The sequence below is a fragment of the Erpetoichthys calabaricus genome, chromosome 1 (genome assembly GCF_900747795.2).
Source record: "Erpetoichthys calabaricus chromosome 1, fErpCal1.3, whole genome shotgun sequence".
In the NCBI taxonomy this organism is placed as follows: Eukaryota; Metazoa; Chordata; class Cladistia; order Polypteriformes; family Polypteridae; genus Erpetoichthys; species Erpetoichthys calabaricus.
In genome coordinates this window covers 350,821,488-350,893,576 of record NC_041394.2, presented here as the reverse complement: position 1 = coordinate 350,893,576, position 72,089 = coordinate 350,821,488, and the positions used below count along the sequence as shown (strand labels likewise).

Below are 72,089 nucleotides of genomic sequence, written 5' to 3'. Positions count from 1 at the left end.
AATCAGGCCTGTATGGTAGAGTGGCCAGACGGAAGCCACTCCTTAGTAAAAGGCACATGGCAGCCCGCCTGGAGTTTGCCAAAAGGCACCTGAAGGACTCTCAGACCATGAGAAAGAAAATTCTCTGGTCTGATGAGACAAAGATTGAACTCTTTGGTGTGAATGCCAGGCGTCACGTTTGGAGGAAGCATGGTGGTGGCAGCATCATGCTGTGGGGATGTTTTTCAGCGGCAGGGACTGGGAGACTAGTCAGGATAAAGGGAAAGATGACTGCAGCAATGTACAGAGACATCCTGGATGAAAACCTGCTCCAGAGTGCTCTTGACCTCAGACTGGGGCGACGGTTCATCTTTCAGCAGGACAACGACCCTAAGCACACAGCCAAGATATCAAAGGAGTGGCTTCAGGACAACTCTGTGAATGTCCTTGAGTGGCCCAGCCTTGAATCCCATTGAACATCTCTGGAGAGATCTTAAAATGACTGTGCACCGACGCTTCCCATCCAACCCGACAGAGCTTGAGAGGTGCTGCAAAGAGGAATGGGCGAAACTGGCCAAGGATGGGTGTGCCAAGCTTGTGGCATCATATTCAACAAGACTTGAGGCTGTAATTGCTGCCAAAGGGACATCGACAAAGTATTGAGCAAAGGCTGTGAATTCTTATGGACATGGGATTTTTCAATTTTTTTATTTTTAATAAATTTGCAAAAACCTCAAGTAGACTTTTTTCACGTTGTCATTATGGGGTGTTGTGTGCAGAATTCTGAGGAAAAAAATGAATTTAATCCATTTTGGAATAAGGTTGTAACAAAACAAAATGTGGAAAAAGTGATGCGCTGGGAATACTTTCTGGATGTACTGTATATCTTGATATTTTTTCTTCCCAAAAAGTAAAGACAAGAAGACAATTCCGAGTCAAAGCCACATGTCTCAAATGTCAAAAAGGCACTTTTATTAACATACAGCTGTAGACGTACATGAGAAATCGCTCAAAAACAAACTATTGGCATATATTAAATAATAATGTTCCTTGAATAAAATAAAATATTTTCCAGCAAGCTGTGCAATTTAGAAAATGTAAACAGAAATGATACAGAGCAGAAATAACAAAAGGTCGACTTGCTCTGGGTGTCCTCCGTTGTAGAGAGTTCTTTCTTTACCAAAGTGCTTCCTTCCGTGTGTAGTCCTGTCCAAACATCTAAGGCAACACATGTGACAACTGTACGGTGACCAAGCGTCCTCTTTTGCCCGGACATGTCCACTTTTTACGTCCTGTCCGGGGCGTCCTGGCGGGTTTTATAAATTCACGAAAATGTCCGGTTTTTCATAGCACCATTACGCGTGTACGTAAATTGACTGGCGTTTTGCACACGATACTAGGGTACTACTTTTTTGCGCGACGTAATTCGCGGGAGGCTGCCTTGTGGGCAGGTCTGCGCTGCGCGCGCAAACACACAGACACAGACAGGGAGCAGAGCAGAGAGCGGAGCAGTATAGCAGGGAAAATGCCGAAGCGTAAGTGCAGCTTCACCGATGAACTGCAAAGAAAATTTCCCACATACCGTCCCGGTCGAGACAAGTGGGAGGCGGAGTGCACCGTGTGCAAAGCCGGTACATATGTCTCAGTATCCAATAAAGGTGCTGGGGATCTGAAAGCCCACATGGACACCGAGAAACATAAAAAAGCTGTGCGAGGTGAGACTAGTTCATCTGCAAAGTTGACAGAGTTTTTTTGTCAGACCAGGAAAAAGAGAGGATGATGTAAATGCAGCAGAAGGTGCAATGGCTTTTCATACAGTGAAACATCACAACAGTTACAGGTCCATGGATTGCACCAGTACTTTGCTTAAAAAGGCATTTCCTGAATCTGACATTGCAAAAAAGTTTAGTAGTGCTCGCACCAAGACCGAAGCCATCGTCAATGGTGCTATAGCCCCCCCACTCTGTTGAAATCACTCACGAAGCACTCAAAGAAATCCAGTACTGTGGTGTTTCCACAGACGGGAGTAACCACGGAGCAGTGAAAATATTCCCAGTCATAATCCAGTATTTTGACTGGAAGAAGGGTGGCGTGCAAACAAAATTGATTGAAGTTAAAGACACACCCAATGAGACAGCAGAAACCATTGCAAAATATCTCACAGAAACCCTGGCAAAAAACAATCTGTCGGAAAAATGCATCGCATTTACTGGAGACAATTGCAACACAAATTTTGGAGGAATCCGACGCGATGAAGCTGGAAAGAATGTGTTTGCAAATTTGAAGAGTTTGCTGCAAAACAAGACTCTGATCGGTGTGGGTTGCCCAGCACACATATTGAATAATTGTGCACACCATGGGGCAGGCACAATAGAAATTGACATTGAGAATATCATATTCAAAATCTACCAGTACTTTCACATTTACACTGTGCGCACTGAGAGCCTGAAGGAGTATTGTGATTTTGTTGAGATTGATTACAGAAGGATGCTCTCTCACAGCAAGACAAGGTGGCTGTCATTGTTCCCAAGCATTGAGAGGATGTTACAGATGTTTCCAGCTTTAAAGGCATATTTTCTGTCTCAGCAAAAGCCACCCATAGCACTCAAGAGTTTTTTTGAAAATGATTTTGCTGAAATATACCTTTGGCACATGCACACACTCATGTCTGTGTTCCACACCCACATTCAAGAAATGGAACAGGAGAACATATCCATTATGGAAGTGAAGAAGATATTAAACAATATACATACCATTCTTCTTCAACACAAGAGCAACAACTTCATGTCCCTTAAAGTTAAGGGACTACTGGCACAGAAGCGCAAAGATGGACTTGACAAAGGCTGTGACCAGTTCTGTGCAGATGTGCATGGCATGTACAGTGCATGTCTGGAGTATCTGGAGAAGTAGCTGACTCCCATGGAAGACTTCTCAACAATCATGTGGATGGATCTGAGTGAGCCACCAAACTGGAATGATGTGGAGGCATGCATCAATTACCTTGGAGAGAAGGGGGTGGCAGTTGATGATGTTAAGTGTTTTGACCAGGTCACCAATCTGAGGAAATTCACAGAAACGTGCAACCATGATGAGGAGTTCAGTGGCCTGCAGGTACACCAGAAGTGGACCAAATATCTTGAAAAGGCAAAAAGCATTGCATGTTACTCAGAGCTACTGACAATTGCACAGTTTGTCTTTGCACTTCCCTCTCACAATGCAAATGTTGAGAGGGTTTTTTCACTAATGCAAAGCCAGTGGACCAAGGAGAGGAACCAGCTCTCCGTAGAGTCACTAAAGGGGATTCTACTAGTTCAGTACAACTTCAAAGACATGTCTTGCAAAGACTTTCATGCTTATTTGTTAAGCTATCGAAAACTGCTAGGAAAGATCAGCTCTACAGCAAAATATGGATGGGCTGACAAGGAGGATGAAGAAGAAGAAAACTAAAGATGAAAAGTCTAGATTCTTTTTGTTTAAGTTTTTTTGTCTTTGTGAGACTCTTCTGTTATTTATTTTATTACATTTAAGAGATATATTGTTGAAGCTGGAACAGAATAGCTCATATTTAGAACAATATTTAATTATTTATTTGAAGAGTCTAAGAGAGCTATTATTTTGTTATAAGTTTTTACAGATTTCATTTTATTTTATTACGGAGGTTAATTCTGCACCATTGAAGTATAATAAATAATGTTCATCAACCACCAAGAAGCTTGTCTGAATTCGTCTGGAGGCCGTGCCGATCGTCCTCTTTTTTGGAAATCAAAATATGGTCACCCTAGACAACTGGCAAAACAGAACAAGGGACAACTTTCTTACACGTAGACATGGCCCATACCATGTCTTATAACACACCAACTAAACTTTTATAATCACTTTCATTTTTATGTCAAGAGGCAGATCACTCGAAGACAAATTTACATCCATCTGTGTTTAGTAGGGATGTATAAGATTTAGCTACGTGTGTATACTGTGTGGTGTACTGTAATGCTTTTAGTTAACCCATTTGGGTAAAATCCCCAGCAGATGAGTGAAACAGATTAATATTTTTAGACCTTTTCAATCTCAAACACTTCTGAATGTAAAATGAATCCCTGTCTCTTCTTAATCGGAGAGGTGGCTCTCTAGTGGTATGGAGTTGCTGGCGATCGCTGGTTCAAATCCCGCAACCGGCGGAACATTTCTTGGGGTACTTCAGCAAGCCCCTTAACCGCAATTGCTTCCTCCTGAGTATGACGTTAACCTGCATCCGGCTCTGCAACTTGCCAGGAAAATGTAGGGGTTGGTTGGCAGAACTGGCACTCCAGCCGCCGTAAAAACCTTCATGCAGCTCCACACGGAGTTGCGTGATACCGAGGCATCACTCGTCGTGCGTCATGTGTGAAGGGTGCGGCCACACGCTGTACACGGCGCACGCGCTCCCCTTCCCTTTCCTGTCTCTTCTCAGCTGGGGCTCTCATTCAGGTTCACAATCCTCAGACTAACACACGCACGCACGCACTCCAATTGGACCGATAGTTTATGTAGCAAAGTTTCAATTTCATAAGTGGTAGCTGTATAAGCTTAAACATTTCAAATCGATTATCTTGTGGTCAATAAGCATATTTAGCTCTTTAAGTGGTTCTATATATATTTTTTTTTACTTAACTCTTTTAGGGCGGGCAGAGAGCGAAAAAAGCAACAAATATCCGTTACGTTACAGGTAGACCATCTTTGCTTTTGGAGGACTGTTAGACTCGTTGACTTGACGTCGAATCCCTGTGAGTAGCATAGAGTAAACAACGTCTAGAATGGCATCGACATCGGGCGAGAGAGAAGCGACTGTGCAAAGCAAAATACTTCAGTGGATGACATTTTGCGTATATTTTATCATTTTTGAATTGCACTCTGATTTGGTGCAAAAGTGATCTGGAGATCGAAATCTGAAACGAAAGTGAGGTACTGGCATCAGCTGATCAATCCCCAACTGACGCGCCCAGCCGCTGCCAGATCTCTAACACGCAGCGACAGCACACTGCATGCAGCACAGTGGCGCAGCTAGGGGCGTGCGGCACTTTTAGCCAAAAGGCTCGGTACAATTCGTGTGTAAGCAGCAGGGAAAAATATCACACATGAATGAAAAATGTAAAATTCTCCGATGTTTGTCCACAAATGCTTCAAAAATAATTTTCAGACTGTCCTTCAGGGGTCCTGAGTTGGTTTGTCATGTGGTGAGTGCGGCAATGTGCCGTTTCAGTGCGTGCTCCTAACCCCACCCCCTCTCTCTTCTGTGACGGCATCAGACGCAGCAGTTGAAATGTATGTTTATTTTTGTTATTGCCTCAAACTTTACACCGATAATAATTTCTAGGAAGATAATAACTAATTTATGATTTCGTTTCGTTAACAATCTGAATGCGTTCTTGCTCTGCGCAGAAAACATCCCCATCTATCACTGGTACACTACACTGGTTGTGGTTTTCCCAGCGTAATTAAATTAAACTAATAGTTAGAACACGGCTTATCAGTGCATCTATACTATATTCTTGTCTAATTGATGCTTATAAATAATTATATGTGAAAAATTATAGCGGTTTCTCTATATATGAATAGATCTATGCAAAATTTCTTTTAAATTTTCTCTATACGTCATTTTAATTTTCTATCTAAATAGGTTAACATATTCAGATATGTTGGAGGGTGGCACTGCGGTGGGTTGGCACCCTGCCCAGGATTGGTTCCCTGCCTTGTGCCCTGTGTTGGCTGGGATTGGCTCCAGCAGACCCCCGTGACCCTGTGTTCGGATTCAGCGGGTTGGAAAATGGATGGATGGAGGGTGGCAAATTGAAGCCCCGCCCCGACCCGAGCGGCACGAACTTGAACTACGCCACTGATACAGCAACAAACGTTTTATGTTGATTTATGTGTGCTTTTCAGAACCCTGAGTTTTATGAAAAAAATATTCAGCCCTGGGAGAAAAGGGGGAAAAATCAGCGATACGATAAGCCACTACTTTAGTAATGTCGCCCCACTTCTCATTTTCTCTCTCCTAAGGCAGAGCAGAGGTATTTGAAGTTTGTAACGTGGTTTGTTTCGGGGCAGGAGCCTGGGAAGGCTTCACGGTCTGGGCTGCAGCACGCATTTTCACACACTCCTCGTACTTCAGTTTATGGCGATGCTGTAAATGGTGGAAACGAGTAGTAGCGCTCAAAGCTTTTGTCGGGACTTGTTTTCTGCATTCTCTACAGAATACATTATTCTGCTGCTCATCTGACACCTTGAACCCAAACCATTTCCAACTATTTTTTCTACAAACCAGCTCTTCTTCGATAGCTTCCTTTGTGTCTTTCTCTGTCTCCATCCTGTCGCTGCCTGCAGGATTTACCTTGAAGTGGTGGGGGTGGGGAGAGTCGTGTTGAGAGGGGGAAAGAGGTGGGGCAGCAGGGGGAAGATGTGCGAGAGACAAACGGGGAGATCAGAAAGGCGAACTGGCAGCAGAACGAGAATACTTTTAAAGCAACATAGACTCGCTAGAAACAATATTGTCTCATCGTAAATTGTGAATCGTAGAGCGTATGAGAACATGAGGGCAACCATTAAAAAGGATATCAGGGAGGCTAAAATACAGTTGGAGAAGAATATTGCAGATAAGGCGAAAGAAGACCCTAAGATATTCTTTCAGTATTTTAGTAGTAAAAGAACAGTCAAGGAGGAGGTCAACTGCATCAGGAATAGTAAAGGGGAATTAAAAGATACAGACAGTGAAATAGTGGATGCCCTAAACTTACATTTTTCTGAGGTCTTCACAAATGAGGAAGTGGATAACCTCCCAGAGGTAACAGGGACTACTAAGGAGGTACTGAGGGATTTGGAAATTGTAGAGGGAGAAGTGCTGCTCAGATTAAAAAAGCTGAAATCAAACAAATCACCAGGACCAGATAATATTCACCCTCGAGTTCTTAAGGAGGCTAGTGAGTACAGATAGAAACCCTTGGCACACACTTTTAGGAAGTCACTGCGCACTGGAGAGATTCTGAAGGACTGGAAAATGGCAAATATCATCCCATTATATAAAAAGGGTGACAGGGCCGATCCAAGCAACTACAGGCCAGTAACCTTAACATGCATCACAGGAAAATTAATGGAAGGAATTATTAAGGATAAGATCGAGAAACACCTGGCAAGGACAGGAGTGATTAGGAACAGTCAGCATGGGTTCAGAAGAGGGAGGTTGTGTTTGACTAACATGCTGGAATTCTATGAGGAGGCAACAAAAGGACACGATCAAAGTGGAGCAGATGAGATTATTTATCTGGACTTTCAGAAAGCATTTGATAAGGTGCCACATGAGAGTTTGGGGATCAAACTAAAAGAAGTGAGAGTTCAGGGTGATGTTTGTAGATCGGTGCAGAATTGGCTCAGACACAGGAAGCAGAGGGTGATGGTGCGAGGAACCTCATCAGAACTGACTGATGTTAAAAGTGGTGTTCCACTGAGGTCAGTGCTAGGGCCGCTGCTATTTTTAATATATATATAAATAATTGAGATAGGAATATAAGTAACAAGCTGGTTAAGTTTGCAGATGATACCAAGATAGGTGGATTAGCAGATAATTTGGAATCCGTTATATCATTACAGAAGGACTTGGATAGCAGACAGGCTTTGGTAGATTTGTGACAGATGAAATTTAATGTCAGTAAATGTAAAGAATTACACATTTGAAGTAAAAATGTGAGGTTTGAATACACAATGGGCCGTCGGAAAATCGAGAATACACCTTATGAGAAGGATTTAGGAGTCATAGTGGACTCTAAGCTATCGACTTCCAGACAGTGTTCAGAAGCCATTAAGAAGGCTAACAGAATGTCAGGTTATATAGCGCCTTGATGTGTGGAGTACAAGTCACAGGAGGTTCTGCTCAAGCTTTATAACACACTGGTGCGGCCTCATCTGGAGTCCTGGGTGCAATGGTGGTGGCTCTGAGGCTAAGGATCTGCGCTGGTATCCTGAAAGTTGCCGGTTCGAATCCCCGTCACTGCCAAAAGAGATCCTACTCTGCTGAGCCCTTGAGCAAGACCCTTAACCTGTAATTGCTCCGGGGTGCTGTACAATGGCTGACCCTGCGCTCTGACCCCAAGGGGTATGCGAAAATTAACAAATTTCTAATACGAGAAATCGTATAAGACGAAATAAAGAACAAAAAAAAAAAATTTGAGTCTCCAGGCTACAAAAATGACATAGCAGCACTAGAAAAGGTCTAGAGCAGAGCGACTAGGCCGATTCCAGGGCTACAGGGGATGAATTATGAGGAAAGATTTAAAGAGCTGAGTCTTTACAGTTTAAGCAAAAGAAGATTAAGAGGTGACATGATTGAAGTGTTTAAAATTATGAAGGAAATTAGTGCAGTGGATCGAGACTGTTATTTTAAAATGAGTTAATCAAGAACACGTGGACACAGTTAGAAACTTGTTAAGGGGAATTTTCACACAAACATTAGGAAGTTTTTCTTTACACAGAGAACCATAGAAACTTGAAATAAGCGACCAAGTGGTGTGGTAGACAGTAAGACTTTAGGAACTTTCAAAACTAGACTTAATTTTTTTTAGAAGAATTAAGTGGATAGGACTGGCAGGCTTTGTTGGGCTCAAAGGCCTGTTCTCGTTAAGATTGTTCTAATGTTACAGTAACATCACATCACAAAACTAAAGGATGGTGCTTATACTCTTATGTCCTGCAAACAGTCATGCATGACAGTCATTTCAGGGCTAACATGTCCAAACTACTTTGCAGCATTACTAAGGAACGGGAAATTGAAAAAGAGCTGGTGTTAGTCACTCACAAGGTGTTGAATATGCTTTTTGTAGCTCAGAGTGGTGGGCTTTCCTCACATTTAAATGATATGCACAGACATTAAACTTGGCAGCTCAATGAGCACTTAAACTACCGGCTGTTGTGTGGCTGCTAGGAAGAATCAGATGAGTCACTGGGTTTATCTACCGAAGCACCCAAGGCCTTCAGGCTTTGCAGTGAAAGCAGACCTGGTCAGATGTTCCACAGCACAGGCTGATTACCGATGTGCCAACCCGACAGAGCAGTGCACATGAGAGGTGTGAAAATTTCTTGCTTCCCCACCTTTCTATTGATAAGGACATAGTCGTGAAGTTTACTTGTTGACTCAATAAAAACAGTTCACTTAAAATATATATTTAATTGCATTACTCACCGTGACTTTAAAATGCCAAGATGGAGAAAAATTCTCGATTCATAAAAAGGAAAAATCTGCAATAAATCACAATATTGAATCACATTACATAGATAATTGCAATACTTTAAAAATTGCAATACACATTGAAACGGCAGGCAAAAATCAATGCAATATTAAATCAAGAAGCCTATCCACTATGATAATTTGTTACTGTTGTTCACTTGTCTCTTCTTATTGATTTCCCTACACCTCTCTGTTAAGTCCTTCTTTAAGTTCCTGAATGACTTTGTCCTGTCATGATCGTGTCATTTCTTCTGGTGCAGTGTTCTCTTATGCTGCTGTACTTTTCTCCTGTTTGTGTAACTGTATGCTGTTTTTTCTGTTGATTTTTCTAATTCTCACTGCTCCTCTTCTTTATCCATTGTGGTTTTCTTGGCAATTTCTTTAAAGTGTAAACCTTTGTTGTCGCGTTCAATCTGCTCTACCTCTAGCCCTTCCTTTCTTAAGAACTTCTTCTCACTTTTCCTTTAGCATTGCACTGTTTAAGAACCACAGGCATACAGTACCATTGAGGACATTCCACTTCTGGCTAATATTTCTCTGGTTGTCTCTGTTCACCATGTGGGTGTTAATTTAAGATTTTACAATATTTAAATATCATTTCTTATGCAATTCTCTTCTAATGCTTTCATCTATACTAATAAAAGGCAAAGCCCTCACTGACTGACTCACTGACTGACTGACTGACTGACTCACTCATCACTAATTCTCCAACTTCCCGTGTAGGTAGACGGCTGAAATTTGGCAGGCTCATTCCTTACAGCTTACTTACAAAAATTAGGCAGGTTTCATTTCGAAATTCTACGCGTAATGGTCATAACTGGAACCTGTTTTTTGTCCATATACTCTAATGGAGGAGGCGGAGTCACGTATCGCGTCATCACGCCTCCTACGTAATCACGTGAACTAAAAACAAGGAAGAGATTTACAGCACGAGTCAAACGCGGGAACGAAGATAAATGACGTTCATTTTTGAGTGTCTTTTAATACTGTGTAAGCATACATATTAACACATGTGCAATTAAACGTGTGCACTTAACGGGGTGATTTCTCAGGCTTAAAAGCTCGCCTTTTATCAAACGCGGGAACAAAGGTAAATAACGTTAGTTTTTGAGTGTCTTTTAATACTGTGTAAGTATACATATTAACACGTGCAATTAAACGTGTGCATTTACGGGGTGATTTCTCAGGCTTAAAAGCTCGCCTTTTATTAAAGAGGTAAATGCAAACTGTTTTCATTCTGAAGGGCACAAACCACGTTAGATTTCATGCTCAAGAGTAAACTCAGCACACAGCTTGGTCATATTACAACCGGTTCATTTTCCTCAGTTTAAAAAGGTTTACTTTTCTTCTTAATAAAATTTTTAAAGCAGTACTTCGCCGCTGCGAAGCGCGGGTATTTTGATATATATCAAAATATATTGCGTCATCACGCCTCCCACGTAAGCACGTGAACTGACCCGCTGCCGTTTGCAATGCCATATTTGCGAGATACAAGTTTAATGAGAAGACACGAGGTATGGACATTGCAACATCACACAAGACAGCGGCTCACGTGAAGTGACTGAACGCAGCAGGAGTGATCACTTCGATGAATCAAACCTGTTCAAAAAACACATTACACAATTGGTAAGGTATGAAAACAATATGAAACCGATTGTGAATTTGCGTACAGCCACTGAAACTTTGTGACGCCACGAGACTTCAGGTCACGTGTCTGCAAAACAACCTCATTGAGGCAACTATTTTTACTGGCGGTGGCTCAGGGGAGAGAGTTTTTATTCCTCGCATCCCCGTTATACCCTCTGATCTCCCATTTCAATTCAAACGCCTACAATTTCCAGTAAGGCTCTGCTTCGCAATGACAATTAATAAGTCTCAGGGACAGACCCTACAAAAGGTTGGCATTGATTTGAGGCAGGACTGCTTTTCACATGGCCAACTGTACGTTGCATGCTCAACAGTAAGCTACCACACAGCTTGGTCATATTACAAGCAGAGGGGCGAACTGACAACGTGGTAGACAAAGAGATCCATAACAAATAATTATTGATTCATTTTCCCTCAGTTTAAAAAGGTTTACTTTTCTTCTTAATAAAAATTTTAAAGCAGTACTTCGCCACTGCGAAGCGCGGGTATTTTGATATATATATGTAGATATGTGTATATATATATGTAGATATGTATATATATATATATATATATATATATATATATATATATGTATATATGTAGATATGTATATATGTGTATGTATATATATGTTTGTGTGTGTGTGTGTATTATATATATATATATATGACAGCAACACTCATAACAATGACAACACAATTACATATACAGTATATATATATATATATATATATATATATATGTGTGTGTGTGTAAATGTATGTATGTATGTATGTATGTCTAGAGATATATATATATATATATATATATATATATGTAGATATGTATATATATGTGTATATATATATATGTAGATATGTGTATATATGTAGATATGTAAATACAGTATATATGTAGATATGTAAATATATATGTATATATGTGTCTGTGTGTATATATATATATATATATACACACAGTATATATATGTGTATGTATGTGTATATGTATATATGTATATGTGTGTGTATGTACTGTATGTGTGTATATATATGTTGATATGTGTATATATATATGTATATATATGTGGATGTGTATATGTATATTTATGTTTATGTGTGTGTATATTATATATATATAAGACAGCAACACTCATAACAATAACAACACAATTACATTGACAATCATGTTACGTTATTTTTAGAATGTTTCCTTTTCTTTTTCATAACCTCTTTAACACACTACTTCTCCGCTGCGAAGCGCAGGTATTTTGCTAGTTTAATATAAATGCTGGCATCCTTTCCTGTATATTTTCTTTGTATGCTGTTCTTAAGAGGCATTCTAATTTCTCTAAACCAATTAGTTTTCTTTTTTCAATTAGTTATTGTAGAAACAGACTGGCGCGGGCACCTTCAGCCCCAATTAAGGCACTCGGAGTCTCAGGACAGGCAGCAGAATTAAGATTTATTGTACGGCGCACTGATCGCCGATGACACTGCTATCGTGGGCTGCATCAGGAATGGGCTGGAGGAGGAGTATAGGGACCTTATCAAGGACTTTGCTAAATGGTGCGACTCAAACCACCTACAACTGAACACCAGCAAAACCAAGGAGCTGGTAGTGGATTTTAGGAGGCCCAGACCCCTCATGGACCCCGTGATCATCAGAGGTGACTGTGTGCAGATGGTGCAGACCTATAAATATCTGGGAGTGCAGCTGCATGATAAATTAGACTGGACTGCCAATACTGATGCTTTGTGCAAGAAAGGACAGAGCCGACTATACTTCCTTAGAAGGCTGGCGTCCTTCAACATCTGCAATAAGATGCTGCAGATGTTCTATCCGACAGTTGTGGCGAGCGCCCTCTTCTACGCGATGGTGTGCTGGGGAGGCAGCATTAAGAAGAAAGACGCCTCATGCCTGGACAAACTGGTGAGGAAGGCAAGCTCTATTGTTGGCATGGAGCTGGACGGTTTGACATCTGTGGCAGAGTGAAGGGCGCTCAGCAGGCTCCTGTCAATTATGGAGAATCCACTGCATCCACTAAATAGTATCATCTCCAGACAGAATAGCAGCTTCAGTGACAGACTTCTGTCACTGTCCTGCTCCACTGACAGATTGAGAAGATCGTTCCTCCCCCAAACTATGCGACTCTTCAATTCCACCCAGGATAAACGTTAACATTTAACATTATACAAAGTTATTGTCTGTTTTTCACCTGCATTATTATTATTATCAATCTTTAATTTAATATTATTTATTGTATCAGTATGCTGCTGCTGGATAATGTGAATTTCCCATTGGGATTAATAAAGTATCTATCTGTCTATCTACAGACTCGCTACAGATGCAATGAGTGCCCAGCCATGGGCCTCTCTGACATTTATTACAATTCTTATCATACAAGTGTCACACACATGCGCATGGGAGGCAGCTAAAGGGCTTGAGTAAGGGCAATTCTGAGTCATACCGGAATGTGGCAGAGGGCACGGACTCTTTTTCTCCCTTTCCTGCAGACCATTCACGGGAGAGTCCACCTGGCCCTCTTGATGTCACTTCCGGGTCCGAGCCTATGGAAGAAGACCTTGTTGGTTCCGGCCCCTGTGATGTCACGTCCGGGCTCGAGCCTATGGCTGAAGACCTTCATATGCCCGACCCCTTTGACCTCACTTCTTGTCTTCCCCTTTTAAAGCCTCCACCTTTCCCTATTCCCTCAGTTCTGTTTTGGACTCACAGCAGTGCTATCAACAATCTCAATTTGCAGCCAGGAAACCAAATATACAGGTGGCTGCCCCAAACCTTGCTATGGCTCTTTGTGGCTTTTGTGACAGTGGCGTAGCCGGCAGGATGTAAAGGTCCTGGAAGAAAACGGGACAGGACCTGCAATGTACCCAGGTGGGAGCGTACCGGGGCCGAGTTTTTAGGAGGGGAGGGTGTCCCGTGGTTCAGAGAGACTCAGTACGGGCTCTGCTCCCGGCACGCTTCACTAGGCAACCTAGGCAGGCCAGGGAGTGTTTGGGAGGGGCTCACAGAGTTGGGCTGCTCCGGAGGGGGGAGGCAAAAGGGGCTTATTATGCTCTCTTGGAGGAGAGTCCCTGCCTCCCTGTGAAACCAGAGCCCCGATTTCCACCTAGGGGTGCCCCAGACTGGCAGGTGAGTAGAATAAGAAACTGGAGATTGGACCCAGAGCGGCTGACCCACAAATAAGCCTGGTCCTTTTAGGCAGTGGTAGGGCAGTGGTTACGGCCACATGAGAAAAAGCCCTACCAAATAATAGAGCAGGTAGTGAAAGTGCTTCCCCATGGCTTCACCCAGCCGGTCTGGGGTAAGCAGTTTAAGAACCTGGCAGAGCTTGTAGAGCTTCTGAAGACACAAAGGATGGCCTCACAATCTGAGGGAGCAGAACCTTCCCTTTGTTGAACTCAGCTGGAGTACGTCCCAAAACCTAGCTCCCCCCGTACAACCTGGAGCTTGTGCCAACGTCCCCGGACTCGTGGACACGCAAACCACTTGGAGGCGAGAGGGATGCAGTTAGAGGGGGAGGAGGAGTTGGTGTGCTCTGACTAACCCGTTGGCAGTCCCAAATACAGGAGTGGTGATCATAAACGAATACAAGACCACAGCCTTGTTCGATTCTGGCAGCAACATTACCATTGTTGCCCACCGGTTTGTGCTGCCGTGACAATGGTTAAGGATTAAGACCAGTATAGTCCACAGAGAAATCTGCTGGTACAGGTCCGTCAGTTACAGAGGATCGGTACGGAAACTAACCATGGCCGTCATCCCGAATCCACCACATCTGGTGATACTGGGGCGGGACTGGTCGGCCCGGACCCTCTCTCTCTTTTGCAGTTTCAATTTGGAGAAATGCCGGCTTCTTTTAAAAGGGAGCAGTGGAATGATGATTCCCTTAAGTTTGCCAAAAATGCAGTGGTCGTGGTCAAAGGCCAACACACTAACCAGTCGATGCCACAGGGTCCTCATTTTGTGTTGGAAAACAACCTTCTGTATCGCGTAGCTGAGCATGATGGGCAGGAGAGGAGGCTACTGCTAATCCCGCGGACCTTCTTGCGGCAGGTCTGTGAGTTAGCACACACCCACTTCCTAGGTGGCCATTTAGGCACCAAGAAAACCCGGGAGCGGATCAAGCTCTGCTTTCACTGACCGGGAATCAATGAGGAGGTTTGTCGCTTTTGCACTTCCTGCCTGGAGTGTCAATTGTGACAGATTCCTAGGGAGGACCGTGCTCCTCCTGTTCCTATTCCCCTTATTGATGTCCCCTTTCACAGAATTGGGGTCAATTTAGTTGGACCTCTACAGCCCTTCAGCCCGAGGACACAAGTGCATTTTAGTCCTCGTGGATTATGCCACCAAATACCTTGAAGCTGTTCCTTTGCGCTCAGCTAATTCTAAAGCCATCGGATGGGAATTTGTAGGGGTCTTTGCGCATGTTGGCATTCCAAAGGAGGTCCTGACGGACCAAGGGATGCCCTTTACCTCGGAGACGTTCAAGGAGACTGGCAAGTTACTTAAAATAAAGCATCTAAAGACCGCAGTATATCAGCCTCAAACCGACGGTTTGGTAGAGAGGTTCAATCAGACTCTGAAACAAATGCTTCGTAAGGTGGTCAAAAAGAATGGAAGAAACTGGGACCAGCTCTTCCCCCTCGTCCTTTTTGCCTATCGGGAAGTCCCACAAGCCTCCACGGGGTTCTCCCCTTTTGAATTATTGTATGGGCATCAACCTTGGGGCATATTAGATATCCTAAAAGAAGGATGGGAAGAAGAGGCTCTTCCCTCTACAAATATATTGGAGTAAATCACCCAATTACCCGATAGATTTGGTAAAATTTGGCCCCTCCTTAAAAGTCACATGGAAGAGGCCACAAGCAGCACAGGTCTAATATTATGACCGTGGCATGTCTCTCCGGGAGTTCCGCCCAGGAGATTGCGTCATGGTCCTAGTACCTACCTCCCACTCTAAGTTGCTTGCCCATTGGCAAAGTCCCTACGAAGTTAAGGAGAGGAAAGGACTCGTCAACTATTTGGTGAGTCAACCCAATTGTTGGCCGAGGGAGAGGGTTTATTATGTAAACCTGCTGAAACCGTGGAAGAACAGGGATCCCGATCCCTCCTCCGGTCAGCCCCACTCACTCTTTGCTCACACAGCTAGCCTTAAATTTGGTGTGTATTTAAGTCCCAGACAATGACAGGAGCTGGAAACAGTTATCCTGTCCATCCTGGAGGTTGTGAGTGAAAACCCCAGAAGGACCCATCTGATTGAGCATGACATTGTGACAGAGCCCAGGGTTATAGTCCGAGAAGGTCCGTATCATCTTCCCGAGGCAAAAAGAGCTGAAGTGGAGCTTGAGATCAAGCACATGCTGGAACTAGGAGTAATCAAGGAAGTCATAGTCCCTGGTCCAGTCCCATTGTATTGGTCGCTAAGCCTGACGGGAATTGGAGGTTTTGTATCAACTTCTGTCGACTTAATCAAGTCTCCCAATTTGATGCTTATCCAATGCCACCAGTGGATGACCTGCTTGAGAGGCTTGGACAGGCTCAATATTTGACCACGCTGGACATGACAAAGGAGTACTGGCAGATTCCTTTGACGGACTCTGAGAAGGTTAAGACCGCATTTAGTACCCCTACTGGGCACTGGCAGTATCATGTCCTTCCATTTGGGTTACACGGGGCTCTGGCAACCTTCCAGCATCTGGTGGACAAAGTGTTCAGGCCTCATAACTCATACAGTGCTGCCTACCTGGATGACGTGGTCATCTATTCCAGCACATGGATTGAACACCTACTGCAGGTAAAAGCGGTATTGCGGACACTTGGTGAGGCTGGGCTTCGGATTAATCCCAAGAAATGTTTCTTTGGATTGAGCGAAGCCAAGTATTTAGGCTACCTGGTGGGTCGGGGTACAGTGAAACCACACTGCTCCAAAGTAGATGCCATTTTGAAATGGCCCTGTCCGTGAACCAAGCGGCAGGTCCAAAGCCTTTCTCTAGTTAACAGGGTACTACCACTGGTTTGTGCCCCGGATCTCGGAAAAAGCAGCACCCCTGACTGATTTGACAAAGAAGAGGGCCTCAAACATTGTGGTATGGACTGAAAAGACAGCCACTGCATTTAGTGACTTGAAGCAGGTCCTTATGTCCACACCTATTTTGAAAGCACCTAACTTTTCTTTACCTTTCATCCTCCAGACAGACGCTTTGGACACAGGCCTAGGGGCTGTGCTGAGCCAAAGTGTCGATGGTGTGGAACACCTCATCATGTTCCTGAGCCGGAAACTGTTGGACCGGGAGACCAGGCATGTGGAGGTGGAGAGAGACGCTTTGGCGATTAAATGGGCAATTACCCAGCTGAGGTACTACCTGTTGGGCCGGGAATTCACCCTTGTCACGGACCATACACCTTTACAGTGGATGGCCTTGCACAAGGAGTCGAATCCGCGGGTCACCAGGTGGTTTCTTGACCTCCAGCCATACAAGTTTTCGCTCATTCATCGTCAGGGCACTCTTCACGCCAACGCTGATGCTCTTTCTTGTGTTCACGACCTCTTGGTTAAGGTCGCCTGACCCGATGGGTCTGGGCTGAGGGGGGGACCTTGTCACACACGTGCGCATGGAAGGCAGCTAAAAGGCTTGAGTAAGGGCAGTTCCGAATCAAACCAGGATGTGGCAGAGTGCACTGACTCTTTTTCTCCCTTTCCTGCAGACCATTCACGGAAGATTCCACCTGGCCCTCTAGACGTCACTTCCGGGTCCGAGCCTATAGAAGAAGACCTTGCTGGCTCAGGCTCCTATAATGTCACGTCCAGGCTCAAACCTATGGCTGAAGAACTTCATGAGCCCAACCCCTTTGACCTCACTTCCTGTCTCCCACTTTAAAAGCCTCCACCTTTTCTCTATTCCCTCAGTTCTGTTTTGTGCACAGCAGTGCTATCAATAATCTCGATTTGCAGCCAGGAAACCAAATACACGGATGGCTGCCCCAAACTTTGCTATGGCCTTCTGTTGTTCTTCGACTTTCAGCGTCTACAGTTTCTGGTGGCCCGTACGGGGACAGAGACGGCCAAGCGACTCCTTGAGCAGAATCATCCAGAGGACCGGTGAAAGGACCGATTCCAGCCGGATCAGGAGGACCAGCTCCGGAAAAAATTAGGACTGGCCTGCCTCTGGTGAGTTCTGAGTGGGAAGTCCTTGTCCTCCTCTGATTTTTCCTGAAAGTCGAGTGAACTGGGAACTTCCAGACGGGAGGAAAAATTCTTGGTGAGTAGACCGAGGGAGTCCGACCAGGGAAAACAAACCAGGCAGTGAGTGGACCGGAAGGTATAGATAACCTCTCAGAAATAAAACAGTGTAAAGATTATGAATGTTAACTCTTTTAGGGCGGATGTCGACTTTTGTCGACAGGAGGGGTTGAAGGCTAATGTCGACAAAAGTCGACATCCAGGGATAGGGGGCGACAATCAGCTGTTAATGGCGACAAATCTCACTGTCATGTCACAGGCATTCCCTCTGTGCTTGGAGGAATGCTAGACTCGTTGACTCGGCAAATAAACCTTGCGTGTGCGTGAGTTGCGAAATGTAAACAAAGGCAAGATGGCACCGACATGTGAAAAGGCAGCGAAGCGAGTGCAGAAAAGAAAACACGGCAGACGATGTTTTGCGCATTATCGCGGAGTCGGACTCTTGATTTTTCAGAATCGGATTTTGTTGGCAGTGATCAGGAGATTGAGCAAGAGAGTGAGACGCAGGCATCAGCTGATCAGACACCAGCCGATGCCACGCCAGCGGATCTGCTGCCAGTTGAGTGCCTTCGCGCAGCCGATGCATCTACGGCAAGGTTCGCATGGAATAAATACACAGACATTGATCCGTTGAGAGCCGATCTGGCTACCGGAGTTTACAAGACGGCATGGCTTGCTGTTGGACACGATAGATCACCAGCTGCTGTACTTCAGGCTGCTCTCTCCTGATGCTGCTTTTCAGCTACTGTCAGACGAGACAAACAGGTAGGCAGAGAGTTTTTTTGAATCACGGGCTGCGTTTGCATCGCATTCTCGTTTTTCAAAGTGGAAACCCACAACGAAAGACGAGATGAAGCGCACTGTGGCATTACAAATAGAGATGGGACAGAACTGGTGATATAACTTCAGGGAGCATTGGTCCAAACGTGTTTTGTCCCCTGGTGGCTTAGGTACGTGCTGCTGCAAAGTTTTATTCACTTCTGTAATAAACGGAAGCAAATCCCATGGGGTGAGCCAGGCTATAATGCCATACATAAAGTTCATAAAGTTTCAGAAGATGAAAAGAGGTGACAATACGGTTTTCATGCAGGCAGAAAACTTGGTGGCAGTGGCATGGCACGATGGCAAATGGGTGACTTGTCTCTCTACAGTACACACTAACAATATATGTGAGAAAGTGCAGCAACAGACAATTGAAAAATAGGCACCAAAGCAACACGTATTGTAAGGAGTGCAATGTGGCAATGACTGAAATTGGCTGCTTTGAGCGAGATCAGACTTTGCTGTGTAAAATGTATGTGATATGTATGTGAAATCATAGAGTATGCAGGCTCATACAACATGCAAGACAGTAACATTTGTCAAAAGTAAATATTTTTTGTTGATTTGATATGTTAAACAATTGCTTTGTGTTCTTTTAGTTAGTTTGGAAAAATATTCAGCCCTGGGAGAAAAGAAACAAAAAAAAAATTAGCCCTAAAAGAGTTAAGGATGTGAGTTAGTACACTCCCTAGGAAACGGAGAAGTCTCTTAGAAAGAAAAAGCAAAATAAAGGAAGGGAGTGAGAAGAATAGATAAATAAATGAACATTTCGTGATTGGGAAAAAGCACTATTATGGGAGGGTGAGACTCTTTGCTCCAACGGTCTGGTTATATACTGAACTCAACGGGTCTCTCAAGGAATCGATCACCTAAACAGCGGTAACCAGCGGCCTTCGGGTGAGACTGTTAGTCCGCTAATCAGGTTGATCGTCCCGGTGGACAGGAGGTACCGGGAGTGAAGCGACAATTGGGGCTGGTTTAGCAAAAAGATTGCGGAAAACTCACTGGCCATGGGGAAAACTAATAGTAAACTGGATAAAACTCCTTTGAGAAACCAAAAGCCCCTGTTGGAAGGATTATTTTCAGGTATCACAAAATCCAAGTAAGGGGGAGGGAGAAAATTGAATATTAAAGCCGATTGAAATTGGAAAACTCTTCTGCTTTGCAAAATATGAATCCACATACTCATCTGTGACTGAATAAAGACTAAATTGATTGAACTATTCCTGTCTTCCTCAGGTGTTACTTCCACAGTTTATTTTCACCCGAAGAGATCCCCTCCTGTCGGAGAACCCGAGTGAAGGTGCAAATTGCAGACAGGAATAAAATCGATGACCAGTGAGCACAACTGCTTTACTGTCTGGGAGAGGTACTGGGAACGTAACGATCCTCTTGGAATGAGACAGTAGTCTCCTAATTAGAAGAGAGAGGTGGAAGTTTAGTAAAAAGGGAAAGTACCTCCCGGTCGGAGATTCGCTAAGGAAAGAAATTGAAAAAACAGGGTGTGAATGAGGAGCCTTTCTTCGGAGGATTGTTTTCGGAAAACGTACCAAGGAAAAAAAGGCGGCTCTCCAAGACGTTACACAGAACAGAAAACAGGGTTACATTTAGAAAATAATGTAAACGGTGGAATAAACAGAATGGGGGCAGGTGGCCAGTAGAAGGCTCTGGTGATAGGAGTGAAATACAGGAAGTTAGGAAGATTGCATATAGAAATGCACGAGGGTGCTGTAGTCGAGAAAATGGAAATGTTTGATAGATGGGAATTGATAATTAAAGATAGAGCCCTGAAGTGCAGAAGTGCAATGAGGGAAGGCAAAGCCAAATGAAACTTATAGCAGAAAAAGAAAAGTTGTTCTTGATAATGCAAGAACCATCCGAAAAGTCCAGATAAAAGAAGGAAGAATAAGTAAATAAAAATAATATACATAAAAAAGAGGAAGAACAGATTATACCTTGATTTAGCAATAGTATGTGTTTCCCCTCCCTTTGAGGACAGTAGTCCACCGCCACCCCTTGGGGCAGCTGGAGGAATTAATGAGGGAGAGGAAGAAGATGGTCCCGATGATTTCTAAAATGAACAGTTTCAGCCAGAGAGGGGTGAAGAAGAGGGAGAGGGTAGAGATCACCACTGACCTCAGTTACGATCGGTGCAAGCAAGTACTGCGGCACAAAGACATGGCTTGGGGGAAAGGGATGCCTCATAAGCCCCGATTCTGACCCCTCAGGGTCAAACATGAATATGAAAAGAGGGAATTTCAAGCACCATTAATACAAGTGCCCATTCCACAATATAACGTACAATAGCCTGACTCAGATTAAAACTGTCCCACCTTGATGGTGCAAAGAAACTGGGACCTGCAAGAATTAAAAGAGATGGTGCAGGAATTGCTGAACCAGTTCATGACGGAGGAGAAACAGTTAGATGACATGTACAAGCACAAATAAATGCAAAATATGTCAGCCCAGTGAACTTGTTTGGACAGACTTGATGGCCCGCCTGTGCCTTTGCATCTCAGTTATGAAAAAAGGGAGTGAAGGTCACATCAGAACAACACACCGCCCTTGCACTGACCACCACCATTACATGCTCTTATGCTGCCTTGATTGTTTATGTTTTTCTCAAAACAGCAAAAATCTCTGCTGTCCTGGGTTCCTCTTGGATTACAGTATTCAAAATCTTTTTAGTGTATTGCATGATTTTTGGACTGCATTATAGAGAAGTCTAGCTCTCTCTGACTTTTTAGCTGTTGCTGTCAGAAAAAGAGACTACAGTAATCCCTCACTATATCGCGCTTCGCCTTTCGCGGCTTCACTCCATCGCGGATTTTATATGTAAGCATATTTAAATATATATCGCGGATTTTTCGCTGCTTCGCGGGTTTCTGCGGACAATGAGTATTTTAATTTCTGGTACATGCTTCCTCAGTTGGTTTGCCCAGTTGATTTCATACAAGGGACGCTATTGGCAGATGGCTGAGAAGCTACCCAACTTACTTTTCTCTTGCGCTGACTTTCTCTGATCCTGACGTAGGGGGATTGAGCAGGGGGGCTGTTCGCACACCTAGACAATACGGACGCTCGTCTAAAAATGCTGAAAGATTATCTTCACGTTGCCATCTTTTGTGCAGCTGCTTCCTGAAACGACATGCTGCACGGTGCTTCGCATACTTAAAAGCTCGAAGGGCACGTATTGATTTTTGACTGAAAGACAAACTCTGTCTCTCTCTCTCTCTCTCTTTGTCTGCTCCTGACGGAGGGGGTGTGAGCTGCCACCTTCAACAGCTTTGTGCCGCGGTGCTTCGCATACTTAAAAGAAAAACAGCCCTATTGATTTGTTTGCTTTTCTCTCTATCTCTCCGACAACCTGTGCTCCTGACACGCACTCCTTTGAAGAGGAAGATATGTTTGCATTCTTTTAATTGTGAGACTGAACTGTCATCTCTGTCTTGTCATGGAGCACAGTTTAAACTTTTGAAAAAGAGACAAATGTTTGTTTGCAGTGTTTGAATAACGTTCCTGTCTCTCTACAACCTCCTGTTTTTCTGCGCAAATCTGTGACCCAAGCATGACAATATAAAAATAACCATATAAACATATGGTTTCTACTTCACGGATTTTCTTATTTCGCAGGTGGCTCTGGAACGCAACCCCCGCGATGGAGGAGGGATTACTGTATTTGCATAAGGAACTGTTATAACCCAGCAGAATTGGGTGCAGCAGTATCTTTCTCTTTTGTCACAACAACTGCTTTTCTTCTGGAGTGGTTCTATCCCACAGATCTCCATTGCTAAATCCGCTTGCTTTCAGTGGCATAATGTGAGAAATGGGTATTAGCATGTCAGGAAGGGGAGGATTGGGAGTATGTGGGACCTGATATTTAGTTCACCCCAGATAGATCTGTTAAGAAAATTGCAGTAGGACGAGTTGTACCTGTAACCCGATCGCTCTGTCATTCATCTTCCACCTCTCCACCTACACCCATGCTGTTTACCCTTCAAATCTTTTAGTTAGATTCGCTCCACTCATCTCTCTGGGTACAAGGGAAATAATATTTTGTCTAAATAGCTCATGTTGAACCCTTGGTCATTTTCCCCAAAGTCAGCCTTCCGTTTACCTTGTGCACAGTATCTTTTTTTCGCTTGAGGCTGAGGCCAGTATTACCATTGTTCATGCTGACTTAGTTAAGCGGGGTGCTATTATTCCGATCCAATACTCTCCTGTGAACTCTCCTATTCTACCAGTTAGAAAAGCAGATGGCTCATGACGGTTCATTCAGGACCTTCGCGGAGTCAATGCTGCTCTACACCCTAGGACTCCTATAGTCCCGAATCCTTCCACTATTCTCTCTACAGTCCCGTCCACTGCTGTGTGGTTTTCTGTAACTGATCTCGCGAATGCTTTCTTTTCAATTCCTGTTCACCCAGACTTCAAGTTCTGGTTTGCATTCACTTTTAAAGTGAAGCGTTGGACCTGAACTGTGATGCCGCAGGGATAAACAGAGGCTCTGTGTATGTACATGCATGCGTGTGAGTGTGTGTGCGCGCGTGTCCGTGTGTGTATTGACAAAGATAAAAATTAAAAGGCTATTGGCCAAAGGGGGTAGTGTCCTGGTGCAATATGTAGCTGAGTTGCTTTTATGCTCTGAGGCTCAGGAATAATGCGAAGAAGACAAAAATGTTTTGTTGGTATTCCTAGCGGAAAACAAGGTGACCTGGGAAAAAGTTGCAACTAATTAAAGCAAAGTGAAATACCTGGGTGATGATTTGACTGCAGGGGAAGTGTATTAATACAGTATGTTGACGACTTATTGGTCTTGTAGCGATACAGAGGAAGCATGCGCGCAAGATACAGAATCATTGTTAAGATATCTTGCAGAAAATGGCCACAAAGTCTCTAAAACAAAGCTGCCGCTGATTCAAACCACTGTCAAGTACTTGGGGCATGACATCACTTGTGGTACCAGAGCTCTGTCAAAAGACCGCATAACCACTATCCAAAATCTTCCAAGGCCCGTCATGAAACAACAGGTTATGTCTATACTAGGCATTCTTGGTTACTGTCGACAATGGATCCTAAATTTTTCTGAAAGAGCACAGCCCTTATAAAATCTAGCTCACACTGTCGAGCTTCCTCTTTCTGGCCGCATACAGTGGAATGAGCAGGCTGAGAAGGGTCTATGTGATTTAAAGTGCACAACTTTCTGCGCCTGCTTTAGGACTCCCTGACTATTCTCGTCCATTCAATCTCTTTGTGGACGAAAAGGGGGGATCTACAGTGCATCCAGAAAGTATTCACAGCGCATCACTTTTTCCACATTTTGTTATGTTACAGCCTTATTCCACAATGGATTAAATTCATTTTTTTTCCTCAGAATTCTACACACAACACCCCATGATGACAACGTGAAAAAAGTCTACTTGAGGTTTTTGCAAATTTATTAAAAATAAAAAAACTGAGAAATCCCATGTACATAAGTATTCACAGCCTTTGCTCAATACTTTGTTGATGCACCTTTGGCAGCAATTACAGCCTCAAGTGTTGTTGCATATGATGCCACAAGCTTGGCACACCTATACTTGGCCAGTTTCGCCCATTCCTCTTTGCAGCACCTCTCAAGCTCCATCAAGTTGGATGGGAAGCGTTGGTGCACAGCCATTTTAAGATCTCTCCAGAGATGTTCAATCGGATTCAAGTCTGGGCTCTGGCTGGGCCACTCAAGGACATTCACAGAGTTGTCCTGAAGCCACTCCTTTGATATCTTGGCTGTGTGCTTAGGGCTGTTGTCCTGCTGAAAGATGAACCGTTGCCCCAGTCTGAGGTCAAGAGCACTCTGGAGCAGGTTTTCATCCAGGATGTCTCTGTACATTGCCGCAGTCATCTTTCCCTTTATCTTGACTAGTCTCCCAGTTCCTGCCGCTGAAAAACATCTCCACAGCATGATGCTGCCACCACCATGCTTCACTGTAGGGATGGTGCCAGGTTTCCTCCAAACATGACGCCTGGCATTCACACCAAAGAGTTCAATCTTTGTCTCATCAGACCAGAGAATTTTCTTTCTCATGGTCTGAGAGTCCTTCAGGTGCCTTTTACTAAGGAGTGGCTTCTGTCTGGCCACTCTACCATACAGGTCTGATTGATGGATTGCTGCAGAGATGGTTGTCCTTCTGGAAGGTTCTCCTCTCTCCACAGAGGACCTCTGGAGCTCTGACAGAGTGACCATCGGGTTCTTGGTCACCTCCTTGACTAAGGCCCTTCTCCCCCGATCGCTCAGTTTAGATGGCCGGCCAGCTCTAGGAAGAGTCCTGGTGGTTTCGAACTTCTTCCACTTACAGATGATGGAGGCCACTGTGCTCATTGGGACCATCAAAGCAGCAGAAATTTTTCTGTAACCTTCCCCAGATTTGTGCCTTGAGACAATTCTGTCTCAGAGGTCTACAGACAATTCCTTTGACTTCATGCTTGGTTTGCACTCTGACATGAACTGTCAACTGTGTGATGTTATATAGACAGGTGTGTGCCTTTCCAAATCATGTCCAGTCAACTGAACTTACCACAGGTGGACTCCAATTAATCTGCAGAAACATCTCAAGGATGATCAGGGCAAACAGGATGCACCTGAGCTCAATTTCGAGCTTCATGGCAAAGGCTGTGAATACTTATGTACATGTGCTTTCTCAATTTTTTTACTTTTAATAAATTTGCAAAAACCTCAAGTAAACTTTTTTCACGTTGTTATTATGGGGTGTTGTGTGTAGAATTCTGAGGAAATAAATGAATTTAATCCATTTTGGAATAAGGCTGTAACATAACAAAATGTGGAAAAAGTGATGCGCTGTGAATACTTTCCAGATGCACTGTATGAATGCAATACTAACACAGCTCCATGGAGAAAACCATAGGCCAGTAGCTTATTTTTAAAAAAAAACTGGATCCAGTGGCTACGGGACTTCCGACTTGTCTTAGAGCAGTAGCAGCAACAACGGAGGCTGTGCTGGCAAGCACAGATATCATACTCATGAGTCCCCTGACAGTAAAAGTGCCTCATGCTGTTCACTCCATCTTAGTCCAGCCCAAAACCTCACACCTCACTACTGCAAGGGCAATACACTATGAAAATGTACTCTGTACTCTGTCAAATGTCACTATTGAAAGATGCTCGACCCTGAATCCTGCTACCCTACTTCCCACTGAGGGAGAGGGGGAACCACACAACTGCCATGACAAGATAACTAAGGTCCTGAAACCCAGGCCAGACCTCCAGGAAACTCCACTAGAAACAGGAAAAGTACTTTATGTGGACAGCTGTTCCTTGTGATTAGATGACGGGACACTCTCCACCAGTTATGCAGTGGTCAAAGGAGACCACTTACTTGGAGCAAATCGAATCTCTTCTAGTTTAAGCACACAAGCTGCTGAGCTAATAGCTCTTACCTGAGCTTGGCAATTGTCTGAAGGGAAAGTCATAACCATTTACATAGATTCCAGATACGCCTTCGGAGTCTGTCATGATCATGGGGCATTATGGAAATTAAGGGGATTCAAAGCCAGTCCTGGTAAGCCATCGAAACTGGCAATCGTTAAATGCCAAGCCAATACTAGAAAACAAGACTCAGTCAGCCAAGGAAATGAACTGGCTGGCCACTTTGCTAAACAGGCTGCCTATAATAATACACCAGTCTCTTTTTATTCCAACAGAAGGATGACAAAGACCCTGATAATCAAATTATTTCTGTACAGAGCGCCGCCACTGACCGAGAAAGGATAAAGTGGTCCCGAGAAGCATCCCTCTCTGATGGGGTCTGGACGCATAAGTAAACTAACAAACCTTTCCTCCCAAAGGCTTCTTTTCCAGGGATGGCAAAAATTGCACACGGCCTGGATCACGCAGGAAAAGATGCTATGACTCAGGATGTCGAGCGACACTGGGAAACCACAGGGTTCTCTACATATGCTGAACAATTCTGCCGACGATGCGCACTATGCCAAAGGTTTAATGTAGGTAAAGGTATGCAAGTAAGCCCCGCCATCACTCCTAACCCAATGGGTCCATTCGAACACCTCCAAATGGACTTCATTGAGTTAACACCATCTAAAGGCTACCGTTATTGCTTGGTAATTGTCGATGTGTTCTCCCGATGGGTGGAAGCTTTTCTCTCTAAACATGCAGATGCAAAAACTGTGGCCAAAGCTCTAATAAAAGAAATCATTCCAAGATGTGGAATACCACAGAAACTGCAGACCAATAACGGTACCCACTTTGTGAATTCTGTAATAAATGAGCTGACTACTTGGCTCCAGATAGATGTACATCATTACTGCAAATACCATCCCCAAAGTGGAGGTATTATAGAAAGGTGCAATGGCACCCTAAAATCAAAATTGGCAAAAATCTGTGAGCAGACAAACTTAACCTGGCCAGATGCTCTACCCCTGGCCTTGATGGGGTTGAGAGGAAGGAAACATTGGAATCAACGTCGCTGGAGGGGACCATTCCAGGTGCTGCTATCTACACCCCACGTCGTTAAAGTCCAAGGACTTCCTGTCTGGATCCACGTTTCACACTGCAAAAGATGGCACCCATAATTTTTGCAATCTGGGAGTTGTTTCACTATGTAATCCTGATTGATGGTCTTCAAATTCCCATTCTGAATTATGAAGTAGGGAAAACATCCTCAGTACAGGTTGACTTTTGCTTGGTTATTCCCTGCGCACTGGACAGACAAGACAAATGGAGGTGGTCTGAAAAATACAGCTGTGTGACTCGACCCGGGTATAGTCTGCGATATAAGTGGTTGAAGGTTATTGTTACACAATTAAGAACAGATTCCTGTCATGCATGTGCCATTACTAAACCCAATCTCCTAGTTGTATTCCTTCCCAATAACCTTTTTTAATTGTGATATTTTTAAGGATACACATAACTTTCCTGGTTGCCCTTTCAAGTGTATCTTAATGTCAGGAAGTACATGCTAGAAATGCTCCTAACTGAAAAGTGAGGATTGTGTGTGTTGTGTTCAGCAACAGTTGCTGTACTTTTATTCCTAACAACACTGCCACTGATGGTTCCATTACCCATGCTTTAGCTGGCCTCCCCTCCCTATCTATCGAATTAGCAGGAAACTCAGGAATAGCTAACCCACTTGATGAAATTTTCCAAAAATGGTTCGTTTCTTGGGCCGGTTGGATTAAAACTGTTCTCATAACTGTCCTTATTTCTCTGGCAGTTTTCATGCTTTTTGGTTGCGGTCTTATCCCATGCATCTGAGCCCTCTTACAAAGGCTTATCAACGCTTCCATTACTAGGGCTTATCTCCTCAGTGCTGACCCTGACTCCCAGTACACACCTTTTCTCTCATCCCCCGACCCCTTTCCTGAACTCTTTCCCAACTATGATGATGCAGAAGTCTAATCGACAAAGTTCACATTTAATGTGCAAAGGGGGGAATTGAGAAAGAATATTTAGAATTAAGGTGCTTGTCTTTCCAAATAATAAAAGTATGATGCTAATAGAACTATAAGAAGAGTGACACTTATGTATTAAATAAGAATGTGCTAACTGAACAAATGTAATCTAATGCAGATACTAAAGCTATAAGAACATAATTTCTTTATAACTGATGTATTGTACTGAACTAACCTTTATGTAACCCTTGATATTTTATGAGCAATGTGCGTGCAAGAAAGAATGAGGAAATTAATATTGTCTGAATCTGCTTAGGTTGCACACATCCTGAGACAGTTAGCTGGCTACAGTTGATCTTGTGTGTATTGATACTGACAAGGGCTATTGCTTAAGACTGTGAATGTGGTAATCACTCTTTTAACTGTTAGAAACATTGTGCGCTCCTGCATGTTCCAATCCAGGGTGTGACCGCAAGCTATAACGATCTATGTATGAACTCGAAATGAACTGCCGCGTTTCTTTTTTTCTTCTTGTCAACGATCTTGAGTATTAAAGGAAGTCTCTGCTTCCTGCAAGCAGGCTAGCTGCCTGTGGCATCTTGAGCAAGCAGGTGCTGCAAGCCTCTTTGCCACCAAGAATAAAGAAATTTCTTTTTACTTTTAATTGGTGTCTGCCTTCTGTTGTTCTTCAACTTTCAGCGTCCACAGGCTCTTTGTGGCTTTTGTGACACAAGCCATTATTCATTCTCATCGGACTCCTATCATTCCACTACTCTAATCCTGCCTCTAATTCATTCTACCAATATTTCTTAGCTGAGGGGGTGTCAAACCCCTCTCTGTCCATCATATCTGTTTGACAAGGCCTATCCTTACTCCCTGCTAGCTCAGCAGTCACCACCAATATTTATAGTTGGAAAGTTTATATTCCCTCTCTAACAGAGGGGGTCCGTCCTTTCCAGCTCTCTTGCACGTCTGAGGTTTGGCTTATGAAATAGTCGTGGTTTCTAGCTCATACAGAATAATACAAATATGTAGGCATAAGCTTTTTTAACCCTAACATTTAGTCTTAATACCTAGGGAAATATAATCTTTCTCATGGGCTTAAAATACTTTTCTAATACATAGAGATTACCAACTTTAAGAATACATTTTTCTATATCATCTAATTTGGAAATCAAAATTACATTTCTGCACTGCAGTTTTGCACAAGCTGTCACAGGATGCACTTCAGTTGAGAGCTCATGTCCAGCTGTATAAGAACCAGCAGTACTTGGTCTTCTCTTTATCTTCACATGAACACTGGAATCTGTCAGGTTCTCTAATTTTCTTAAGAACACACAAGTGTACCGTGAGTGTCTGACCCATTGTGGTGACGCCACTGTTAATTTCCTTGTGGCGCTGAAGTTTACTCCTTTGTGATAAGCACTTGCCATATTCAGGAAAGCAATATGGTTTCTCTCAAGTATGAATTTTTCGATGGGTTGAAAGATTGCCAGCTTGTGAAAAGCACTTGCCACATTCAGAACAATGATAAGGCTTCTCTCCTGTATGAATTCTTTGGTGAATTTGAAGACTGGTCTTGAGCAAAAAGCACTTGCCACATTCAGAACAACGATACGGCTTCTCTCCTGTATGAATTCTTTGGTGAATTTGAAGACTGGTCTTGAGCAAAAAGCACTTACGACATTCAGAACAACAATAAGGCTTCTCTCCTGTGTGAATTCTTTGGTGGAGCTGAAGAGCCCCTTTTGTTGAAAATTTCTTGCCACATTCAGAACAGCAATAAGGCTTCTCTCCTGTGTGACTTCTTTGGTGGACCTGAAGAGCCGCTTTCTGTGAAAAGTTCTTTCCACATTTAGAACAGCAATAAGGTTTTACTCCTGTGTGAATGCTTTGGTGTGCATAAAGTGAACTCCTTTTTAAAAAACGTTTGCCACATTCAGAACAGCAATAAGGCTTTTCTCCTGTGTGAATTCTTTGGTGGCTCTGAAGATTCTTCTTAAGTGAAAACTGCTTGCCACATTCAGAACAGCAATAAGGTTTCTCTCCCGTATGAACTGTTTGGTGGTTCAGAAGATTGTGCTTTTCTGTAAAGTGATTGCCACATTCAGAACAGCAATAAGGCTTTTCTCCTGTGTGAATTTTTTGATGGATTTGAAGACGGCTCTTCTGCAAAAACTGCTTGCCACATTCAGAACAGCAGTAAGGCTTTTCTCCCGTGTGAATTCTTTGGTGTACCTGAAGACTGCTCTTCTGCAAAAACTGCTTACCACATCCAGAACAGCAATAAGGCTTTTCTCCAGTGTGAATTCTTTGGTGGATCTGAAGATACCATCTCTGCAAAAACTTCTTGCCACATTCAGAACAGCAATAAGGTTTCTCTCCTGTATGAATTCTTTGGTGTCTATGAAGATTGTTCTTATACAAAAACTTCTTGCCACATTCAGAACAGCAATAAGGCTTCTCTTGTGTGTGAATTCTTTGGTGGTACTTTAGATGGGTCTTTTTCAAAAACTCCTTGCCACATTCAGAACAGCAATAAGGCTTCTCTTTGTGAATTCTTTGGTGGCTCTGAAGATGGATCTTTTTCAAAAACTTGTCGCCACATTTAGAACAGCAATATGGATACTCTCTTGTGTGAATTGTTTGGTGTTTCAGAAGATTGCGCTTTTCTGAAAATCGTTTGCCACATTCAGAACAGCAATAAGGCTTCTCTCCTGTGTGAATTGTTTGGTGTCTTAGAACACTGCTCTTTTGTGAAAACCGCTTGTCACATTCTAAACAGCAATAAGGCTTTTCTCCTGTATGCATTCTTTGATGGCTCTGAAGATGCCATTTTTGTGAAAACTGCTTGCCGCATTCAGAACAGCAATAAGGCTTCTCTTCCATATGAATTCTTCTGTGTATCTTAAGACATCCCTTGGATGAAAATTGTTTGCCACATTCAGAACAGCAATAAGGCTTTTCTCCCGTGTGAATTCTTTGGTGGATCTGAAGATCCCATTTGTGTGAAAACTGCTTGCCACATTCAGAACAGCAATAAGGTTTCTCTCCTGTGTGGATTCTTTGATGTCTATGAAGTAAACACCTTTTTAAAAACTGCTTGCCACATTCAGAACAGCAGTAATGCTTCTCTGCCATGTGAATGCTTTTGTGTATCTGAAGATTTGCCCTGGACTTGAACAGTTTGCCAGATTCAGAACAGCAATGAGGTTTGTCTCCTGTGTGAAGTTTAAAAGAAAAAAAATAAAGCTTTATTCTCAATCCACTTATCTATTATTCACATTAAGTCACAACATTAAATACTGGATGAAATAATCAACAGCGTTTTATAAGCATAAGCAACTGTAAAACTTGGTCTGCAAAAGGAAAGGAATCAACTTCGTAATGTTCCTTTCTGTATTACAATGACACAGTACCTGAGCACGATGGTTGGACATATGAAAATGAAATAAAGAGATCATATCTGTGAGAGACCCAGTTGGCAAAACTACTGGTCACATTTTGTAAACTAAAATGACATAACTGCATCAGAATTTCATCATTATACTATTAATATATTATTAACAATTATACCTTGTTCTTATTTTATTTGATTAATGGAGTGAAAAGTGATCATCTTCAGGTTCATCTATAAAGCAGAGCACCATGCCAAAGATGTGAAATGCACCTTTAATCATTTTCCCCACACATCAAAATGACTTACTTCAATCAGCAAAGTTAACAAACACTGGGAGAAAAAATATGGATATGAGATACACTGGATTAGCACTGTTATTTGTGTCTGCTCTGGATGGGGGTGGAAGTGGAAACAAGGATTGATCAGCTTTGTGACACACTCGTGACATTCATACTCTCTATCACAATGTTAATGGATGTGTAGTGTCACCATTTATTGCTGCTAAACATACTGATTAGCCACAATAGAGGAGGAGCCCATCTGGAGTTGAAGTCATTCTGAAAGAGGTCTGTACTACCTATTTGGGTCATTCACCTGAGTCCGCTCAGCACCAGGTGGTGATCACTTGACACCTTAGCGCCTCCTTTTATCCAATTGTCCAGAACCTTTGGCCTCAGAGTAGACTTCATTTGGATACAGAATAGACAATGCAACCACAGCCAATCACTGACTCTTGACCCAAGGTATGCTAGTACCAGGTATGCTCATGAGAAACCTTGTGATCAAATATAATGTTTGTTATTGATAATCCTTAACCAGAACAGAAGTCAAATAATTCACCACTTCAGCAGAAATCATGCAGATCACTCCTCCTATTCTTGTCCCTCCATGTTCCTTGATTTTTCCCCACAAGCCTGTTGAATTCTCCCATTAGGACTATACAGCCAGTAGACGGTACCCTTTTTCAGCACTGAATCCAATGCCTCTTAAAAAGCCACAGTTGTTTGGTTCATGCACACACACACACAAACAATGATGAAGGTTCTCCTCTATGGAACTTGAAATCTCATTAAGATGGCTTTCAAATCCTCTGGAAGAGGTTCAAACTGTAAGATACTCAGCCAAGGTCTTCTCCGTACCCACACCCCTACTTGAAGTATCTCGCATGAGGCAACTTTAGTGTAAAACAGATCACTTTAGATCAAGAGTTTTGTTTCAAGGGTCACTATTTCTTGCCAGGATCTCCTCCATAAGCTCCAGCTCATACCCCTTATTACAGAAGCAACATTCCATGGGTCAGAGGGCAGTTTTCACCACCAATGTCTAGTAGACATGGCTCCATTTTACTCTTGCTCATGCTCAACAGTCATTTTGCTCAACCCTCCTCCTTCACCTGGTGATCTCACAGAGTGGCTCAATGAGTCTTTGTCAGATTATGCTTGACGTTCTATGTGAGCCACTTGGCCACCATGCACTCATCACTGATCACAAGCCTGGTTGAAGGCATGAGGCCCAGTATTCCTGTTCTTAGTAAGGTTCTCTGTGATTGAGCAGAGAGGACCATGAGGGCCATTCATGGATTCTTCTGTGTTGACACCTCATTTCAGAAGTTTTCTATGGGTAACCCAGTTAAGACTAGGACTACAGCATTACTTCCATTTCTCTTTGACATAATTGTTTTCTTCAAATCTCAAGAGCTGTAATTTTCACTAGCCTATTAATTATAGAGATTTTCAGTACTGCATGCCCATCCGTAAAACTTTCCTCTCAACCCCCACCCTTCCAACTCTAGTTTTTGAAGAGTAAATGCACTGAATTGGTAAATCCAGCCCAATAATGACAAGGACAAAGGGCCTTATGGGTAAGTGCAACAAGGAGTGACCAAAAACATAAAAGCAAATTCTGATACCTGTATAATGCATTTGAACAGACTTTACAGGCTGAAAAATATCATTTAAACAACAAATATATCTCTCTATTCCAGTAATCCCTCCTCCATCGCGGGGGTTGCGTTGCAGAACCCCCCGCGAAAGGTGAAAATCCGTGAAGTAGAAACCATATGTTCATATGGTTATTTTTATATATTTTAAACCCTTATAAACTCTCCCACACTATTATAAAAATTTCACGCACAATTATACAGCATAAACCCTTTGTATTCTCTTAGATATTAGGTAAGATTCGTTGAAATTATGTAAGTAAACGCAGTTAACATACAGTAAAACCTAAATATTATTATAAAGATATCGAGCGTCTCTGATATCACATATGTTACAGCCATTACGACAGACAGGCCACCAGCAATAAATACGTACAATGCAAGAAAAACTGTATACAGTAAAATGTGTGTACAGTGACACTAAACTATGTGCATGTAATAAGTACAGTCCGTAGATAATTAATTATGGTTACTCACCAACAATGACACGACGACTTGTCCGATAACAACGAGTTTAATTTTACTGCACTACAAAGGATAGCGTTACAGCTCTTCTAAAGGAGCCTCTTCAGGCGACTGTGTAGCACCACCGTTGTTCTTCTTCCATCACTCTTCAATCCAAATCCCTAAAGCAGATTCCATCCAGACTACTGCCTTATCACGTCCACTTGCAACTCATTTTGCGCCCTGGTTAAAGGACACTGCGGCCGTAGATCTTATATGCTTTTCCTCCTTTTTAAATAAAAAGAATCGTGGACTCATTGATGCTGTGATGGTGTCCTGCAGCGGTGTAGCTGTTCCCTTCCTTCAACATATCCAAAACTTTTACCTTTTCTGCAATCATTTGCATCTTCTGTTGGCGCTTGGACACGGTCCCTGAAGCAGGAGCATGTTAATGCTAAATGAGTGAGATGAGACTTCCTGGTTAATGCAGCACTCCGTCGCTGAGCCAATCAGCAGCACACAGGAACTTAACTGCGTGCTCCGATTGGGTAGCTTCTCAGCCATCCGCCAATAGCATCTCTTGTATGAAATCAACTGGGCAAACCAACTGAGGAAGCAAGTACCAGAAGTAAAAAGACCCATTGTCCGCAGAAACCCGCGAAGCAGTGAAAAATCCGCGTTATATATTTAGATATGCTTACATATAAAATCCGCGATAAAGTGAAGCCGCGAAAGTTGAAGTGCGATATAGCGAGGGATTACTGTATATAAAAAAAATCCTGTGACGAGTCAAGACTTTTCTCAAGAGATTTTTTCAAGTCCCGCGAGACGAGACTTTGGCCTTGAGATTTTTTTCAAGTCACTCCCTCCTCTCAACCATATTCAAACATGCCCACGGCCCTCTCACCTCTCATTCATGTGAATGCTTTTGTCAGACACAGTTCCTGCGCTCTCAGCTGTTATAAAATGTTTACATTTTCCTCATTTAAAGTCATTTAGGAAAAGTCCTCAGTTTCATCCTTTAAAGAAGCTTTTCTGGACAGTATTTTTAGACATACAATCTATTTGTTTCCTTCGATGTACTCCTTTTATGGACAATAATTTTATACGTTCTAGATGACACGTCAACGACTATGCAATGAAGAAAGGGCAGTGTGTTGAAAAGAGGCCAAAAGGCGGTGGAGAGAAAAGAACTCGATAAAAAACAATAATAATCTAAGTGTAAATTCGGAAAATAAGGAAAGTAATAATCAGCCTGTACCAAGTGGAATTGAAAACCTAGCAGATCCAAGCAAGGTCGGAAATAAAAGACAAGGAGTAAACATTGTAAAGAGGTTCAAAAACCTTGGCGCGATATACATGCAGAGCAAGGTTAGAGATAATGAAAGTAGTAAAATTCGAAAGTTGCAAAAAAATGATAGTAAAGATCGCTTTAGTGCTAACAAACGGAAATTATTACTCTGTGAAATAACGTAACAGCGAAAAGAGATCAAATGTATGGACATACAGTGGTGTGAAAAACTATTTGCCCCCTTCCTGATTTCTTATTCTTTTGCATGTTTGTCACACAAAATGTTTCTGATCATCAAACACATTTAACCATTAGTCAAATATAACACAAGTAAACACAAAATGCAGTTTTTAAATGATGGTGTTTATTATTTAGGGAGAAAAAAAATCCAAACCTACATGGCCCTGTGTGAAAAAGTAATTGCCCCCTTGGCAAAAAATAACCTAACTGTGGTGTATCACACCTGAGTTCAATTTCCGTAGCCACCCCCAGGCCTGATTACTGCCACACCTGTTTCAATCAAGAAATCACTTAAATAGGAGCTGCCTGACACAGAGAAGTAGACCAAAAGCACCTCAAAAGCTAGACATCATGCCAAGATCCAAAGAAATTCAGGAACAAATGAGAACAGAAGTAATTGAGATCTATCAGTCTGGTAAAGGTTATAAAGCCATTTCTAAAGCTTTGGGACTCCAGCGAACCACAGTGAGAGCCATTATCCACAAATGGCAAAAAACATGGAACAGTGGTGAACCTTCCCAGGAGTGGCCGGCCGACCAAAATTACCCCAAGAGCGCAGAGACGACTCATCCGAGAGGTCACAAAAGACCCCAGGACAACGTCTAAAGAACTGCAGGCCTCACTTGCCTCAATTAAGGTCAGTGTTCACGACTCCACCATAAGAAAGAGACTGGGCAAAAACGGCCTGCATGGCAGATTTCCAAGATGCAAACCACTGTTAAGCAAAAAGAACATTAGGGCTCGTCTCAATTTTGCTAAGAAACATCTCAATGATTGCCAAGACTTTTGGGGAAATACCTTGTGGACTGATGAGTCAAAAGTTGAACTTTTTGGAAGGCAAATGTCCCGTTACATCTGGCGTAAAAGGAACACAGCATTTCAGAAAAAGAACATCATACCAACAGTAAAATATGGTGGTGGTAGTGTGATGGTCTGGGGTTGTTTTGCTGCTTCAGGACCTGGAAGGCTTGCTGTGATAGATGGAACCATGAATTCTACTGTCTACCAAAAAATCCTGAAGGAGAATGTCCGGCCATCTGTTCGTCAACTCAAGCTGAAGCGATCTTGGGTGCTGCAACAGGACAATGACCCAAAACACACCAGCAAATCCACCTCTGAATGGCTGAAGAAAAACAAAATGAAGACTTTGGAGTGGCCTAGTCAAAGTCCTGACCTGAATCCAATTGAGATGCTATGGCATGACCTTAAAAAGGCGGTTCATGCTAGAAAACCCTCAAATAAAGCTGAATTACAACAATTTTGCAAAGATGAGTGGGCCAAAATTCCTCCAGAGCGCTGTAAAAGACTCATTGCAAGTTATCGCAAACGCTTGATTGCAGTTATTGCTGCTAAGGGTGGCCCAACCAGTTATTAGGTTCAGGGGGCAATTACTTTTTCACACAGGGCCATGTAGGTTTGGATTTTTTTTCTCCCTAAATAATAAAAACCACCATTTACAAACTGCATTTTGTGTTTACTTGTGTTATATTTGACTAATGGTTAAATGTGTTTGATGATCAGAAACATTTTGTGTGACAAACATGCAAAAGAATAAGAAATCAGGAAGGGGGCAAATAGTTTTTCACACCACTGTAAGTGATATGACAGAAGTATGTAGATATTGTTCGGCTTTAAAGTTAAAGTCGGAGACTTGTAGATCGTCTAATTCATGTTGCGATCAGGGAGAAGTAGTGTTTCTTCCCAATGAAGAAACTGAGAATTAAAAGATCTGTTATTTGGTGAAAGTGAAATCCACAAACACTACAGGCAAAATATCCAAATGTACAATAATCTGTTCGCATCATTCAATGCTCAAAATGTAGATTTACATGATTCAGGACCATATGCTATGAGAATCTGTGGCCCCGCAAGAATTAAAGTTGCAACAAGTTTAATTTCGAAGAAACCACAATTCAGTCAGGTTGATATTTATGATCACGGAGAAGTGATGCAACAAAGAATCGAAAGAAATTCTACAGCCAATAATGGATACAAATCCATACGTCCAAAAGTATCGCACTTTATACAAAATTTATCTGCAAAACATGGACAAAGAAGTTTTCTTGGATCTCTACAAGAATGGGAAAGATCACGCTCGCATTTATAATACACCAACATGTGACGAATTGTCAGCAATAATAGTTTTGAAAGAAGGAGATATCAAAGAGAAGTTTAAAAAGTATTTGTGTGTTAATTTCTAAACCAAACAGAACAAAAACATATAACTCAACGAATACCTCTAACACAACATGAAACAGGGCGGCACGGTGGCACAGTGGGCAGCGCTGCTGCCTCACAGTTGGGAGACCTGGGGACCTGGGTTTGCTTCCCGGGTCCTCCCTGCGTGGAGTTTGCATGTTCTCCCCGTGTCTGCATGGGTTTCCTCCGGGCGCTCCGGTTTCCTCCCACAGTCCAAAGACATGCAGGTTAGGTGGATTGGCGATTCTACATTGGCCCTAGTGTGTGCTTGGTGTGTTTGTGTGTGTCCTGCGGTGGGTTGGCACCCTGCCCGGGATTGGTTCCTGCCTTGTGCCCTGTGTTGGCTGGGATTGGCTCCAGCAGACCCTCGTGACCCTGTGTTCAGATTCAGCGGGATGGAAAATGGATGGATGGACAACATGAAACATAATTTTCTTTCAATTTATTACATTTTACTATTTTTAACTATGGTTAATTAATCGCTGTAATGTAAAATAGTTCTATTATGCATATGAAATGGTTCCCATGAAAATAACAATCTGTTTAAATTGTACATCTGCTTCCCCATACGCAAGCGGCAGAGACACGAAGTGGCTAGTGCGTAGCGCCCGCCTGGGGGTTGGCGAGCGAAGCCCCCTAGTTAACAGTAAGTTGTGCACATTAACAATAGTCATTATGAAGTCTGCCACCCCCACATACAAAGGACAGATTCAGTCAATTCATAAAGAACTGAGACCACTTCACTTTCTGCACACTTAATTGTGCTGTAGATTTTAACATTTGTAATTGTTTGTAATAAGAATATAAGTTTAAAGTCACTGTGCTCTGTATAATAATTATTGTATGAATCCACTCTCATGTACAGGCCAGGCCAAAGTTAGCACACAGGGTCTCTCAGCATTTAGAACTGCTAGGCAAGCATTTAAAGAGAGAAGGTACAACTACGAAAATGGGCATTGCACTATTTCTGTATGTTAGAGATGAAATGGAATCCTCTCCTGGCTTTGTTTGGAACCTAAGTAAGGGCCTGCACGTGGAGGAACCAGTATACAGTATAACACTTGGACAGCAGTCAAACACTTTGAAGCCGACGGACGGATGGGTGATATTGTCATCCGTCCTGAAAACCCTTCCAGCGCAGCGACGGAAAACGGCAGACTGTATACATCGAGATCCCACCTTGATAAAAGTATTGTCTTGCTATGGCTTCCTCCCTCTGTAATGCTGCGTAAATCATTAGTAAAGAGAGCTAAGTTATTTTCTCTTATGTGATTTTTACCACCGTATCACTATGGGAGAGGTATCGCCTTTTAATATCTGTATACTTTTCGGGTTACTTAAAACGCCACGATTACAAAGCAACTTATTCCAACTAGGGAGGTATCGCTCCCTAAAAGGAAGCATTGTTGTCCATCAATCTATACTCAGTACCCCATATCCACGTACACACATATTATCAGAAAAGTTTGCAAATTTATCACAAGTCCTAAACTGAAATCTCTCATTGTTTCGCATGATAGCGTTGCCCTTCACCCCTGCAGGCAAACTTGATAAATGCCTTAGTTAATAGTTCTCATAATGTTTGACAAAAAATGGTAAAGAGTTTAGTAATCTGTAGAAGATCACCAGATCACTTACAGAAGTAAAATGTTTTGTCCTACGTTTACACCCCAGAACTTGAATTTTGGAGAGGAGTTGCGGTTATCCCTCCATCACTTAAAAGTCCTGAATGTTCTACCTTATTAAAGTGGGGAACCCCCTTGCACTTTCAAGGCAGAGAATGCTTTAATTAATGGCAGTTTTGTGTTTTTTACAGAATAAGTGAAGTGAATGGTCAAATTATTATTATTTTTTTTTTTTTTTTAAATACAGCACATACAGAGCCACAATAAATGAACAGAAGTTTCTCATTCATCCTCTGGTTGTCATGAATATGGCACACGTTGTCTGTCCAACCATCCATTTTCTAAGCGAGATATCCAGTTCAGGGTCATCGGGAGTCGCTGCCTGTCATGGCTGCAATGGGTGTAACACTGGAGCCAACCTCGGACACTTCATCAATGCATTGCTCCAATATAAAATGTATTTGGTGTGATAGACGGCCAGCAGCTCATCCTTGCAGACACACCCAGGATGCTAGATGGCGTCTCCCCTGCAGCATAGAGGTGCCCCGGATTCCCGTAGGGCACCATGGGAGATGGAGTTCGGCTTCACAGCCCTGCTGGGTGCTGCTGTGTAACGCGGGGACTTTTATTTTCCCTATAGCCCGAAAGTACTCTCAAGTCACAGGGGGCGGAAGAACAGAAGCTCTTTCGGGCTGAAGAAAAATATAAGTCTTCATCTGACCCGGAAGTGCTATTGAATCACATGGACAGAAGGACAGGAGCACTTCTGGGTCAAGGACTATATAAAGGACTATGAGAGACCCAGTTAGCGGAGCCGGAGTTGGGAAGGAGTGTGACGGAGCTGCTGGATGGACAATTAGAGTATTGTGATATTTAGTAACAAAAAATGTGATATGTCTGATGAAATTAATGAAATATTAAAAACAATCCAACTCTATCCCAAACGATTCTGACTGTTACACCACACCTACGTTTTCCGACTTGTTAAAAAAAAAGTGCTTCTTTTACCACAAATTTAAGGAATAGGCAAACATCAAAAAGCAACATTTTCTGCAAATTATTATGTATTAAATGGTATTTTTCTACTTTTTCATAAACTTTTAAAATATTATGTTGCAACTTTATGTTGCAGACAACTTATTACATATGACTGGGGATGTGATTCAAATATGTAGAAGTACAGTTGCTATTTATTAAGGTCTCTCTGAAGAGGAGTTGAATTCTGCTCATGTGTAAAAGGGGCACAGATTCACTAATGGATTCTTAAAATAGCAGAAGTGGTAAAAAGCACATACAAGAAGTGTAAATAATCCTGTGGATTTTTATTCTTTTCCACAATACAAACACAATTTGTAAATTCATATGTCTTTCAAAACAAAGGCACAATGGTACAATTATAATGCAAGAACAGAAAATTGCTAAACCTTACAATAACGTAGATGAAACACATTAAACACACAGTAAACCACATCCATTTCAAACAAAAAGCTCAAGACCACCCATTATGGTTCATAACCCCCCAAACAATCAGCCCCACGGCCCTAAGGCTTACACACATTTCTATTTTTTTTTTTTTAACTTACCTGTTCTGGATTTACCCGAAGTTGATGGCTGATCTTCTGGAGTTCTAACAGATGACACCTCCTCAGTCCTCTTTGCGTCAGACTCTAATGATTCAGACTTCACATTGATAGAAGACTCTGGTGATGGACAGTGTCTGCTTTGAGAAGAGACAAACTCAGTCACTGCTCCATCTTGTTCATCTTCCTTCACACTCTCAATCCTTTTAAATGTGTGTACCTCAATGCTGACAGACGTCTCTTCAGCCTCTTCTTTAATGCCCACAGACCCCAGTTCACATTCCTCGTCTTTAATGCCCAGACTCGCCTGTTTAGGTTGGACACACTCCCATTCACAGTCCTCCTCCTTAACATGTGGGGTCCTTTTGTCCAGAATATTCATGTTGGCCTCATGTTCCTCCTCTTTCAAATCCATCTAGTCCCAACAGTAAATGGCAGCTTTCTCTCTCTCTCTCCCTGTGGAAAAAAAACGGATTTGAGTCCCACAAAACTGCAAGCTTCAGATCTAAAGACATTTACATTGAATTTTACAACATTATCTCAGTTAAGGTTTAAATCAGGTAAGACAGTAAACAGCATGTTGACAGTAAGTCACTACTGTTTAAATAAAATTAACAGGGTGGGCTGAGAGTTCATTAAACTGGAAGAAGATGACCATCTCCCACACTTATGGATCAGCAGCATTCACTACTTGGATTAAACATATGTTGATGTTCAGGTTCTAGAACTGCATTATCAGTTATGAGCAGGAATGTTTACGCAAGTAGAACCTCAGGACTTTTAAAAAAACCTGACACATCAAAAAGGGGAAAATGAAATGAGAACCTAAACTTGCAGGAAAGTACAGCCTGCGTCGTGAAGAAAACTTCTCCAGCAAAAATACACAGAGTTTCTAGATAGGCAGTCAGAATAAGCTTTATTGAACAGCATATTAAATCATAGCAGAGCACATAAAACTTGTCTCAGTTCAATGAAGTGAGCCCAGTAGTCCGGACATGGTTCATATTTATTTCAGTTCTAATCACTAAACATCCCCACTTTGTACATTTTTCTTGTCATCCACTTTACATGTTATCTTCATGATAATGACCTTGTCCTATACCCTCTTCAATAACAATTGCTTAGTAATCATAAATCCTTTCCAAGCAGTCATTTCAACTCGAAGGTCGTACAGGCCGCCTGGCCCAAAGACAGCCATCACCTAATTATCTTTCACTTTCCTAATCTTGAACTAATAAAAACTGGCGCCCTTTTAATTAATCAATCCTCATCATTAAGTTGGGATCAGGATGACCCTGCATATGAGAAACTGAACTGCTCAATTAATAATTACTTGTTGCACCAGCATGTGTTGAAGCAGGCTGACGTGGGCATCCTCAGCCCTAAAGAAGGCACTCTGAGTCTCAGGACAGGCAGCAGAATCAGGCTTTATTGTACGGCGCACATACAGACTCACTTAAGATGGAAAGAGCGAGCAGCTATGGGCAGCTCTTACATTTATTACAGTTCTTATCACACAAGGCATTATTTGCCCTCATCTGACTCCTAATATTCTCCTGCTCTATTTCTGCCCCTAATTAATTCCTCCAGTATTTCTCAGCTGAGGGGGTGTCAAACTCCCCTCTGTCCGACAAGGTCTTTCTGTACTCCCTACTAGCTCAGCACTTGCTACCATTATTTATAGCCAAAGAGTTCACATTCTCTGTATACGCGAGGGCCCATCCTTTTCCAGCTCTCCTGCTCGTCTAACCTTTGGCTTATAAACTATTGGTGGTTTCTAGCTCATACAGAATAATAAAAAATATGTCAGCGTAAGTCTTTTTAATCCTAACTCTTACATCTTAACGCTTAGTGAAATATAGTATTTACTTTTCTCATGTGTTTATAATACTTTTCTAAAACGTAGAGATTACCAATTTGAAGAATACATTTTTCTATACATCCTATAAGGCTAAAATCATAGGCAGCTGTGCAGGGTGCAGCTTCACTGATAAGGGCTGAGCTGTGGTCAGCGTGGAACAGACAAGCGCAGTGCTTCCTGGCTGCTTGAAGACAAGAAAAATGCAAGACTTTAATAGTTAACTCTTCCATAGTTAGGCTAGCTGGTATTATACATTTTGCAAAATGGCAGCACATTAGGACGCAGAGGCTACTCCGCATCCCAAATATGCTGCATTTTTAAAAAAAAAAAATTTGTAGTCAAATCTGTTACGACAACATGTGTGTGAGAGGCGTGCAAAGACTTGCGTACAACTGCTGCAATCTTTTGAAAAATCAACAAAAGATTTAAGGATAACAACTTCACCGACACATGCTGTAACAGAGGAGCTCCACCTGTTCCGCAAGCCCATCCCCAAATCGCCTGTAGCGCTCATCCCAGCGAAGAGACGCCGAAAGCGGTGCGAGCGAACCTAGAAGCGCGGTAAGCGGAGAGGCGTCCGGGCTAAGCTAAAGGCTAATTCTACCAGATCGGTGGTCCCATCCATCATACTGGCGAATGTTCACTCGCTGGAAAACAAACTCAACCACATCCGATTACAGAAAGCTGCACATTGTGACAGGAGGGACTGCTGTGTGTTCATTTTCACGGAAAACTGGTTGAATAACAACATTTCCGATGCGGCCATTCAGCTATCCGTGCAGACAGAGACACCAGAAAACCTGGAAAAACATGCGGCGGCGGTCTGTGTATTTATATCAACACAGAATGGTGTAGAAACACAAATATGATCACCACATACCATTCAACACTGGTGGAATTCGTAGCAGTGAAGTGCAGACCTTATTAATTGCCGCTGGAGTTCAGCGTCATTGTTATTGTGGAGGTGTACATTCCCCCCGATGCTTAGGCTAAGGAGCTGCTGTTTGAGTTGTACGAAGCCATCAGCAAACTGCAATCTTGGTACCCCAAGGGCTTTCTCATCTTCGCCAGGGACTTCAGTCAAGCAAATTTAAAGACTGTGCTGCCCACATTCCACCAACATGTCCAGTTCCCAATGAGAGGAGTGAATATATTGGCCTTGGTCTACACAAACACCAGATCTGCATACACAGCAACCCCCCCCAAAAAACCTCAGACTCTCTGAACACACTACGCTAATTCCCACTCCAGCATACAACCCACTGCTGAAGAGAGTAAAACCTGTGACAAAGCAGATCAAAACATGGCCAGAGGGAGCTACTGAAGCCCTGCAGGAGTGTTTCTAGTGCACAGACTGGAACATCTTCAGAGAAGCTGGCCAGCACATTGACATTAATGAGTATGCCGCGACTGTGACGGGATACATCTACACATGCATTGAAGATGTCATTATTATCAAAACTGTCACAACGGGTGCCAACCAGAAGCAATGGTTTACACCAGAAGTTCATGAACTGCTGAAAACATGGGATTGCTGCTTTCAGAGCAAATGACAATGTGGCGCTCAGAGCAGCAAGAACCAACCTGTCCTGGGGCATCAAGTTGGCAAAGTGCAAATATGCAAAGAAAATCAACAATCACTTCACCTGTTCGAGAGATGCACGGCTCATGCGACAGGGTATCCCAGCCATCACTAACTACAGGACCCCGACGTGTGTGTGCGATATTAACACATCTCTTCCGGATGCGCTCAACTCCTTCTATGCCAGGTTTGAGACCCAGAACACAAAGCCAACACAGACCACCCCCACTCCAGACAATGAGGTGCTATCCCTGTCTGCTGCCAATGTGAGAAAGACTCTCACCAGTGTCAACCCACGCAAAGCTGCTGGACCTGATAACATACCCGGACGTGTGCTCAGAGACTGTGCTGACCAGCTGACTGATGTTCTTGTAGACATCTTCAACACCTCCCTGAGTCAAGCTGTCGTCCCTCAGTGCTTCAAGGCCACCACCAGCAGACCTGTTCCAAAGAAGGCCAACAGCTTCAGATCTCAATAATTACCGCCCATTAACAATTACACCAGTCATCATGAAGTGCTTTGAGGGGATAGTCCTGAGCCACATTAAGAACCAGCTCAGTACCGCACAAACCAATCAACAGACAATACAATCGGACCTGCACACCATCTGGCCCTGTCACACATAGAACACCCATGTGTGAATGCCATTCATTCAACACCATCATCCCTCAGCAGCTGATTGGCAAGCTGGACCTGCTTGGACTGAACACCTCCACCTGCAACTGGATCCTGGTCTTCCTCACCCCAGACAGTCCAGATCGGCAACATCAGCTCCAACAGCATCACGCTGAGCACAGGTGCCCCCCAAGGATGTGTGCTGAGTCTGTTGCTCTTCACGCTGCTGACACATGACTGCACCTACAGCTCTAGCACAAATCATATTACCAAGTTTGCGGATGACACCACAGTTGTAGGGCTCATCAAAGATAACGATACAGAGAGGAGGTGCAACGGCTGGGAGCCTCATACAAGGACAATAGTCTGTCTCTTAATGTTGCCAACACAAAATAGCTGATTGTTGACTTCAGAAAGACCAAGGTTGGCCACTCCCCACTCAGCATCGACGGCGTCACAGTGGAGAGAGTGAAGAGCACCAAATTCCATGGTGTTCACCTCACAGGGTTTCCTCTCCTGGACTGGCAACACCGGTTCCCTGACCAAAAGAGCCCAGCAGCACCTTCCCTTTCTGTGTCGACTGAAGAAAGTGCACCTCCCCAAACCCATCCTCACCACCTTCTACAGAGGCACCAGCTGTGTTACAGTCTGGTATGGAAACTGTCACACCTCCGACCGCAGAGCCCTTCAGAGGATTGTGTGGATTGCTGAGCACATCATAGGCAGCCCTCTACCAAGCATCCAAGACATTTACAACTCCCGCTCCCTACAGAAGGCCACTAGCATTGTGGCCGACCCCCACACCCCTCCCACGAACTGTTTACCCCCCATTCCATCTGGAAGAAGAAGACTCTGCAGCGACACAAGCAGACCTGCTAGACTGTGCAATGGCTTCTTCCCCCAAGCAGTTCGGGTCCTGAACACCATGCTGCCCCCTTCCGCACTGGACTGTCTTCTCCACTAATTACTCTCCCCCATTTAATCCCCCTGGCTGTTTCTTATAAAACTTACGATGTTTATGCCTACAATGTTATGTTTACAAGCCAATATATCTGTCCATATGTACATACTTTACTCTCTCAACACAATGCATACTTGCACAATTGTTCATATTTGCACATTGTAATTGAACTAAAGAACTGCACATATAATACAGGTTTATACTACTTACCTGCTGTTTATTTGTTTTTTCTGCATGGATTCTTATAGTTCTAAGTCTACAGTCTGCATTTGTTACAGCCTCTCTGATGTGCCTCCCTCCCCAAAGTCCTTTTTGCTAGATACTAGGGGGGACTGCCCCCTGCTCACTTCGCTCGCCAACCCCCAATCATGCTCTACGCGCCAGCCACTTCACGTATGGGAAAGCGAATGTACAATTTAAACAGATTGTTATTTTCATGGGAATTGTTACATTTGGATAATCAAACCAACTATTTTACATTACAGCGAGTAATTAACCATATTAAAAATAGTAAAATGTAATAAATTGAAAGAAATTTATGTTTCACTAGCCATGTGCGCCCAACTATGTTGCACGTGTTAAAGTTGTCTGTGAAGGGCTCCCTGTTTAAACGTGGCTGCCAGTAGTGAACTGGGCCCTTCGTCGCACAGCATTATGATTTTTTATAAGGGAAACAAAATTACAAAACAAAACCCTTGGACATTGATTCGATAGGAACGGCCTACTCGGAATCACTGTCCGAATAGTAATTATGTGGTGGTGGAGGAGCATTTCTGCTTCACTCCGTTCACAGTCCGTCTCATTTTCACGATGCTGTCGTTTCCTCTCACGATCTCTTCTCAACCTTTCTCCAATGTCGCAGGTTGCTTTGTGCCAATCCAAAGAGTAAGGAAGAACCAATGCTTCTTTCTTGAACTCCAAACGCCGACTAATGGAAAATCACAGAAGTGTGTCCGACTTATATACTCTGACTGCCGACTCCAAGAAGTGGGTGAACATTCGATTTGGACGAAGTGCTGCCAATGACGGTCGATAGAAACACAAAAAACCACAGTCTCGACAACGTAGCAGGTGTCGACGCCAGATATAAAACACAAAGAGTGGTATCGACAGTGTTTGTAAACAAAAGTAACAACCAAGGCAGTGTCAGGGGAACATGAATTCGCAGACAAACAAAGATCAAGATCCAAATGAAGATTATATATAAAGATGTTGCTTTAGAGGTATTCGTTAAGTTGTACGTTTTTGTTCTGTTTGGCTTTGAAATTAACACACAAATACTTTTTAAACTTACTCTTTTAATGTAAAACTTCAGTAAAAAAATGTTTTAATTAACTTTTCGTCAATATCGCATTGAATTTTGATTCTGTATTTGGCCTTACATTGTGACAACGCAACGTATAACTGCCCGTGAGTGAATATCATTTCTTTTTTCTAATAAATAAACTGACTTTTTCGAATGTTTGTCTCTGTGATTTGTTAATTGTCTTTGCAAAAACTATTCTAATGGGAAACTGTCAACGTTTTAATACGAATGGCATATCAACATCTCCTTTGGTGTCTAATGTTAAATCCTGAAGATGTACTACATTACCTTTCTTTTCGCCTGTTAAAATTTTACATGTCAGAATTGTTCGACCAATTTTGAATACAACTAATCTTGTCCTATTGTATAGCCCATCACTCAGACATAAATTATGCAATAACATTACGATACATCCTTCTTTCAACAGTAATTCGGCTGTTGGAAGACCGGACTTTGTTAACAGTTGTCGATATTCTACAGGATATTGTAAGTTGATGTCTTCATCTTCCACACAATCACCACCAACTGTTTCAGCATAGTCTATGGATACACATTTAACCAATTTGCTGTGTAACCGATCGACAGTTTTCACGTTAATTCGTTTGACTTCATGGTTTCTCGGTGCTAGGATTGCCCGTGTACTCATTTCTTCTGTTGATAACCCTTCAAGATGAAATTCTTCATTAAGATTTGGACATAATAAGTCTTCTTTTATTGGGAACTTAAATTGAAGAAAACGTAAAAATTTATAAGAGCTGAGGGCGCAGGAACTGTCTGGCAAAAGCATTCAAAACAAATGAGAGGTGAGTGGACTGGGGGTGTGGGCCGTTAAAAGGAAATGGCTGAGAGGAGGGCAGGATTGAAAAAAATCTTCCAAAAAGTCTCGTCTCCGCCCAGGATTTTTGTATTATATAATGGACAGATGTATTTGTATATTTGGTATATACGTGCAGCTTCAGTGATATGAAAAACTTTGGAACCCCTCTTAATTAATTGGATTTCTGTTTCTCATTGGTAGAGCTTTCAAAGTAACAACTTCCTTTTAATAAATGACATGCCTTATGGAAACAGTAGTATTTCAGCAGTGACATTAAGTTTATTGGATTAACAGAAAATATGCATCATAACAAAATTAGACAGGTACATACTTTTGGGCACCCCAACAGAGATATGACATCAATACTTAGTTGAGCCTCCTTTTCAAATATAACAGCCTCTAGACGCTGTCCTCCTATAGCCTTTGAGTGTCTGGATTCTGGATGGAGGTATGGTTGACCATTCTTCCATACAAAATCTCTCCAGTCAGTTAAATTTGATGGCTGCTGAGCACGGACAGCCTGCTTCAAATCATCCCATAGATTTTCGATGATATTCAAGTCAGGGGACTGTGATGGCCATTCCAGAACATTGTACTTCTCTCTCTGCATGAATGCTTTTGTAGATTTCGAACTGTGTTTTGGGTCATTGTCTTGCTGGAATATCCAACCCCTGCGTAACTTCAACTTTGTGACTGATGCTTGAACATTATCTTGAAGAATTTGTTGATATTGGGTTGAATTCATCCGACCCTCGACTTTAACAAGGGCCCCAGTCCCTGAACTAGCCACACAGCCCCACAGCATGATGGAACCTCCACCAAATATGACAATAGATAGCAGGTGTTTTCTTGGAATGTGGTGTTCTTCTTCCGCCATGCAAAGCACTTTTTGTTATGACCAAATAACTCCATTTTTGTCTCATCAGTTCAAAGCACTTTGTTCCACAACGAATCTGGCTTGTCTAAATGAGCATTCACATACAACAAGCGACTCGTTTGTGGCGTGAGTGCAGAAAGGGCTTCTTTCTCATCACCCTGCCATACAGATGTTCTTTGTGCAAATTGCTCTGAATTGTAGAACAATGTACAGATACACCATCTGCAGCAAGATGTTCTTGCAGGTCTTTGGAGGTGATCTGTGGGTTGTGTGTAACCATTCTCACAATCCTGCTCATATGCGCTCCTGGATATTTCTTGGCCTGCCAGACCTGCTGGGTTTAACAGCAACTGTGCCTGTGGCCTTCCATTTCCTGATTCCATTCCTTACAGTTGAAACTGACAGTTTAAACATCTGAGATAGCTTTTTGTAGCCTTCCCCTAAACCAGGAGACTCAACAATCTTTGTTTTCAGATCTTTTGAGAGTTGCTTGAGGATCCCATGCTGTCACTCTTCAGAGGAGAGTCAAAGGTAAGGAAGCACAACTTGCAATTGACCACCTTAAATACCTTTCATCATGATTGTCTATGAAGTTCAAGGCTTAATGAGCTCATCCAACCAATTTGGTGTTGCCAGTAATCAGCATTGAGCAGTGACAGGCATTCAAATCAGCAAAATGACAAAGGGACCCACATTTGTGCACAGCCAGTTGTTCACATTTGATTTAATTTCATACAACTAAATACTGCTTCACTAAAAATCTTTGTTCAGAAAACACCACAGTACTTGGATGTTCCTAGGAAATGAAAGACATACCACTGTTATCGTTATTGTTGAAAGTAAATTATTATGCAGGCTGAGAGGGGTTTCCAAACTTTTTCATATGACTGTATATGTATAGATATTATATTATTTATTGCCTCCTCCCATTCATCTTTTTGTGATCTGTCTGAAGTGCTGTTGTCTCGTTGTGTTGTACATTGAACCTTTAGTCCTGGAGGATGTTATTTCATTTGTGTACTTTAATATAAATGGTTGAGATGACAATAATGCTCCACTTGACATGACTGGCTATAAATTGATGAATTATTATATTGATTCATGAAGTAGTGATGACATATACAGTGGTGTGAAAAACTATTTGCCCCCTTCCTGATTTCTTATTCTTTTGCATGTTTGTCACACAAAATGTTTCTGATCATCAAACACATTTAACATTAGTCAAATATAACACAAGTAAACACAAAATGCAGTTTGTAAATGGTGGTTTTTATTATTTAGGGAGAAAAAAAAATCCAAACCTACATGGCCCTGTGTGAAAAAGGAATTGCCCCCTTGTTAAAAAATAACCTAACTGTGGTGTATCACACCTGAGTCAATTTCCGTAGCCACCCCCAGGCCTGATTACTGCCACACCTGTTTCAATCAAGAAATCACTTAAATAGGAGCTGCCTGACACAGAGAAGTAGACCAAAAGCACCTCAAAAGCTAGCCTGTGTGAAAAAGTAATTGCCCCCTGAACCTAATAACTGGTTGGGCCACCCTTAGCAGCAATAACTGCAATCAAGCATTTGTGATAACTTGCAATGAGTCTTTTACAGCGCTCTGGAGGAATTTTTGGCCCACTCATCTTTGCAAAATTGTTGTAATTCAGCTTTATTTGAGGGTTTTCTAGCATGAACCGCCTTTTTTTTAAGGTCATGCCATAGCATCTCAATTGGATTCAGGTCAGGACTTTGACTAGGCCACTCCAAAAGTCTTCATTTTGTTTTTCTTCAGCCATTCAGAGGTGGATTTGCTGGTGTGTTTTGGGTCATTGTCCTGTTGAAGCACCCAAGATCGCTTCAGCTTGAGTTGACGAACAGATGGCCGGACATTCTCCTTCAGGATTTTTTGGTAGACAGTAGAATTCATGGTTCCATCTATCACAGCAAGCCTTCCAGGTCCTGAAGCAGCAAACCAACCCCAGACCATCACACTACCACCACCATATTTTACTGTTGGTATGATGTTCTTTTTCTGAAATGCTGTGTTCCTTTACCGCCAGATGTAACGGGACATTTGCCTTCCAAAAAGTTCAACTTTTGACTCATCAGTCCACAAGGTATTTTCCCCAAAAGTCTTGGCAATCATTGAGATGTTTCTTAGCAAAATTGAGATGAGCCCTAATGTTCTTTTGCTTAACAGTGGTTTGCATCTTGGAAAATCTGCCATGCAGGCCGTTTTTGCCCAGTCTCTTTCTTATGGTGGAGTCGTGAACACTGACCTTAATTGAGGCAAGTGAGGCCTGCAGTTCTTTAGACGTTGTCCTGGGGTCTTTTGTGACCTCTCGGATGAGTCGTCTCTGCGCTCTTGGGGTAATTTTGGTCGGCCGGCCACTCCTGGGAAGGTTCACCACTGTTCCATGTTTTTGCCATTTGTGGATAATGGCTCTCACTGTGGTTCGCTGGAATCCCAAAGCTTTAGAAATGGCTTTATAACCTTTACCAGGACTGATAGATCTCAATTACTTCTGTTCTCATTTGTTCCTGAATTTCTTTGGATCTTGGCATGATGTCTAGCTTTTGAGGTGCTTTTGGTCTACTTCTCTGTGTAAGGCAGCTCCTATTTAAGTGATTTCTTGATTGAAACAGGTGTGGCAGTAATCAGGCCTGGGGGAGGCTACGGAAATTGAACTCAGGTGTGATACACCACAGTTAGGTTATTTTTTTAACAAGGGGGCAAATTCTTTTTCACACAGGGCCATGTAGGTTTGGATTTTTTTTCTCCCTAAATAATAAAAACCATCATTTTAAAAACTGCATTTTGTGTTTACTTGTGTTATATTTGACTAATGGTTAAATGTGTTTGATGATCAGAAACATTTTGTGTGACAAACATGCAAAAGAATAAGAAATCTGGAAGGGGGCAAATAGTTTTTCACACCACTGTAGACTCCAATTGTATCTAAAACATATAAACGTGCTAACTTGAAAGCCTGGAAAAGCAGGCAGCTATGCTACTGTGTGCAGCCTCACACTCTCACCCTGTTTGTCAGCACCGAGGCCAAGTCCCTAGGAATGAAATCAGGAGGCCTTGAGCATCTGTTGAAGAGAGGAGAAGCACACACCTTTAATAATCAACTCTTAAACTCTTCTGTAGCTCAAAGCCAGCTAGTACAGTTGCCTTCATTTATAATCTAAGGCAGGGGTTTTGAACTCTGATCCTGGAGGGCCGCAGTTGGCTACAGGTTTTCATTCTAACCATCTTCTAAATTAGTGTGCAATTTTGGCTGCTAATTCACTTCTTTTGCCTTAGTTTTAATTAACTTGACTCAGGCACCTTAGTTGTTTGTTTTTCCATAATTAGCAGCCAAACAATAATAAGACATGAAACAAGCCATCACATGACCAGCTCACCTGCGCCCATCACACAATATCCGAATATAAAGAAAGGTGGTGGTCTCAGTAAGGTTGATCTCCGAAGTCACCAAAACATTGCGATGGTGTTTTTAGGAAAAACAAAAAATCAAGTTTTGGAAGTGTCTGCTGTAGCTGAATGAGAGCAGCAACAAGCTGCAGAATTTAATAACGGGTTTAATTAACAGCAAGATTTGGCTTCTCATTAAGAAACTGGTAGGAGTTTGAAGCCCCAGTTTAGCTGGTCATCTGTCAGCACATTTCATTTCTCATTTCTCATTGGCTAACATTTAACGATGAAAAGGATCAATTCAGAGGACTGAATCCTTAAAAACAGGGCTATTACACTGAAGGGAAAAAGAAGTTAATTAGCAGTGAAACCTGGTCACTGATTAGGAAAAGGGTTAGAATGAAAACCTGCAGTCACTGCGGCCCACCAGGCCTGGAGTTTGACATCCATGATCTAAAGAACTGAAAAGTCTTGATATATAAATTTAAATGACATTAAACGTATATGCACTAAATGTGGAAGCTTGCTTGGTTTTCTTAAGTTCAGGACTGTGTGAACTTGTTTAGTCTTTTCTGTCAGCTAAAGGCCACAGCAGCTGTGTTCTCAAAACAAGGTTTGTTTTTCTGTCAGAGAGCACAATGTCCTTGATTCACTGAGGCTTGAAACATAACAATTGAAAAGACAGACAGGCACTGCAAAAGACACAGACCTCATGCCAAAATCATTTGTGGCCTTTAAAGCTGCTTCAAGCATAGGCTTAAGAACTAATAGCTCTAAAACTTATAAGGCGGCACATTGATCTTTAATCTAAATTCTCAATACCTGCACCAGGAGAAGAGAAGCGGGTGAAATAAGAGGTGTGCAATCTTACACAGGTGGAAGGCGTACTTGTTTTATTATTCTGGACCTGCTCAATGGACAGCGGCACAGTACCATTTATATCATGGTACTCAGAATAAAAAGGTAGTTGGCATCTGTGGACTTACTCGGAAAACTCAAATCGTGTGTGGCTTACAAGATCATCATAGTGTCAAGTCAGGGAGCACACAATCTTTCTACTTGACAGATGCAGCAATGTTTTAATAAAGGTGCCCAGAATATTAGTACACCTCATAGTTTTAGGCATCAGTTTTCAAACCAACAGTCCCATTCTGTATAATGGAGTCTAATTATGGGATGTGGTGTGTTGTCTGACACTGATGAAGTTTTTTAAAGTGGAGACTTATAAACATTACAATAAAATAAAAACCTGAATTTTTAGTTATGTTACATTTGCTTTAATGAGAAGGTCTTAGCATTAAAAATAAAGTCAGGAATCTCAGGTTTCTGGGTGAATTTGAACAGAATCAGATGTAGAACAACTCAGAGGCCCCAGAGAAGCATTTTGAAAATCTGTTCTGAGGGTTGACCCACAATGCCTGGTTGGGCTCATCATGTTAAAGCTACATGTAGCAGCGACCACATAGGACTCCGCTGCTTCCTCCTCACCACCATCGTCCAGTGCAGAACAAACAAACAGACGCCACTGGGATATGAGAAGAAAACCAGAGTACCTGTAAAGGGCAGGAACCAACTATGAGAACCTGCATAGACCATAAACAGGCCGGGGTTCAAATTCAGTCTGCTGGAATTATGAGACGGTAACACTAACCACAAATCTCTATTCACTTCCTTTCATCGGATTGGCTGGCCCAGCACTGTTTCAGCCGTGGAATGGGCAAATGGGGGAGGCAGCTTGAAGGATGAGGTCTCCAGGACTCTACACAAATCCAAATCTTATTATGGGATATATCATCTACTGTTAAATTCTGCTCTGTACTTCTAAAATTTATATATCTGTTCTGTGTACTGCATTGTATTGTATTGACCCCCTTCTTTTTGACACCCACTGCACGCCCAACCTACCTGGAAAGGGGTCTCTCTTTGAACTGCCTTTCCTCAGGTTTCTTCCATTTTTCCCTACTAGGTTTTTTTGGGAGTTTTTTCTTGTCTTCTTAGAGAGTCAAGGCTGGGGGGCTGTCAAGAGGCAGGGCCTGTTAAAGCCCATTGTGGCACTTCCTGTGTGATTTTGGGCTATACAAAAATAAACTGTATTGTATCGTACTTCTCTTATACTCATTCACAGGCATTACTGGTTTGGGCTTTAGCAACATACATACATATATATATATATATATACAGTGGTGTGAAAAACTATTTGCCCCCTTCCTGATTTCTTATTCTTTTGCATGTTTGTCACACAAAATGTTTCTGATCATCAAACACATTTAACCATTAGTCAAATATAACACAAGTAAACACAAAATGCAGTTTGTAAATGGTGGTTTTTATTATTTAGGGAGAAAAAAAAATCCAAACCTACATGGCCCTGTGTGAAAAAGTAATTGCCCCCTGAACCTAATAACTGGTTGGGCCACCCTTAGCAGCAATAACTGCAATCAAGCGTTTGCGATAACTTGCAATGAGTCTTTTTACAGCGCTCTGGAGGAATTTTGGCCCACTCATCTTTGCAAAATTGTTGTAATTCAGCTTTATTTGAGGGTTTTCTAGCATGAACCGCCTTTTTAAGGTCATGCCATAGCATCTCAATTGGATTCAGGTCAGGACTTTGACTAGGCCACTCCAAAGTCTTCATTTTGTTTTTCTTCAGCCATTCAGAGGTGGATTTGCTGGTGTGTTTTGGGTCATTGTCCTGTTGAAGCACCCAAGATCGCTTCAGCTTGAGTTGACGAACAGATGTCCGGACATTCTCCTTCAGGATTTTTTGGTAGACAGTAGAATTCATGGTTCCATCTATCACAGCAAGCCTTCCAGGTCATGAAGCAGCAAAACAACCCCAAACCATCACACTACCACCACCATATTTTACTGTTGGTATGATGTTCTTTTTCTGAAATGCTGTGTTCCTTTTACACCAGATGTAACGGGACATTTGCCTTCCAAAAAGTTCAACTTTTGACTCATCAGTCCACAAGGTATTTTCCCAAAAGTCTTGGCAATCATTGAGATGTTTCTTAGCAAAATTGAGACGAGCCCTAATGTTCCTTTTTGCTTAACAGTGGTTTGCGTCTTGGAAATCTGCCATGCAGGCCGTTTTTGCCCAGTCTCTTTCTTATGGTGGAGTCGTGAACACTGACCTTAATTGAGGCAAGTGAGGCCTGCAGTTCTTTAGACGTTGTCCTGGGGTCTTTTGTGACCTCTCGGATGAGTCGTCTCTGCGCTCTTGGGGTAATTTTGGGTCGGCCGGCCACTCCTGGGAAGGTTCACCACTGTTCCATGTTTTTGCCATTTGTGGATAATGGCTCTCACTGTGGTTCGCTGGAGTCCCAAAGCTTTAGAAATGGCTTTATAACCTTTACCAGACTGATAGATCTCAATTACTTCTGTTCTCATTTGTTCCTGAATTTCTTTGGATCTTGCATGATGTCTAGCTTTTGAGGTGCTTTTGGTCTACTTCTCTGTGTCAGGCAGCTCCTATTTAAGTGATTTCTTGATTGAAACAGGTGTGGCAGTAATCAGGCCTGGGGGTGGCTACGGAAATTGAACTCAGGTGTGATACACCACAGTTAGGTTATTTTTTAACAAGGGGGCAATTACTTTTTCACACAGGGCTATGTAGGTTTGGATTTTTTTTCTCCCTAAATAATAAAAACCATCATTTTAAAAACTGCATTTTGTGTTTACTTGTGTTATATTTTGACTAATGGTTAAATGTGTTTGATGATCAGAAACATTTTGTGTGACAAACATGCAAAAGAATAAGAAATCAGGAAGGGGGCAAATAGTTTTTCACACCACTGTATATATATATATATATATATATATATATATATATATATAAAAACACATTCAAATAATCATCCATCCAGGCAATACATATAAATGCATATGTAGTGTTATGTTTCAGAATGTTAGGCCATGTTTTAAAATGCTCACGTCCCGATGTTGGTGGCCAGTTATTATCATTTCATTTATTTTTACAGTCACGTTAACAGAGACATAAAACAGCAGCATGGCTACAGTATAATGTTCTCCAGCTATACACGTATATTCGTTCTCAGCTCGTACTCGATCCGACTTTTCTCCACCATCATGGTCTCCTATTTCTTCAGATTGTTTTTCTCTTTTACCAACTACTGTAGAAGTAAAAAGCCCGACTCCGAACTGATAAAGAAGAAAAGGAAGCAATCATTAAAGCACTGTGGTGGTGTGGAATCATCGCCTCATTGAATTTGGCGATCTGAGAAGGACACGAATGAAGAAAAAAAGGGAAAAGAACGAATAGAATGAGGCGGCGATTTAAAGTAGAAATGGGACTCGATAATGTGAACTGAACGGCAAAGACAGGAGGACTACAGGGGGATTCACTCAAGCAAAGGCAGATGATGGCCTCAATGACACGAACACGCTGTTCGCCTCTCATTTACGTCGCGTGCACTAACTCTGAGTGGAGCAAAGGCAAACTCACGCATGCATAATAATAATAATAATAATATGCGTCCTCAACCCCGGAGAACTTATCCTCTACCTCTCGTTTCGAATCCCGCTTCACTTGCAAAGAAATCGAAAGCAGCCTCTCATCTCGTGCACGGCAGAACAGGCGGTAGTGTGGCTCTTGTCACTGTCTGTCACCGTGGATGACGTCACGCATGTGTTAAACAGATTGGGCAGCACCCGTAAAGTGTGCGATGACGTAGTCTTTCAATACACACGCAACTGGGTCCAGGTAGTCACACACACACCGCACGCACTTAATGATTAGATTACAACTTGCCTGAAGAAGGGGCCTGAGTTGCCTCGGAAGCCTGCATATTGTAATCTTTTTAGTGAGCCAATAAAAGGTGTCATTCTGCTTGACTTCTCACTAAATTCACAATGGCTAAAATGGCACAACACCCTAGTACTACTTTTTCCAGTCACGTAATGGATTATATTTTGATCTAGTGTTGCAGTTTTCCTCTATGGACAAATTGTGTTTGTTTAAAAATATCTTTAGATTTCAATTATTATTAATAAAATTGGCTTTTGTCTTAAGACATCAGGTTTACAAAAACCCAACGTAGCCAAATAAGTTTTATAGAAATAAAAGGTCCTTTTTCAGCAAAAGAAAAGAATGTAACACTGTTCTGCATGGCATTGTGCCGACTGTCCCCCTTAGTGTTAACTGTGACTGTCCACTTGTTCAGATTCTTTAATTCGTTCTCAGTTGTGCAATCAGGTCAGAGGCTGAAGGAATCAAGAGTATAAAGTCACTGGTCCAAATCCTCATTTATTCCAACGGCTATTAATCTTATAAAGAAGTTCAACTTTACATCCACAGACTTAAGTTAAGTGAGTGAGCCGTTATCACTTGAATCAATCAGTCAAATCTAAATGTTAATTTCATTTTTATGTGTGATATGTTTGATCTGTTTATTTTACAGTAAGTGCTTGCTGTTATAGTTCATTTTCATAATATGTTTGTTCTTAGTGATGTGTTTTTAATGTTATTTCAAGATGTCTCTGTAAAACCCGCTGAGAAACCAAACTTACCTATTAAGACAATAAAAGTGAACTTAATTTAACAGCTGTAAAATAAAATATTCTCTAGTAACTGAGCAGTGATACAGAGAGTCGGTTCATTTTTATAAATTTAAAAATCGGGAGTGGTCTCCCCTCGACTTCTCGTATAGTCGGATATGAGGATGGATATTTAAGGAGCAAACCCCAAGAGAATGATTATATGATGTACATTAAAGAACCACCAACAATAAAGCAAATCAAATTAATAACATATTGAACAATTATTATAAAAGTAAAAGTTAAAAAAAAAATCCGAAAAAACGGTAAAGTACCACTTCCGGTTACAGGAAATAGACGAAAAGTTGATAGAAATCTACGTTTTGTACCTAATACTTGTACACACAATTTGGTTGAACTAAGTGAAAGTAAACTCAAGTTATCGTGTTTACACACACACAGACACAATTCCAAAAATAGCATTTTCGGACTCCGGGAGGTCTAAAAGTTTCATTCATCAAAATCTTTTTTTTCAATATTTTATTAAAATCAAAAAAACATTCCATACATGCAAGTCACGTTTAACAAAACTGGTTTAAAACAAATTGACCCCCACCCCCATGAGAAAGAGTGCTAGGTCAGCAGAGTAGCACTTTAATAATAGTAAAAATATGTAAATACATAAAAATAGAGTGCCTTAAAAGCTTATTCTAAAATGTTATTGATTAGATCCTGCCAGGTTTTGAAAAAGTACTGCACAGATCCTCTAAGTGAGAATTTGATTTTTTCCAATTTCAAATAATATTAAACATCAGTTACCCACTGACTTAGAGAAGGAGAGTTAGGATTCTTCCAGTTTGGTAAAATAAGTCTGTGTGCCAATAGTGAGGTAAAGGCAATCACAGTTTGTTTGTCCTTCTCCACTTTAAGCCTCTCTGTGAGCCCACCAAACACAGCTGTTAGTGGATTAGGACACCAAGGATGTCTGAAAGGCACTTAAAGATTTTGGTCCAGAATGATGTTAATGTAGACCTGGGTTTGCATCCCGGGTTCTCCCCGTGTGGAGTTTGCATGTTCTCTCCGTGTCTGCGTGGGTTTCCCCCGGGTGCTCCGTTTTTCTCCCATAGTCCAAAGACATGCCACTTAGGTGTATTGGCAATCCTAAATTGTCCATAGTGTGTGCGTCCTGCGATGGGCTGGTGACCTGCCTTGAGTTTGTTTCCTGCCTTGTGCCCTGTGTTGGGTAGGATTGGCTCCAGCAGACCCCCCGTGACCCTGTAGTTAGGATATAGCAGGTTGGATAATGGATGGATGGATGGATGATATTAATTTGGTACAGGTCCAAAATATGTGGCCCAGTGAGGTTGGAACTTGATTGCAGTGTCCGCAGGTTGGATCTTGCCCTGGAAACATTTTGGACAGTTTTAAGCGAGACAGATTTGCTCGATTTATAATTTTGAGTTGAATAATTGTGTGCTTAGCACATATGGAGCTCGAGTGAATTCTGTGCATTGTTACCTTCCACTCCTTTCCTGAGATGTTGAGTGAGAAATTCTTTTCCTATTGTCCTCTTGGATCTTTAAAAGGAAGGGACTTTAAAAAGTTTTTATATAGTACAGAAATTAAATTTGGAATGTAATTGTTCATAGGATGCAAAGACGTTGTCTATGTGCAGATCTCTAAGTGATTTAATCCGAATGTTTTCCAGACATTAAAAACTGCATATGTTTGTGAGGGTTGAAAAAGGTGGTTCTCATGCAGGGGTGCCACAGATAAGATTCTCCATCTTAAAATGCTTCCTACATTGGTTCCATATTCTGAGTGAGTGAAGCACAATTGGGTTGTTAGTATATTAGCGATGACTTGTACTTATTGGGGGTACAAAGCAGGAAATATAAAGATGAACTGCAGGATTTTATTTCTATTGGAGACCAAGCCTGTGTATGTTTATCTATGTGTGTTCAGGTTTTTATAGCTTGTATGTTTGCTGCCCAGTAATAAAATTAAAAGTTGGGTAGATCCATGCCACCTTCTGCCTCAGGTCTTTGTAGAGAAGCTCTTTGGATGTGTGGATGTTTTGAATTCCAAATAAATGTGGTTATGATTTAATCTAACTTCTTAAAAAATGATTTACAGTTGTGTATTGGATTGTTTTTAAATATTAAAGAGAAGCGTAAGGAAGCAAATTCATCTTAACAATGTTAATTCTTCCAGCTAAAGTGAGATGAAGGGTTGACCATCTATGCAAGTCTTGCTTTAGTTTTTCTATGCAGACAGCAAAATTTTGTTGATAAAGAGCTTTATGTTTACTTGTGACATTTACCCCATGGTATTTAAACTGATCTGTGATAATAAAATGGAAGGTGTCCAATCTAATATTGTGTGCTTGAGAATTCACTGGAAAGAGGTAAAAGTGGTAGAAATGCAGTTATATTACTAAACGTTTCTGAAATTGCTCACAAAGATGAAACCTCACAAACATCAGGATTTAGCAAAGAGGAAACTAATGTTAGCTTGACCAGGTGTGAGGGGGAGGCTAATGTTATAGTAATAAGGAGCAGGAGAAAAACAAAAACACAGAGGCAAGAGGCCCTGTCCCATCTGATGATTTGCGGCAGAAACCTTTTGTGTAGACTCTGCATTATGGGTAAACTCTTAAAAACCCTGGTTCTTTAATAGCAGTTGATGGATCCTTGGCTTGACCAAACACCATTTTATTCTGGGAATGGTTCATTGCATAGGAAGTTGGTTCCTAGTGCTTTGAAAAGCTTTACAAAAAAATGCACTCTTTCATGTTTGATAGGCTAACTAGCAGGAAACGAACAGATTAAGTAAACCTGCTTGTTACTGTATGCAGCGAGAGTCCATTTAATAATCATGAGCCACTGGTATTTCACAAATCTGTGATTATCAATTGATGGTCATTTACTTTATGGAGCTGTCATCTGGATGAGTCTTTTGAAGAGAAAAAAAATATATAGCAGAACAAAACAGCACATCCTACATGACTTTGAAAGGAAACTGAAGCACGCCGAGTAAACCACCAGAAAAACATGCAAATGCAAGGCAAGGAACACCTGGGACCCCATTGCTGCGAGGCAGCAGCACAACCTCAACGGCACCGTGCCCCCACATGTTTAATACCTGCTTTAATCCATTTCATTATGAAAATGATATCAAGTATTTATCTTAGCATTCTAAATGTTCAGGGAGCAGGGATATCATGAAGTGAATGGATTCTGTGTGGCGATCGCTGCCTGCAGCTCCTCTCAGTGCAGGAGGAAACTGAGTTTGAGAAGCACGTAACGATTAACAACTCAGTTGAGCAACATTTAACACAAAGCATTTAATGTGCTACATTAGTTAGAATGGGGATTTGAGAAAATCTAGTGAATTAAACATTCATTTTAAAATTGAAGTTTACAACATGGCAAAGTTAAACTAGAGAGAGTAAAAACAAGGGTTTAAAGAGGAATTGTCGACTCTAATCTCGATATAAATGTCAAGAATAAAGTGGAAATGCCAAGATCAAAGTGGAAATGTCGAGAATAAAAACTTTTTACTTGACATACGCTTTTTTTTCCTTCTTCATTGAGTCCATATTTTTTTTCTCTGTGGCCCTAATACAGTTTCCATAAAGAAGCCATTTTGCCTTTGTGTGTTTTTTTTATTTATTGTTCTGCAGTCTGTTCATATTTATAGGCTACCCTGCTTATATACAGATTGCTAAAATATATTGTTTGCATTTCACTTTGGTGTTTTTTGTTTTTTTTTTTGGTTAAATTGAGTTTCAAGATTTTTTTCCAAAGGAGAAAGGTGATAATTTGAAATGTAATAAAAGAGAGGTTTTCCTGTGTTTTGCCCCACTTTCTAAATATTATGTATGCTGGAAACAACAACAAAACTGCGGTTCACAAATCATTAACAATTAAAGCTTGATTGCAGATTCCAATAGCAACTCACGTCTATGGACCTTCATTTGGAATTCTGAAGAATGCATACATGTCAGTGGTGTCTGCGACACCTTGTTACAGTAGATTTCATTTGATTTGTCTCCGTGTGTGTGTGTGTGTGTAAGAGCTGCTGATGCCCAGGGTCACCTGTGAATCTTAATCAGGCGTTATGCCGAATCCCACCTCTCCCCTTAAATTGTCTGACTTGGAGTAGCAGTCATGATATTTCAATGGCACAATCTACAGGTCAATAGGTGACCACAGATTAAAAATTTAAAGTGATTCTGATCTTCTGGACTGAAGGGTTGTGGGGCTTTTAGCGGTTATTTTGACAGAGGTGGTATCAGCATCCTAAAATTCAGTTCCGCTACAGTTGAGTAATAATACCTAACGCCAAATGCGGAAGCACGCACACTATAAATAACAGTGATCTTATGATCGGTGTAGGCTCTCTTAATAGGACAGAATCAATCAATATCTCTTGTATATTTATCCTAACAAAGATAAAACAATAAGTTTATTGTAATTTTTTTTTGGCTGGATGACACGCGTAGGACTAGGTCTTGGGGGGATGGTGTGAATTCCCTCCACCCCATATTTTTGTCAATGCTTTGAAATACAACCGAGTCTCGATAACGTGAAGTGAACCGGAGGAAAATACACCAGTGAACAACGGCGGCCACATGGAGATTCACTCGAGCAAAGCACGCAGGTGGGCTGACTAACGTGAACGCGCTGCCCAACTCCGATTCCGGTCGCGTGCAGTAACCGAGTGAAGCGAACAAAATCTAACGTGTTCACAAAATGCAGCCCCCAAAACCCCGAGTACTTACCCTCTCTCTGTCGCTCGGTGATGCGATTCTAAACTCGTTCGACTCCTGCTTGAGAGGGGTCTAGCTGCAGACGACACTCTTGTCTAGCTTCGTACTACTTCCTTCTTCTTAGAACAGCATTGCGGCAGAGGGAAGATTGCCTGCCGTCGCTTTTTATGACGTCACGAAACACGTCATCATACAACTTGCTAGAAGTAGTTGAATCGGAGATTAATAAAAGGTAAAGCACCACTTCCAGTTAATGGAAATAGACCCAAATGTTGATAGAAAGCTACGTTTTGTACCCAATACATGTACGCAAAATTTGGTTGACTTAAGTAAAAGCGCACTCAAGTCATCGTGTTTACATTCACGCGCACGCACACACACACACACAGACATAATTCCAAAAATGGTATTTTCGGACACAGGGAGGTCTAAAACGTCCAGATTCAACAAAATCTACACATTTACTCTTCGGACGATTACAATGCTTTCCCTACACGTGGTATACGAGAAAGTAAAGAGGAAATACAATACATTTTTTATTGAAGAAATAAATGCCATGTTTAAAAATAATAAAGTGAAAGATGTGGGGACAATGTTTCTCAAAATTACACACACACACATTTATATATATATATATATATATACTGTATACACATACATACATACACACACACAACGGTGAGAGTCAAATGAGTAGAAAAATCAGTAATCATAAAAATGTATAAAAGGTAACTGCATTTAACTAGAACACAAATACAATGAAAATGGCCATCAATGGGGAGGTGTTAAAAACTATTACGGAAAGGAAACAAAAACATATTTGCAGGTTTTGTATCTTAATATTTAACAAAAAAATGTTGGTCAAGGTTTTGAACGCAGTAAAAGTGAATCATTAAATTTATCAAAAAAAGGGGATAAAACCTCAAAAAGTTATCATCCAGCAATATTCGATAAAAACTTGTTATATTTAAAATGACATTTTTCCTGATTTGTCCCTTAAAAGTTGTTCAGAAATAATATTTTTATATCACCTTTGCTTAGAAGTGTAGCTCAAATTGCGTGACAAAAATATACAGTTACAAAGAAAATTGAAGGTATTATAAAAGTAAATAAGAAGCAAATGGATGGGTCCTTGTCCTTTGTAATAAATACACTGTCTGGTCAAATGACCAGGGACAAAGACAAACTTGCAACCGTCAAGGATGCTGGAGATAATAAACCTCTGGGGGTCCCAACAAAGCCTGCACAGCCCCCTCTGCACATCCCAGCTTACATAATTGTGGCCGTCTCAGTCCAATCGCAATTCCAATTCAGGACATCTTGTGAATTTTTCTTCTTTCTGGCATCACAGGCAGTTGGAGTTGAGTTAACAGATTGCCCACAGGGGGCACCATTGCAATAAACTGGAAAAAGAAAACAGAGAAAAACTGCAGAAGTTAGTGCCCAGTGCAGATCTGACAAATTGTACACAGTACCATTTTTAATCTACTATAACCAATGTAAGGAATTAAGAAAAAGCCAAATTAGAAAAGTGGGCTTGTTGAAGTTTTGATGATTGACATTTGTAGCCTGGCACTTCTCTGTTGGCAAAGCATTCCAGATTTTGTTGCACGAGTACAGAAAGCTGACGTTTTTTATGGTTGATGTTGGAATAAAAAGCAAAGCAATGTTTGAGAAAAGAAATGTTGGGAGCAGACACTCCAAAATACAGGCAGGGTCTAAAATACTCAAACTCTTATTTAATAGAACTTTGAATTCAATTCAATGTGAGACAGGCAGCCAGTGTAATGAAACTGAGATAGTTTTCAAAAAAAAAAAAAAATAGGCCAATACCTCGTGATCACTTGGAAAAGGCACAGCAGATCAGAGCAGAGGTTGAGAATGGAGGATTCTAGAAGTGCCGGGCAGGAGGACCAGCCACTACTTCAACATGGCACACATCTCTCCTTCCTTCTTCTTTAACTGCTGCCCCATAACACGGCCAGACTCTTCCACATCACTGTAACTGTTAAAAACATAAGTCAAAAAAATAAATCAGATGTTCGCTCATTGAGTTCAAACATTAATAAATTGTACCCTTATTTCTTATTCCGCCTCCTTTCTTGGTACACTTGTAGATCAATTATAAACCATCACAATAGATAAAAGGTTTGCTTAAAGTAAAGTCTAACTAATAAAATTATTTTTAAAATTACTATGTTTTTTTTTGGGGGGGGATTTTGAAGGAACCCCAACTTAGTTATCATTATATGTAGCATCATTTTTTTTCTTTTACATTATGCATACAGTAGATATTGAGTTACAATCTTTGTATATCTGAACTTCAAATGTGAATGCTCAGGTGTTGTTACTTACATGAAAACATCTTCGTTTTTCTCTCTTGCCTTAGTTTTAAGTTAAAATTAAGTCTCAGCTCTTTCAGAATCCAACAACAAAGCACAGTAACTTAAGAAAATAAATGTTATTTTGCAAAACAGAACAATATCCCTGTTTAGTGACTGCTGGGACTGATGCTCCTCCATCTCTGTGTTTGTGAGGATTCACACTCTGAGGCTTTCCTGTTTAGAATTAAAAAGCCATGTTAGTTACTGGACAGAGTGAGCAGACATACAGTACAGTATTCAAGGCAGCAAAATATTACGGATCAAGTAATAAATATGGGGAGGCTTTGCAGAAATTGTGCACAAATTACTTCTGAAACTGAAAGCCTCAGTAGTCTTACCTGTAGAAATAGCAAATCTAACATGAACTGCACATCATCCTGAATTGGGAATCTTAAAAGCCGAAGAAAAGAACATCCAGTTGTGTCTCAGAATTCGGGTACACTGGCATCTGTTCAGGCTGATTACCACCGGGTAGGGTCAAGGAAAAAAAAATACAATAAAGGGGCATTGTTTTTCTAACTGCACCAATAAGAAGTAAGTTATTTCTAAGGAGCAAGCCTTCTCCATTATATTCAGTTAAATGTATGTGTGTGTACTCCTGCTAAACCAACAGCTTAAACGATAAGCTAATGACAAGTGACAACAGCCTGTCACTATGCCACATCAGATGCACACCACATGTCTCTGATGGTTTTGGATATAAATTTTAAAATTGCCTGGTCTGTGCCATAGAGGTTTTTTCTACCAAACAATGTTAAAGAAGTCCATTTCAAAATTCTGAATAAATAATACCCAACTAATAAATTAATTCATACGTATGACATTAATATGTCCCTAAAATGTAGTTTTTGTACAAATGAAGACAAATCCCCTCTCACATTTCTTTTACTTCTGCTCCTGTTCTAAAATGTTTTAAAAAGATTTACTGTATTTCTGTCACTGTCTTGAATGACAAAACAATATCTCACTGTTTAATTATTGTTCTTTTTGAAGACTAAGGACTAAGACTAAATTTTGAAGACTAAATGTTGCAAAATGCAGTAACTGTGGTTTCCTTGCTTGGTAAATTTCCTATACATAAGTGTAAAGTTCAGAATATTAGTCTCTCTATTACATCTTTCTGTATGGGCATTAATTTGCTAGAAATAGCTTTAAAAAACAGAAAATAAGTAAAGCAATTAAAACGTGTAAGATTCTGATCTGCTTCATTAACAATTTGTAATGCTATTATCTGCATCTCGCTTTTTTGTAATAACTTAGCTGTTGCTACTCTTGTATGTAATTTAGCCTTCATCATTATATGTTTGTTAACTTTATTATAGATAAACTCTTGTATTGATGTAACCTGATATCATCATAATAAAAAATACTGATGACTTTGGAGAGCACATTTTATACCTGTCGAGTGTCAGACGTGCTCTCCTAATTCTACTCCTAATTCCACTTATCGATTACATTGTTTTGCTTAATTACTAGCATGCCGTTCACTCTTTAAGATAAAAAAAATTTGGACAAATGTTTAAAAAAAACATACCAGCAAATGCTAATTGGGTGTTACGAAAAGAATGACATCCATCCATTAATCCGTTAACCCTAATGCGTAATATACTGTGACTTTTACCTTTAAACCACGAGATTACGAAGGTCGTATTGCAGCTGAAAATGAAAATCCTTATTGCCTTTATCATCAATACGATGCACTTACAAAAATCTGCACGTATCCATTATAAATTTCGCAGACATACGTCGCATTACATTTCGCTCCCTCTTCATTCGACTAGTGTTAAATTTTCCAGGTGACAAATATTCTTTCAAGACGTTATAAAATTCAAAAGTTTCCATCTTTCCCAGTAAGAAGTCCACGTATAGACGGAGATAAACAAAAATGACGCGCAAGTACAATTCAAATCTGACGAGTGACGCGTGTGGTAAAACATTAGACATGCGCAGTACAAATCTGGCAGCGTCGTGAAAGTAATGACGCAAAAGGAAGAAAAAAAAACGCGGATCGGGCACGGTTGTAATAGTAAAGTTCGGGCAGTCACGGCACCACAGATCGGGTAGTGACAAGCTGTAGTGTCTGCGACAGTGTCTTCACTCTCCGTCGCCCTGGATAACGTCACGCGGCTTTTTTGTCGCATTTAATGACGTTACGTGTCACATACATTAGTACGAGTCTACTGTTGACAAGTCAGTCATGAGTGTGGAGTGTTGAAAGACTCGCATCATCAAAAGACAGCGGGTAAGTGCTCGGGGTTTGAGGACGCCAGAGTTACTGCATGCAGCTTGATTCAGAGCCGTGCAACGCGTTTATGTAAATTAATCCAACCTCAGAAACTTGTTCGTGTGAATCTCTCTTTAACCCTTCGCGTGTCTTTGTCGTGCACTGCTCACGGTGACTCCATCTCACTTCAAGTGCCCAGGCACACCGACGAAAGTTCATTCCGTTCTGTTTATTCCTTTACGTGTGTCTTTCTCGGCTTGGCGAATTCGATTTAGGCGACAGTTCCACGCACTCAAACGCAGCTTTGATTTTTGCCTTTCTTCATTCAGTCGCGGTCTTCTTTTTAGCAAAAGAGATTACATCTTGCCTGAAGAAGGGGCCTGAGTTGCCTCGAAAGCTTGCATATTGTAATCTTTCTAGTTAGCCAATAAAAGGTGTCATTTTGCTTGGCTTTTCTCTAGCAAAAGAGAGAAACGCGCTGAAAAAACTGGAGTCTGTGGCTGAAAAAACTGGAGTCTGTGGCTGTGGACAAGAATCGATTCGAACGGAAAACATACAAATATGAAGTGCGAGAAAACAGAAGTGCCACACTGTTAATCGTCTGTTAACTTTATAACTAGGGAAAGGTCTTAATTATTTGTATGTATGTATTTAATACGGTTTAATGTCTAAAACGTGCTTACTCAAATTTATACCGCATATTTCTGGATTTTTTTTTGTTCATTATCATATTTTTATAGTATTAGAAAAATTAATAGTGATTTGTAATTAGTGTTCCTGCCTCTGAGATCCAGCAAACTGAATTTGGACTTTCAGCTTGTTTATGTTGTGTATTCAGTTTCCATGTGTGTCCTATTGGTTTGTTTTCTCCACTTTTTAAAGATTCACATTTTAGTGGACTGGCAAATCTAACTTGTCTCTGCGAGTGTACCTTTTGATGGCCCACAGTTGGTTCCTGCCCTGTGCAGGTATGATAGTTTTCTTCCATACCTGAATGGGTTCCATTTGTATTTATTTTGTACTGAATTATGGTAGCCAGTTGGAGGCTAAGTCCCATATGGTTGATGCTAAATATTGCTTTATTCATGCTGAGCACAACTAAGCTGTGTGGGTCAGTAGGTGCTCTTGGGTGAACACCACTACCAGGCCTGGCATCCCCTCTTTCAGGGAAGATTTTCATTGATTTAATTCGATTAAGCATAATGATCAAGTAGTGCTAGGGTGTTGTACCGTGTTAGCCATTATGAATGTAGTGAGAAGTCAAGCAAAATGACACCTTTTATTGGCAAAGTAAAAAAAGATTAAAATATGCAAGCTTTCGAGGCAACTCAGGCCCCTTCTTCAGGCAAGATGTTTAAGACTATGACTATTGACAATTTTAGAAATTGAAAACCTGCTCTTCTGGAGTGTATTTGCACCCACCGGTGAATCCCTTTAAATTGCACAACAGTCCATGAAGAGGATGCCGTGGTCATGGCTCAGCTGCTTTTTAGGAAGTTTTTCTTTACACGGAGAACCACAGACACATGGAATATGCTAAGTAGTGTGGTAGACAATAGGACTTTAGAGACTTTCAAAACTCGACTTGATTTTTTTTTTTTTTAAGAATTAAGTAGATTGGACTGGCAAGCTTTGTTGGGCTGAGTTTGATGTTTGGTATGCTGTAGTAAATTGTGTTATTGCATGAACTTTGAGGGGTCAGAGCACAGGGTCAAATTCCCCTCCAGTGGTGAGTGCAGGCCATACCCCTCTGTCTGTCTCCCACTTCCAGGCTTGACATGTTGATTAAGTTGATGTCTCTAAGGCGCTTGTGCCATGAGTCCAGCCTTACTGCTTTGACTGTTGAGTCCAGGGGGTTTTGGTGTATAAAGTTGTAACGGCCAACCCCTTACCCAGACCGGCCACTACACTACCAAGACTATTTTCTTGGATAACCTGAGGCTCTGGAGATGATAACAAGCCATACTCCTTACAGACTGTTGTATTTTTCCCGACATGACTAAGTAACAAGCAAACAGTAGACAGGTACAGTCAAAGTAAAAAGTATGTGAACCCTAAGTCACAGGTACTGATATACACAATGAGCTTAAGCCAATGACACACAAAAAATTCTACTCTTTCATGTCTTTATTTTACAAACACATTCAACATTCACAGTGGTAGTGGAAAAAGTAAGTGAACCTTGGGATTTAATAACTGCTTGACCCTCCTTTGGCAGCAATGACCTCAACCAGGCGCTTCCTGTAACTGAAGATCAGACCTGCACATCATGCGGGGGGAATTTGAGCCCACTCTTCCCTGCAGAACTGCCTTAACTCTTCCATATTCTTTGGTTGTCTTCTGTGTATGGCTCTCTTCAAGTCATTCCACAGCATCTCAATAGGATTGAGATCTGGGCTCTGACTGGGCCACTCCAAAAGGCCGAATTTGTTCTTCTGAAGCCATTGTGCTGTGGATTTGCTGCGATGTTTGGCATCATTGTCTTGTTGCATCACCCAGCCTCTTCTGAGCTTAAGTTGATGGACAGACACCCTCACATTATCCTGGAGAATTTGTTGATAAACTTGTGAATTCATTTTCCCTTCAATGATGGCAAGCTGTCCAGGCCCTGATGACAGACTGCTGTCACTGTCCTGCTCCGCTGACAGATTGAGGAGATCGTTTCTCCCCCAAACTATGCGACTCTTTAATTCCATCCGGGGGGGCGGGGTAAACGTTAACATTTAACATTATACATAGTTATTGTCTGTTTTTCACCTGCATTATTATCATTCTTTAATTTAATATTATTTATTGTATCAGTATGCTGCTGCTGAAGAATGTGAATTTCCCATTGGGATTAATAAAGTATCTATCTATCAAATAAATCATGATGTTCCCTCCACCATACTTTACTGTAGGGATGATGTTTTGATGTTAATATGAAGTGCTCTTATTACACCAAATGAAGTTCTGCTTGTTCCTCCCAAATAGTTCAATTTTGGTTCATCACTCCACAAAACATTTTCCCAGTACCATTGTGGAGTGTCCAGGTGCTCTTTTGCAAACTTCAGGTGTTCAGCAATGTTCTTTTTTGATAGCAGTGGCTTCCTTTTGGTGTCCTGCCATAGACTCCTTTCTTGTTTTGTGTATAGTTGACTCATGAACAGAGATGTTAGCCAGTTCTAATGACTTCTTCAAGTCCTTTGCTGTTACTCTAGGGTTCTTTTTTACCTCATTGCTGACTTTGCGTTGTGCTCTTGGGGTCATCTTGGCAGGGCGTTCACTTCTAGGCAGATTAGCCACAATACCAAATTGTCTCCATTTATAGACAACTTGCGTAACAGTAGACTGATGAATGTCTAAAATCTTTGAGATGACTTTGTAACCCTTGACAGCCTTATGTAGATGAGCAATTTTCGATCGTAGCTCTTCAGACAGCTCTTTTGTGTGAGGTGTGATTCCCATCTGGATATGCTTCTTGTCAAAAACTCAAACTTTATAGTGTTTGTGATCAATCAAAGTCATTCCAGGCCACCACACCTCTGAACTCGTTTCATTAAATGGACTCCAGGTGTGCTAAATTCGGACTGCGATGAGCTTTTTAAAAAGTCCTTAGCTTAGGGTTCACATACTATTTCCAACCTTCAGTTTCACAGTTTGAATGATTTATTCAATATGGTCAACAATTCTCTGAAAATCTGTGTATCTTTAGTTATAGGAGGCTGTGTTTGTTCATTATTGTGACTGACATGAAGATATGACCATGTTTTATATGGGAATTAGACCTAAATATAGAGAATTCCTAGGGGTTCACATACTTTTTACTTTAACTGTATGTAAAATCAAGTACAGATATATTGTAAGTGATAAATGCACAAGAGGACAGACAAATATTCAACAATATATATATGTGCACACAAACCACCACTATCCCAGTGACACCAGTGAATAATTATTAATTATATGAAAACATGAATATACAATATTTACAAAAACCCTCCCTTGACCCAAATAATGAACAAATAAACATGAAACACAAGCACAGGTGAATGATAAACGGCGGTTGAAATGAAATGATAAATGAGTCCAAAAACGAATAAAGTCCGGCAATAGTTGAATTTTGGCTGTTGTGATATTTTGCTTCCTCCCACCAATACAAAAAACAACCTCCCCCTAAGTGCCCTCAGCAGTGGTTGATAAGAATCCAAACCCCAGGGTTTCTTGATACTGGCTGTCGTGATAATGATACGGATCCCAAAGAAGCAAGTAATGGACTGGTACGATGATCGGAAATGAGTTGAAATATGGATGCTAAATGATTCTTTGTCCTCCTCACTCTCACGCCAGCCTTGTGTTTCCTTACCTCTGCTTAGCGAGCGAATGAGAAAACTACTTAACGGATTAAGTTCAGGTTTTTTTTTTTCCTATAATTTGCTTGAACATTCCAACCCAGCCACAGGGGATGCACAAACCAGTGTGTTTCTTCATGCTGGTCCCAAGCCCAGATTAATGGGGAGGGTTACGTCAGGAAGGGTATCCGGTGTAAAATTTTGCCAAATCAATAGGCGGACAACAATATTGGATGATCTGCTGTGGCAACCCCTAACGGGAGCAGCCGAAAGAAGAAGAAGAAAAAGAATTTGCTTGAACATTCCGGTTGATTTTGCAACTTCTGTCATTGTGCTAAGAATCATAGTTCGTGTGCAGGAGTGACATATTCACGCTAATCCAAGATAGAGGCTGCGGGCTGAGGGG

General features: G+C 41.6%; 1 protein-coding gene across 1 annotated transcript; it reads right to left on the bottom strand.

Annotated features, from left to right (window-relative positions):
- Positions 1 to 29,053: 29,053 nt before the first annotated feature.
- LOC127527231 (zinc finger protein 260-like) lies at positions 29,054 to 62,926 on the bottom strand. The gene is made up of 3 exons (XM_051925305.1): positions 62,757 to 62,926; positions 41,047 to 41,499; positions 29,054 to 31,546 (listed from the first exon to the last, which is right to left on the bottom strand). The coding sequence occupies exons 2-3, from the start codon at positions 41,456 to 41,458 to the stop codon at positions 29,784 to 29,786; spliced, it is 2,175 nt and encodes a 724-aa protein (XP_051781265.1). The 5' UTR covers positions 41,459 to 41,499; positions 62,757 to 62,926; the 3' UTR covers positions 29,054 to 29,783.
- Between the last annotated feature and the right edge of the window lie 9,163 nt (positions 62,927 to 72,089).

Coding starts and splice junctions, on each gene's coding strand:
- LOC127527231 (XM_051925305.1), bottom strand. CDS start 41,458: ATGGATTTGAAAGAGGAGGAACATGAGGCCAACATGAATATTCTGGAC. Junction 31,547..41,046: donor TTCGGGTAAATCCAGAACAG/GTAAGTTAAAAA, acceptor AACTTCACACAG/GAGACAAACCTCATTGCTGT.